Source organism: Centropristis striata, chromosome 19 (genome assembly GCF_030273125.1).
Source record: "Centropristis striata isolate RG_2023a ecotype Rhode Island chromosome 19, C.striata_1.0, whole genome shotgun sequence".
NCBI lineage: Eukaryota > Metazoa > Chordata > Actinopteri > Perciformes > Serranidae > Centropristis > Centropristis striata.
In genome coordinates this window covers 32,222,739-32,283,686 of record NC_081535.1, presented here as the reverse complement: position 1 = coordinate 32,283,686, position 60,948 = coordinate 32,222,739, and the positions used below count along the sequence as shown (strand labels likewise).

The 60,948-nt window shown below is 37.3% G+C and overlaps 3 protein-coding genes across 5 annotated transcripts in view; 1 reads left to right on the top strand and 2 right to left on the bottom strand.

Annotated features, from left to right (window-relative positions):
- Positions 1 to 237: 237 nt before the first annotated feature.
- pam (peptidylglycine alpha-amidating monooxygenase) lies at positions 238 to 46,620 on the bottom strand. 2 transcript variants are annotated; one of them, XM_059357369.1, is made up of 26 exons: positions 46,518 to 46,620; positions 42,274 to 42,377; positions 37,845 to 37,965; positions 35,057 to 35,114; positions 32,597 to 32,684; positions 30,393 to 30,484; positions 30,130 to 30,213; positions 29,885 to 29,933; positions 28,821 to 28,888; positions 26,554 to 26,634; positions 26,388 to 26,464; positions 24,972 to 25,075; positions 23,730 to 23,923; positions 22,408 to 22,464; positions 16,019 to 16,288; positions 10,763 to 10,892; positions 9,739 to 9,855; positions 8,645 to 8,717; positions 7,565 to 7,781; positions 6,172 to 6,375; positions 5,818 to 5,933; positions 3,856 to 3,952; positions 3,591 to 3,641; positions 1,917 to 2,171; positions 1,334 to 1,393; positions 238 to 688 (listed from the first exon to the last, which is right to left on the bottom strand). In XM_059357369.1, the coding sequence occupies exons 2-26, from the start codon at positions 42,366 to 42,368 to the stop codon at positions 510 to 512; spliced, it is 2,937 nt and encodes a 978-aa protein (XP_059213352.1). In that variant the 5' UTR covers positions 42,369 to 42,377; positions 46,518 to 46,620; the 3' UTR covers positions 238 to 509. The 2 variants fall into 2 exon arrangements, with proteins under 2 accessions (XP_059213352.1, XP_059213353.1); XM_059357370.1 differs by lacking the exon at positions 16,019 to 16,288 and having other exon boundaries at positions 46,518 to 46,615.
- A 601-nt stretch (positions 46,621 to 47,221) lies between these two features.
- pomk (protein O-mannose kinase) lies at positions 47,222 to 54,120 on the top strand. The gene is made up of 3 exons (XM_059358173.1): positions 47,222 to 47,346; positions 50,560 to 50,841; positions 52,351 to 54,120. Exons 1-3 carry the CDS (start codon positions 47,335 to 47,337, stop codon positions 53,113 to 53,115), a joined length of 1,059 nt encoding a protein of 352 aa, XP_059214156.1. The 5' UTR covers positions 47,222 to 47,334; the 3' UTR covers positions 53,116 to 54,120.
- Positions 54,121 to 59,905: 5,785 nt separating this feature from the next.
- macir (macrophage immunometabolism regulator) overlaps positions 59,906 to 60,948 on the bottom strand; it is a 7,189-nt gene continuing 6,146 nt past the window's right edge. For both annotated transcript variants that reach the window (XM_059358556.1, XM_059358555.1), the window contains exon 2: positions 59,906 to 60,948. This exon is cut by the window's right edge. The gene's annotated coding sequence lies outside the window, so the exon portion shown is untranslated.

Here is a 60,948-nt window from a genome sequence, read left to right as displayed (position 1 = left end):
CCGCTTAGAAAAGCGCCACGTTTTATTTTGTGTCGCCATACTTGGTCGTTTAACTACTCGTGTAGCTGTATTTAAATAGGGAAAACGTGGAGGAGTTTGGTCGCTTCGAACTGTCCATCTGTTTGGATCCTAATGAATGAACTGGGCTAAGCTAAGTGCTAGCCAAGTGGCGCCGCGCGCCAGGGCGATTGAGTGCACGCATTGAGACGCAAGAGGTCTGTATCAACTCGTCTTACTTGACCGAATAACATGTTTTAATATGAAAAAACGGTGGAGTGTTCCTTTAATGCAATGCCTGATTTGGGAAAAACAATCTTTCATAGTCAGATGTGTAAATTGTGTCACCAAGGCTTTATCAAGACCACAGATAAATTAAATAAAGTGTCTAAGTTAAGGTAAATAGTTTTTATATACAGCATATTTTTAAATATATAAACAATAAGATTGGCAGCTAACACAACGTTGCACACATGATGAATAACATACATCTCGGATTGGCCCCACAGTGTCTAAGAGGAGGACTCAGGAGGCGGCAGAGCGGAGTACTCCTCGTTCTCCGAGTCGCTGCTGTCCTCGTCGTTCCTCTCCTGGTCGCTGCCTTCAGTACTCAGCTGGTCAAAGCCCTGGCGACTGTAACCCTTATGGGACGCAAAGAAGTTCCCCAGGTTCAGACTGCCCACAGCTTTACCTGGCCACACAGGAAACAACAACATGTCACTAAAATAATAATCTTAAAAATATTAACCCATAAGAACCCAGACCCAGTTATCCTTAAAGGATGTGTTCTATAAGTGGACCACATCTTGTGCAACCGCCGTTGGTGACCCCTGTTGGATCGAAAGAAATTGCAGAATAGAAAGATTGCAGGTTTAAGGCCCTTCCAGGTTTGCTTCACAGCTCAGAGCGGGAGGTGGCCGCCTGAGTGACACACGATTTGGTGCAAAGCTTGCACAGAGTTGGCATGTGGCAGGTCAGGTTTGATTAATACATATCATTGTGGGTTGATGGTGCAAATTGGCTGACATAAATGAAGCTGACGCTGTTGTGACATGTCACATCTCTTTTGCTCTATGAATGCCAGCATGCTTTTTAAAATGAAATCAAACACTGTGGAGGCATTTTGCTAGTTATTCAGGTTAGTGCAAAACTGCAAAATCAGCACGAAGGTGGGCCTTCATCATGAGAGTATAGCAGGAGAGGCTACAAACACACACAGCAATGATGAAGTTACTTAGTCCTGGTAATATTAGCATGAGGATGTAGATGAAGTTTCAGGCACATTTTTAAATGTTTCTGAGACATTATCTAGTTTGTATTGTCATTAATGATTTACCTCTTATTTTTCCCAGGATCCCTCCCACAGAGCTTGGTTCAGTTTTCACCTCACATCGGTCTGCAAACAAATGCAAACAAAACATAGTTCTAAAACCAAACCTAACAATTATCCATGAAACATCACAGCCTCAACAATGTGCAGCATGCTTCTCTTCTCTTCTCTTCCTCTACTTTTGCTTTCTGGAGCCATTAAACAGGCTTCAGCAGCCTGACAGAGTTTGACACATTAAGTGGGAACCTTCACAAGTTACTGTCTTTCACGCTTTGAGTTATTACTACTTCTGCCGTGACACGCACCATCTGTGGAGGCATGGTGAGGGAATGTCAAGCAAAAAAATATACTTTGGAAAATACCCACTTCATTAGCCTAATTCTCACAGCAGAAGCTTATTATTATTATCTCAACTTAGCTTGATCAAGGCCTAAGAGATTTGTTAGGGCAGACACTTCCTTTAAACATAGTGAAAGAAGGTTTGTGGACTAATTTATACTTTTTTCTAGTTTTTTCGTTTTGTTTTTCAACATCATAACCTTTTGGGTCCTTCTCTATACAGTTCCCATGGCCTTCTGGTCATACGTACTGTTTTTTCTCCAGCAGATGAAGAGTCCGATGGAGATGACCAGCAGCAGAGGAACCAGTAGCAGGGTGGTGATGATGGCTGGGAGAGCCCCCTGCCCTCTGTTTGGCTTTACTGCACTCTTCTTCTTCTCCACTTCTGTCTCTTCCTGTGCTGGAGGCTGTTCAGCCACAGTTTGCTTCTCTTGGATGCCGGACGTCTTCGATGTGTTATGCTGCTGCTGCTGCTTCACCTTAGTTTGGACGAATGCCTCCATTTCTACACAGAGAGAAATGTCATTAACAAGGTTTTGTCAAAAGGTTTAAGATCCCCTTCAGCGTAGGGTTAGGGGTTAAATACAGCAATATAAAAAGATCTTATGTATAACCCTGGTAAGGTCAGGTGATGAGTAAAGATGATTACGGTGTTGTGACTAGTGTGTTATTATTTGTGATTACAGTCTAACTAAACATTGATGATGATCATCAATGATCAGGATTTCAGTGAATTATTACTTGTAATGATTGACAAATCAGTCAATAATCAAAAACATATTGTAATAGTAGTCTGTTGAGAAGTTGAAGAATCAGTTGAGCTGAGGCAGGAAATGATGTCTTAGGGTGTAACTTTGGCAGGCCCAGAACATACTGCCTTGTCAGCACTTGCACTTCCTTGTCCAGGTATGTAGAAAGCTTATGACCTAATATGATAGAATCGCTCATAAATGTGATAATCCGTGTGTGTTAGAATCACCACACAGTGTGTAAAGTTATGTGCAAAGGAGAAGGGAAATAAAGGTATAAAAGAACAGAGAACGGAAGGAACAGGGTTCATTTTGTGATTTTTAGTCATTTAGTGTCTTTTTTTGGTAATTTTATGTCTTTTTTTGTCATTTTGTGTCTTTTTTTGGTAATTTTGTGTCTTTTTGTCATTTTGTTTCTTTTTTTGGGCCATTTTGTGTCTTTTTCAGTTAATTTGTGACTTTTTGTGGTAATTTTTTGTCATTCTGTGGTCAATTTGAGTCCTTTTTTGCTTAATTTTAAGTAATTTTGTGGTCATTTTCTGTCTTTTTTTGATCATTTTGTTTCATTTTGTGGTCAATTTGATTCTTTTTTGGGTAATTTTGTTTTTTTTTGACAAATCCACAAAAAGTATCAAGTTATTACTTTCCAAGGAGCCTCTGGATTGAAGCTGACTGTTACACACTCAGGAGGTCAGAATGGACCTTTAAACTGATAGCAAAGGACTTAGATTAAAAGTATCAATAAAATATAAAAAAAATATATAAATGCACAGACAGAGAGATGTTTTAGTTTGTAGTTTTTATGATCTGAACTGTGAGTGTGAGATTCTGTTCAGTGAGTGGGAGTCACGGACAACATGCATGTTAAATTGGGGGTCGCGACTCAAAAAGGTTGAGAACTACTGCTCTAGTCTAGTAAAATGAAACAGTACCATGGAGGCTCATGTTCCTATCCCCTAAACCAGGGGTCAGCAACCTTAGTTATCCAATGGCACACTAGCAGTAACATGATGTTAGCCAAATGTTAAAGTGCCCTCTTATCTGCATGCCAAATGAACTCTCAGATAAGTTGGCAGCATTCTTGTATAGTGCTTTTATTTCTGTTTGTTACACATAATTCTCCTGATATTTGCTGTTATTGCAACAAGGAATACTCAATACTTAACAACACTCACCTTCAAGCTCCTGGACCTCAATTCCAGCTTTCTTGACGGAGCGATGTAACTCTGAAAAATTTAGATGAAAACAAAAAGGTATTTTTAAATATAATGCTGAATGCAGGTTAATAACACTGCAGAGTTATATTACAGATAGAAAGGTAATTTGCAAATGAATACATTTCTGTATATCTACAATATTATATATATGAAAGTCTCAATGTTTCAAGTTAAGATGGATTCTTCATGAAAACATTAAATGTCTTAATAAAGCTGAGCTTACTCTCAAAGGTGAACTTGTAGACTAATTGGCTCCCTGCATCTCCAACAAACACGCTGCCATCCCCAGTTTCAACGATGTCGTGAGGCATTTTAAACTCCTGAAAATTAAGACAAATACAGGTCAATGAGAAAGTCTAGTCAGCAGAAATGATTTATCATCATCCCAATATCACAATGGAAAGTTATCCATTGTTGTAGTTATAAGGAACACATCTGTCTCATTTATAAAACTAACTAACTAGAAAGTGGGTGTAAAGTGGGCGAACGGTCATTTCTACGCAAAGCTCGGCATTTATCAATTTGTTTTTTTGGGTTTTTTTGGGGGGTTTCAACCTCAGGTTTAATTCGAGAAACTAATCATTAAAGATTAGTTCCCGTTTCTATTTTTTTTTTTTTCAAGTACTTTATTTATTCATTTTCTGCATTTATCAATTTGGACGTGAACGGGGGATATGATCAGACGATCAGTCTGAGTCTGACTATTGTATCGATGCCTGGAGCGGATAAAACTCTGCGGTGTTTTTTTTTTTGTTTTTTTTATGGTGACAAACCAAAGCATGTTTAGGCTACATCATTTATTAATAAAACCTCATTTAAAATAAATACACCCTGCGACAGTGAAATTCTTTAAACAGGCTACTAGCCGAGGCTAATAAATGTTGTTGTCTTATGTTATTGTTTATGTTCTACTATTAATATCTCTCCATTATAATAATACTTTTTGCATACTATATATGCTTTATATAAATTACGGATGTAAAAATGCAGCACCACTGATTTCCTTCCTTTTAACTTTTTATGCTGCCAAACAAAACCAGTTTGTTGTGTTGCAGCTGTTGGACGTCAGCGTTTCACTTTCTGCCTCTGAGAAATTCCTCCTCTTTTGCAATTAAAACTTACTTTAAAACATTGTTTACCTCCTGCAAACCAAAACGTTAAGTCTGTGCTCCAAATGTAAAATATCCAGTGAACTTGTTTGAGTTTATAACTATAAATACTTTTATTTCATAAACCCCCGTCGCTGCGTATTTCTGTATCATCTTGAAAAGTTTATTTCCCTTTGCTGTGTTGTTATTTGTAACGGTGCACTTCACTAATAAAGCTGACTTAAAAAAATGAAAAAATATCCTCTTTTTGGCCGTATTGCATCCTTTGGTGTCGTAAACTTTCAGGACGAGGCCTCTGAACCGAGAATATATCAGAACATGATATTAAAACACTTGTTTTCCATCGCATTCACTACTCCAAAGCCAGACTTGCTAAAATATTCCCTAACACAGATGCAAACTGCGACAGATGTCTAAACACTCCTGCTGATCTAACCCATATGTTTTGGTCTTGCTCAGCCCTAGCATCCTATTGGTCTGTAATCTTTAAAACGCTATCAGAAGCTCTTAATATTGACCTACAACCCAACGCAGTAATGGCCATATTTGGAACAACAGGCAGAAGATATTCTACAATAAGGAAAAGATATAAAAACATCATTGCTTTTACAACACTGCTTACACGCAGAAGAATTTTACTACACCCCCCCCCCCCCCCTTTTTTTGTAATTCATACAAAAAACAAAAAATTATGTGAGCATTGGTCCAAGTTTTCTTTTGTGAATGTTGTATTTTTGTACATGTTCTGTACTATCAGCGCTCAATAAAAATAAATGTAAAAAAAAAAAAAAAAAACGTATTTCCAGCCGACACATTTATCAACACCCCATCATTCTAGCGCTGTGATTGGAGAGGTAGCCCATCGTAGGTGGATGGTTGGGACATTTTGATGGGCACCTGGTCTAAGAAGCATAGGATGTAACTGCAACATCCCAGGTTCAATCCCAGCTGACCTTTGTTGTCGATGTTGAATGAGTAGTGGCTCATAAACTGCTGTCTTAAGTTACACAAAACCTTCACCAATGTTTCAGTAAAGACAGTAATAAATGAGTGAGTGTTTAGGTTTGTGTGATTACCTTTTTCTCTGGTTTGAAGGTATCTAAAATTTCCGTGGTTTGATAATCAATAACAAAACCTCTGAGTGGAGCTGAGGAATATGGACTTTCCCCATTCACTGCAAAGATCAAGCCATCTTCACACACACACACACACACACACACACACACACACACGCACACAAAATAAGTGGAAGGATTAAAATCAACATTTTAACAGTTCTTAAATCATCTGTACTGTTTTTTAATGATGGTACAGAGTCAGGTATGACTTGTTTTGACACCTTTGTCTTCGTGGAAAGAGGGAAACAATGGACATAAATGATGCTTTCATTTGATTGTGTTATGTTTTTAACCAGCTTGGTCAATACTCACCTCCAGCAGGGCTAAAGGTGATGGCAAACACCTCTCCTCCAAACTCCTCTTTTTTTATTTCCTTGACAAACTCTCCAGTTTCGGTCATAAAGCACTGGATTCGTCCGTTCTCCCTGTCAGCAACACAAACTTCCTGTCTGTCAGGAAGGAACACCAAGCTGTGGGGGATCCGGAACGGGATGTGCCTCCTCCTGTCTGATGAGCCTTTAGGCAGACAAATGAGACAAGATGGCTGAATATGTGCACATGGCGCCCACTGATGCATTGGTGTCAGTGATGTGAAAGTCTACTGAATTATATTATCATGAATAAAGTTTCTGTATGAAGAAAATATCAATGCTAGAAGCTAGGACCAGCTTTGGCTTTGCTAGCATTGACGGCTTTTTCTATGACCAACTAGCCCCGTTAGTGGCTAAGCTAATGGGGTTTAGCGAGACTTCGGTCGTTGTGGTCGCTCTACATACGTCATCTGGTATAACTGATACGACTGGCTAAAAGCTACGTAGAGACGCTTATGATAGACATTCGTAGCGCCCAATGAACGGCTCTGGACGATCGTAAACCACGCCTCCTCTACGGAGAAATGAATAGGTGGTCTCCAGACTAGATCTAACTTGTGATAATAGTCTGGCGTTAGCCAGGCTACACTGTAAAAAAAGAAAAGTTGGGTGAACTCAAAATTTCAAGGCAACAAACTTCGATAAAATTTTAAGTTGGACAATTAAACTAAATATTTTAAGTTTTGTTTTTGAGTTTGCTCAACTCTGAATTCAGATTTTTGTCAACTCAACTGTAAGTTGTACTAACTTATAATTTTACATTGTAATAACTTTTAATCCTTACTTCTGCTAACTTCTGCAATGTGCTGAATTGGCAAGATTGTAATGCCGCTATGAAATGTCAATTTTGAGTTAGCATTGATACGCTAATGGCTACTCATGTAGCGGCTACTCATGTAGCGGCTACAAGCAGCGCCGCTAGCATCAGTTAGCCGCTAGCATCAATTAGCCGATTTCGCCAATGAATTTCACCGCTTTCCTGCATTTCACAACAAAGAAATAAGAGTTATCAGAACTATTGTCCCTTGTTGTGAACCCCAACTTAAAGATATAAGTAACAACAACTCACCAACTTGTTTTTGAGCAGACAACTGGCTTCCTTTGTTGTGCTAACTTACATTATTGCCCTAAATGTCAGTAATTTATATTTCCAAGTTTTACCAACTTAAATCACTGTTTTAGGCCAAAAAATACAAGTTGGCTTTTTTGCAGTGTAGCGAATAATTGAATTACAAAAAAAAAAATATGTTAACATAACCGTGACAAGGGCCCTTGTCTAACACAAGACTGTGTGCATGTGTGTGTGTGTGTGTGTCAGTGTGTCAGATTCCTACCTGAACCCCACTCAGACAGGTATTTGCCTTCAGCAGAGAACTTGACTATCCTGGCATTGCAGTAGCCATCAGACACAAAGATGTTGCCAGTCACAGTGTCTACTGCCACATCAGTGGGCTGGCAGAAGTGTTTTCTGTCACTTCCTGGTGTGAAAGCCTCTCCCAGGGCCAGCAGTACTCTGTCTCTGGAGTCACTCTCACTGCTCACTTTTAGCACCTGTGAACAGAGTGTACAGAAATAGCACTCTTCATTGGTCCTGGTTCATTATGTGCTCATAGATTTGATCAGTGTATTGAATGTCAATCTGGTCTGAATGCATGCTCATCGTTTTCAAATTATCGTTTAATGATGAAAATATTTGTTTACAAATAATTTACATCTGTGAATAAATACTGTGTAGATGATTAGTTCAACATTAATAGATAAAATTTGTTTATATCACATACTATTCTGACCAGTTATCATTGACATATAATGACATGGACACAATCCATTTCTTTAGATTTTTCTTGGTGTAGAACGATGACTAATTTAAAGGCACAATTAGTAGGATTTTCCTAAAAACAATAACCCTTAGACTAAACAAAAGAATCCATCTCAATCATTACTTATGTATCTTTAGAGACCATAATCTCTGTCTGGCTGACATTTTTGTGGTGTCTAATTTGGAAGCTCAGGAAAGTCCTAGTCATTTTGGCACAATTCCTGAAATATTACAAACACTTAAATTCAGTCACATGATGTAACTGATATACTATACTACACAGTCGCCCATGAAGCTGTAATAAAATATTTTTTATTTGTTTCCATGATTGTGACAATGTGATTTATTATTGACAAATAAAGTGTATATCTTCTCAAAACTGTATTAATGAATCTCTTCAAGCCAAACATATTACAATGAAACTGAAACCACAATGAAAACAAAATTATTCAAACTTTATGGGCAATTGTGTATATAAGCTAGCTACTTGGGGAATATGTCTGTTTGTAAGTCATTGTTTACTTACTTGTATTAGCTAATATTTAAAAAAAATAATAGTTAAAAACATTAATCAGGAATACCACCTGCAGCTTACCTGATGAAGAGCCACATCAGTGACCCAGTAATTATTCTTTTTGTCTGTAGTAATTCCATGAGGCAAATAAAACCTATAACATCAGACACAAACCATCACAAATCATTTTTCATTCTGGTTGTAATGCAGCATGCACAACAGTGTAGGTAAACACCTGGGGCCTCATTTATAAAAGTTGCTTAGCAAAAAAGGGCCTAAAACGCAAGATACATTCAAAGCAGGGATTTCTAAAAAATAAAACTTGACGAGTAAGGCTGCCTTAATTTACAGTAACGTCTTAGTTTGTTCTGTAAAACTGATTGCTTCTGTAAAATGTGTACGCATATGGAGACAGGATATGGCTTTGCAGATGGTGAGGTGAAGAATTGAAGCCAGATTGTAGTTATTAAATGTGGGTTGTACATTCAATTTCAAATGGTATAAAATTATTATAGAATGAAGCATCGGTGGTTTTCAATAATATATTCTGATGCTGTGTATGTATCAGCAAGTAAGATAATAGTTTTAATATTGTTTTTGTGTGTAAAATGTCAGCGGTGAACATGACTGGGTCATCAGGTGTGCAGATACTTCTGCAGTAACCTCACCGGCACCAAAATCAAAAGAATCTAAGGAAATAAAGTCAGTGAAAGCTCAATCCTGAATGTTACACTCCATAATAAACAGATTAAAAACCTATCTTTTCTCTACAGCATTTGGTTGAATTGTGTGCATGTGTGGTTGTGGGAGTGGGTGCACATGTCTGAGTAAGTAAGTGTATATGTGGTGAATATGGAATAGCTTGTCTACCTGCACTCTTCAATTAATTTGTAATTGATTTTTGTTTGTTTTTCTGTGTTTTTTGTTGTTGTTTTTTTAACTGTAATTATGTGTATACAATGTGAAGCACATTGAGTCTGCCTTGTGCCTGAAATGCGCTCTATAAATAAAGTTGAATTGAATTGAATAATAAAACCAACACCATGACAAAGCCAACATAAATGTGTTCATATATCAAACTTACATTAATTTGATTTGGTACGCGGATTCAATGTAGGGTTTTTATAAATGAGGCGCCAATTTTTGCCTTTATAATAAGGAAAACTATGACTCACATGTCTCTGCCAGAAGCCTTGAGGATGTTGCCTTTGACTGGGTCTACTACCAAAATGGTGGACTGCTGAATCGGACCGAGGGACCTCTGCTGGTATCGAGCCTGGCTGTTGAAAGAGCTGCAGAAACAAACACTTTGATTATAATCCCACAGAGACAGAGAGAGAGTGCAGTGATTTTTTTTACATTAATTTGATCTACCTTTGGCTTATTTTTTTATTAAATCCTTATCAGCTGAGTACAGTGGCAAAGATAAACTGAAAGAGGCAAAGAAAGGCAACCGGAGAGGGAGAATCATTCACTATTAAAGTGATTTTCTTCACAGTGTTTATTTTTGCTTGATTAACCCATTGAGGCCTAAAACGGCTGTAAAACCTCTGGGCGATTTTAAAATAAGCCCCTAAAACCTGAAGTTTTTCTGGAAATTCAACAGAAGTGTCAACGCTTCTACTAAATAATAAATTTTCAGCCTCAGTAGCAGATAGAAATGAAATTCAAAAAGTATTTGAGAGCTTATACAAACTACAAAAATACTACAAAACGCAAATCCACTTTCCAGGCTTCAATGGGTTAAAGCAGTGAGTCTAATAAAGCCAACTGCAAATGGCAGCTCAGAAGCAGAGACAATATAAGGATGAATTATGAAAGACACCGTCTGCAAAGTAGTCCTTTTTAGTAGTAGTGTAGTTGCTCCGCCAGTATGATCAACCACAAAGATCTTCCTATTGAAGTTTAATTTGAAATTACCAGCCATTGTCTATGAGCTAACTTTGAGATACCTTTGCCCTCTAATGGTAACACACCTTAAATAAGGAAATGTAGGATATAGTTTAAACAAGATCAGTGCTGTCTGTGAGTGTTGTATTATAGGTCATCTGATAGAAGAGAAGAGCTGAAAGAGGTGGTTGTTGTTGTGATTTCTCCAGACAAACAATATTACATTACATATTTAGAATGTTTAGGTTTCAATGACTGACAGAAGCTCTGTATCAACAGAAAATGAATATATGAGAGAGAGACACTTACTCTGCTCCCCAGTGGTGGTCACCTCTGTGGAAAATCACCAGGTTAGAATCTGAGTCCAGGGCGAGTCCTGACACCTGACCCAGCTGGAGAGAACTCTGAGGCCATCCTGAGACCTGCTCCAAGTGGTAGTCTGCAACACACACACACACACACACACACACACACACACACACACACACACACACACACACACACACACACACACACACACACACACACACACACACACACACACACACACACACACACACACACACACACACACACACACACACACACACACACACACACACACACACACACACACACAAACACAAACACAAACACACACGTTGAGGTATTCTAAGCATTATCTGTTACGTGACTGTTACTTTTTAGAGTTGATAGCTGATCTCTGGTTCAAGTTAATCCCCAAGGTGACAATGGATTAGCACACAGAAACACAATGTTTCAATGAGTTCACATGAATGAATACATAGCTATGACACAAACTGGTGCAATAATCAGAAAATGTGACTGCTATTTTTTTCTCTCCTGGTGGAGCACTACCCCTACCAAATCCCTAATAAGTCTATTTGGTTTGCTGCTATTTGAGTTTTTTTAATGGACTGTACATAAGAGGACTAAGGGCCATGTTTTGCTTTAAAACCAGTACCACTTCAAAGCTTTTCTACAAATTGTTTCTACTGATTATTTGAAGATTATTTCATGACATTTTTCACCTTTTTAGACAATATGGATGAGGGAGTAGACCATAACCTGTATCTGTTTCTGTATCCTTTCAACTAAATGACATGGCATGGTCATGGTTTAAACCTTTCAGGTTTAAAGTTGATCTTTTAAACCTGAAATTGATACGAGTTGATCAGAAGTTTACTAAAGTTTACTAAAGAAGTTATTAGTAGAACAAGCCACCAAATTGAGCTTCAGGTCAATGTTTTTCATCACAAGAGTAAGAGAGCTTTTTTCAGAACACAGCTACCCAATAAGCATTTTTCTTCATCACAAGTTGAGATACTGGACACTCAGCTCAGCTCTATTAGACAGACGGTGTGGGGGAAGACTGCAACAAAAGGTGAAAGAGATGATATGATGGTATGACATCCAGCAAATGTACAAAAGCTGGAATCAAACCTGCATGTATATTGCATGTGCAAAAAACATTGAAATGATAATGGCAGGAGTGAGGACATTAAGATTAAAATATAAAATTGATTGATATTGCAATTATTTTTTATTTTTACACATAAACATCAGTGGTGTCCTCAGCTATTGCCAGTATCAACAACACTTTAGGGTTCTTTTTGGTAGGCTTATTTTAATATGTATACTACAGTATATGTATATAATGTGTATATTTACAAACTATGAAATTAAAGCTGTTAGCAGTGATGAAAGTGTCCTCACGCCCAGCGTGATTTGGGGGAAAATGGCAACCATGGTAGTTTAACACGAAACCTGCTGTTTTTACCATAAATATCACTTCCTCTGACCACTATGTGTCACTTAAGATAATGCACAAACTATATATTGAGGTGTTGCTATGACTATGTCTCAATATCGACAAATAGATGGTCTTGTTCCTCAGGTGCCCACATACTTTAATGAAAAACAAAACTGTAAACAACTTCGAAGTTGATCGGGTTAAAGCTGTAGGAGGAGTTTGTTAAAGTACGGAGCCTGGAAATGGCCAAAAAACTGCCTAAAACTGCCAAAAAATGGCGTTCAAGTCAAGATGGCTTACTTCCTGTTGGTTTTAGGCCAAGGGTCCAAGAGGCTCTTTTGTGCGTCTCTGCATGTTACATCTGTCTACCAAATTTTGTTTGTCTACTTAGGGCTCCTGCTTGGGTTCCACTCTATTTAAAAGTTGTAGGGGGGCACGACTGGGCCATTTTGCCATGCACATTAGTGCAACCCCTAAATATCAAAATTGACGCTTGTGCAAAATTTCACAACTTTTTAAGTATGAGAAAGCCTCCAAAAAGCCAATTCATTTTATGAAAATAATAATATTTCCTTCAATTTCAATAGGGTCCTTGCCAACCCTTGCGGTAAATGCTTTGGCCCTAACTAGAATAGCTGGACTAGTCTAGATAGACTGCTGATCTACTACTCAAAGGACATGATGAGTGGAGCAGGGGAAAAAAAACTAGATAAGCAAGCTGCTCAGAGACCATCCTGATACACTCAGAGCCCAGTAAAAGGTGACAGAGGATTTACACCAGACATAGTTCGGATTTTTTGAATTGGAGTTGACCGTAGCAGCCAGTCAGCTCATATGTCTGACAGTATTAATACGTTGTTAGAGTCAACCCTACAAAGAAACCATGTGTAACATATAATGTTTCTTTTTTTCTAACAACCATAAATTCATAAAAGCAGTAACTGGCCAAAGAAAAAAACACCAAGCACACATATAGTGTATATATATATATATATATATATATATATATATATATATATATATATAATAGTAGTTCACCACAGTGTATATTATAATCTTTGCAGTTAAGTTCATAAAGTTGACACGAATGGACTTATTTTACAAAACTTGGTCAAAATGGACAGAATATGTTAAGCCTACAAGTTCTGATTTTATGTAAAACTGTTGTTTAACTAACAACGACTGCTGCAAATAGTGATGCTAGGAGAAAATGATGATGCTGTGTGATATAGGTACCCCCCACCCCAACTGTTCCTGTTCTCTACAAAATGTGAAAAAATTCCTCAATAAAAAGTGAATTTAAAAAAAAGGGGCTTTAAGGTGCCAGTCACCATTAGATGATGGTGCATGTTCCCAGTTTGGAGGACCAGATGCAGGTAACTACTGAATGTATTGCTGCAGACTGGGACCACAACAAAACATATTTTAACCACTTAAACAAAGCCCACCCTAAACATTATATACTTGTTTATGTGTACGCTATGTTTAGAATATGTCCTATGATTTTGCTGCTATCCACAGCCATTTCACTTGGCACTTCTTTTTCTCAATCATAGAATTTCCATGTTCCTACACATCAGCAATTAGCTTAGCACTTTGGCAGTTCAGTTGTTTTGGTCAGAATGGTGTAAGAATAAGGTTGAGTCTGAATCCCAAACATCTGTTTAAAGGAGACTCCAGCAGCTTTAAAAGTCTTGATGGTGGAAAAAACCTCCTCGCCTTCAACAAAAGCTTCTTCAGACTCAAACACCAGGCTTCTGACTATTAGAGTTACAGTTCCATCAGATTCAACTACCCAGTGTTTAGCTCCCAGTTCTACTGCTCCAAGCTCCCATGTCCACACAGCCTACAACACTCCCAAACCAGCCTGCTAAAGCAGCCCTCACATACCCAGGACACCAGTATCAGCAGTAGCGTGTCCACACATTCAAATAAATATGCAAAGGTTCTGCCTCTGTGTGAGTAGATCGCCAGAAGGCCAATGGCAAAAATATAATTTCCATATTCATTATGAGATTTTTTTTAGAGGGCCTTAGCACTAAAGCTAAGAAATGCAAGAAAATACTTATTTCTTCAGAACCCCCTGAACTATTCTTTACCAAACCACGCAACAACTTTGCCTCTTTCTTTGTCAGTTTATAAGCATTGGTGCAAATATTGCAGCGTTTAATCTTTGAAAGTTTTTCATGAAGAAGGAAATGCATTCAATGACTAAGACCTCAAGGATGCATATGATGTGTTTTGCAGTGGCGGTTCTACACAGGGGCCTACAGGGGCCCCTGCCCCTGTGAAGAAGCCCTTGGCCCCTGCTGTGGCCCCTGTGTCAAATTAATAATAAAATGATCAATTTATAATGATGAATGACAGAACAATTCCTACCTATTGTTTGTTCAAACAATATCTCATTGAACACAAAAGGAACCCAGAATATGTACATTATATAATAGTTTAATTGTGCAATAAAAGCTTGTTTATATAAATACATATATTTAAAAAAAGATAATTCTCACTGTACTGCACTTTCAAAATAAAAAAGTAATGGTGCACAAAAATGAGAAATGTCATTGTCGTTTAAAAATAGTTGTTACTGTTGGTAAGTCTTATTGTTTCAATCAATGTATTTGTATCTTCCAAATATACTTAAATTAGATTTTTAAATAACCTAAAATAAAGGTTTTGAATGCTTAAAGGAACACTCCACCGTTTTTTCATATTAAAACATGTTATTCTCCTGAGGGGAGAAGATTTTTCAGGAGTGATGATATTACTGCGCCGAGTCGAAGTGCTCCCAAGTGCTATTCCGCCATACATTATAGTTCTCCTTTTTATCCGCTTAGAAAAGCGCCACGTTTTATTTTGTGTCGCCATACTTGGTCGTTTAACTACTCGTGTAGCTGTATTTAAATAGGGAAAACGTGGAGGAGTTTGGTCGCTTCTAACTGTCCATCTGTTTGGATCCTAATGAATGAACTGGGCTAAGCTAAGTGCTAGCCAAGTGGCGCCGCGCGCCAGGGCGATTGAGTGCACGCATTGAGACGCAAGAGGTCTGTATCAACTCGTCTTACTTGACCGAATAACATGTTTTAATATGAAAAAACGGTGGAGTGTTCCTTTAAACACTGGCCCCTGCTTGGCCCCCACAGTAAAACTGGTTTAGAACCGCCACTGGTGTTTTGGTGAATAACAGTGAATGTAAGGCTAGCCTTATCAAAAGAAGTTTATAAAACCATTCAACGACCCTAAAGCCAGAACATAGATGATGTCATGGGGCAGAATGAGTTATTATAACCATTCAGACTGAAAATAGCACTGTGTTAAAAAAAAAAAAAAATCACTGGTGAGGTCTGGTTTAAATAGTATAGCCATTAGTGACATTAACCCATTGACGCCTGAAACGCCTGTAAAACCTCTGGGCGATTTTAAAATAAGCCCCTAAAACCTGAAGTTTTTCTTGAAATTCAACAGAAGTGTCAACGCTTCTACTAAATAATAGATTTTTCAGCCTCTGTAGCAGATAGAAATTAAATTCAAAAAGTATTTCAGAGCTTATACAAATACTACAAAACGACGTATCCGCTTTCCAGGCTTCAATGGGTTAAAGAAAAGGATGTGGAGGGAGGAGGCAGGAGTGAGAATGAGACACAGGATGCAACAGACGGGCAGCAACATGTCAAAAATATGTCTCACCCTGATTTAACTGTGAGGTGGAAAAGCTATTTTGGTTTAAATAACTGAAATATTTTAAGGTCACTTCACAGCACAATCAATCCTGCAAAAAATGGACATGGACAGCGCAAAAAAAAAGGACCCACCTTGTCCTTCAGCTAGCAGCTTGCTTCTTAGTGGTTTGGCCTCAAGCTGATGGAACTGGTTGAATCTGTCCCTCACCAAAACAGGGTCTTCCCTTGTTTGGAAGGGTAGTCTGGCACTGGGAGAGCCCAGGTCTATATTTTGCATTAAGCTATCAATCAGAGCCACCAACTCAGACTGGCCTCTGTGCATCTTGCTGGGGTTGTATTTATGAATGTGAACTATGTCCTTGCTCTGGCCTAGCAGCTGGGATATAAGAGAATAGAGGCCACCTGCACAGACAGACAGAGGACAGGAAAGAGTGAAAATAAGGGCCAAGAAGATTTTAGGCTGTAAGCAAAGTATTGCTTTACAAGGCAAATGAGGTGAGTGAAATGTTAATTTGACATTGATAACAAAAACTAAATGATTTATTGTCTACATACCAAGGTTATTATAGTTAACGAAAACTAACGAAATAACGAAAACTAGAATTGAAAAAACGTTTTCGTTAACTGAAATAAAAATAAAAGTTTTTAAAAAAACTATAACTAACTGAAACTGTATTGTGTGGTTACAAAACTAACTAAAACTAACTAAAATTATAGTGGAAATGTCCTTAGTTTTTGTTTTTGTCAACTTTTTTCATTCATAATTCAGTGTTTCTATTTGAACATGCAACACATGGTAAATATGTTTACTGAGACTGGGATGTCTACACTCCAACCAAAATTCAAAACAGTTAATAACCTTATTGGGGCTGAGATGATAAACCAAAGGAAATAAAGGCAAAATTAATTATGACCACTTTGAATCTCGCACCCAACACATAGCCCATTACAAAAAAACTAAAACTAACACTAAAACTAATAAAAATTAAACTAAAACTAAGCATTTTCAAAAAATAAAAACTAAACTAAAACTAGAAAACTCACTCTTAAAACTAACTAAAACTAACTGAATTTGAAAACAAAAATTCACAACGAAATTAAAACTAAAACTAATGAAAAATCCAAAACTATTATAACCTTGCTACATACCCTAAAGTGTGAAAGTGTTTTGATAGATAACTAGCAGAGAATTGGGCTAATATGAGAAACGTGGGGAGATTGTGCTTGAACAGTCAAGTTAGTTAGTTAGCGCTACAGAAGGAAAGGTGTTAGCCATCAGGAAACAACAGAGAGAAGAATGGACAGGAATGACATAAAATGCAATTTAATGGTGACACATCTATTGTAGATACAGTACAACCAATTAAATAGTTCGTAATCTCAGTTGAAATGAGACACTACTGGTTTTAATAATTAATAATTAAACGCTCATATGATCCTGTTCTATTGACCTCACATTAGGGATGTCAGTTTTGATTGGTTTTGCTTTTGACGGCCCAACACCCCTTTGCTGTTAACTAACTAACCGATCGATTTGTAAGACAAAAAAAGCAAAATGACATAAAATGCAAGAGGCAATTTTCCGTTTAGTCTAACACTGAAGCTCCACTAAGCTTTTCAGTGAGATTCTATGTGACATAGAGGAGCACACTGGACTGAACCTCCCAGTCAGAAGTGACTAGCTCACAGTGGTGGAGCCTTTGTTTGTGAGAGCTGTCTATCAGTCGGTCATCACAACAAGCTTGTCTGCACAGACAAAACAAGACTGGTGAAAAAGAAAGTTGTAGATTTATGTTACTATACAGATACTATTTAACTGTTTGTCCCCCCAAAACTCATGAAGGCAGAAGGTTGATATACGTTTATATATTTTTTTCCTTTTAGGTTGCCACCATCAGTACTGCAGAGGTTTATCTTGTGTCATGGTGCAGGGCTAGCCTGGGTATACCCATACTGCCTTGCACGCTCGAATTTCATTTCGAACCTCCAGGCAGTCTGGAAACCAGAGAGGTTTCTTAGCCCTGTTTTAGGATCCAATCACAGAGCGGGGAGGGACGGCAAGACGATGACGCGTACTACTCGGCAGACGGAAGCTTGTAGTTTAGTTTTCTTACAGATCCAACATGGCTGCAGCAGACGCGAAACTCTCTTGAGCTGTAGACGGTGTTTTAAACAGTTTAGAGCGAAAGTTGATTTTAAAAGAAGAACAACGTTTGACTTTACACTCCTGTTTCACCACCAAAAAGGATGTTTTAGCCTTGCTTCCGACAGGATTTGGGAAAAGTCTAATCTACTAATCTACCAACTAGCGCCACTACTAGCGCCGCTAATAGCCCCGCTACTAGCGCCGCTAATAGCCCCGCTACTAGCCCCGCTACTAGCGCCGCTAATAGTCCCGCTACCGTAACGCTGGTGATCTGGCTACGAGCCGGGGGACAGCGGAGCCGCCCAGAGACCCGCAGCAGCTTGTTAATTGCCCATAAAATCAGTGGATGTGTGTGGGGGGGTCAGTGAATGACATGAGGGGGGATAAGGCGTAAAAATAAATAATCTTGCAGAAAGCGAGAACTGGAGAAGCAAAGCAGCAAGCAACACTCTCTCACAGACACACACACAACAAACATCCATCTCTGTTGCTCTACTACGTCATCTGGTATAACTGATCTGATTGGCTAAGAGCTACCTACAGACGCTTTAATAGACATTCTAAGCGCCCAATAAACGGCTCTGGAGGATCGTAAACCACACCTCCTCTACGGAGAAATGAATGGCTGGTTTCCAGACTAATCTCATTTGTGATTAGTCTGGTGTTAGCCAGGCTAGTGCGGGGCCTGAATGATGCAGACATCCCTAGCCTCTAAAGGCAGCTGTGTCCCACCAAATCACAGGTGATTGCCACAGAATCAAGGGCTGCTTCCCTAATGTCTGTTCCAGAGGCAGAGATTTTCTGATCTCAAAGCTTAGCAGCAGAAATCAGACCCAACCAGGACCAGAGCTGGATGACAGTCCTTTCACCAGCTGAAGACTGCTGAGGCCTGAATGCATTCAGATGAAGGACAGGACCCAAAACCATTACAGACATCATTCTAACTGCCCCCTCAGCCTGCTGCAGCTCCACTATGGCAGTGTCAAGTCTCCCACCGGGTGTGTGTACTGAAGCAATGGTGCACACACATGGAGAAAGCTTTTTACGGCGATTGTAGTGAATGACATACTATTATTTCTTAAAATATATCATTAATTTCTTAGGCGTATCTTTTTCATTTCCATCTTTGTATAAAGGACATTCTTAAACGAGTTTAGGAAAACTTCAAGAACAGTTTATCACTGTGTGCTTTATTTGTTTGAATTAACATTTGTTTTTTTAGTGTTGAGGACCCTTTTGTTCACCTTTACCATCTAAGGTTGGGAAGTTGAAGCCCTCCTCTCTCACAAGGCAAATATAATCATTTAAGGTGGACTCTAGCTTTCCTGTTACTCCAAACAAATCCACTAAATAGTTTTTCAAGTTTGTTATAGAACATATTTGTTAATGGTACCGTAATTGCTTAGAAATAATAAAGAAATTGGGAAAGATAGTCATTTTTATCGAATCTATTCTTCCGATCAATCAATTTGGCCGGTGATTCAGTGCTTCTGTTACTTCATCGACCTGGGGGTTGTAATTTGCAGAGATAATCTCACTAAACTATGGAGTAATCTTAACACCAAAGTATTTAAAGCCTCTAGTGGTTGTCAAGAATGGAGTATTTACAATGGGACTGTCTCTCTTCCTTATTAAAAATATTGATTTTATTCACCCTCCAGGGAAATCATTTTCCAGTTTTTTTTCCCTTTAGTCCTCATTAAACTATTAGCCACTTTATCAGTTGTTAATGTATCATATAGCTCTCAGGATAGACAGGTTGTGTAATTTGTTAGGGTCTCCGTCATTATAAATTAGAGTCTCAGCCTTTTTAATTTGATTTTCTAATGTTTGTAATTCTTGGTTGTGCCGTTTGGTTTCAGAACTTGTGTAGCTGATCATTTCTCCCCATATATAAGCGTTAAAACACTTCCAATCTGATGCTGGCTGTAAATGAATCTGTATTTAGATCAAAAATATTTATCAATGCAATTTCCCAAAAAATTAACAAAGGCTGTATCTTGTAACAGATACACTTGTAGCCGCCATGTTGAGCAATGTTCAAACCTGCCTAAATTAATCTCCATGGATACTGCAGCATGCTCACTAATTACTATCCCATAATTTATTTGTACTTGAGTAACAGGAGAAGTCCCTTTTGTCTGGGTTCTGTACTCTCCAGACTTGAATTCATCTGAGATCTCTTATATAGTTTATTAGAATATTCATAGTTTGTAGATGAGTTATATCAGCTTTGGCGGATCTATCTGCTAGCTCCAGAGCACAATTAAAATCTCCTCCGATAATATAAAGTCACTGAGGAACAATTTTCAAAAAAGGATGGGCTATCATCGTTAGGGCCATAAATATTAATAATGATAAATCTTTCAGATGATCCCTGAGCAGCTTTTTGAAATGGTATGGTTTTGTGTAGAAGGATACACTGAAAATAGAAAATAGTTCAACCAACTTAATTGAATTGTTTCATTTGATAACACCTAAATGAATTAAGTTCTTTCAAATTAATTTAATAAGTTAGATTAACACAACTGATTTTAAATTAATTTGAAAGAACTTAATTCATTTAGGTGCTACCAAATGAAACAATTCAATTAAGTTGGTTCTTTTTTCAGTGTAATTAGGCCCCTTGCATGAGTATTATAGGAAGCCTGAAATACTTGGCCGAGCCATCTTTTAAATAATGTATGTCTGAAGCAATCAAATGTGTTTCCAATAAAAAGACTATTTTAGATTCAAGATATTTTATCCTGTTTAATACTTGCTTCAGTTTGGTCAGTTTTGTCACCCCGAAGAGGTATCAACTTGTAATTTGAACATTTAAAGTACATTTCGGTTTGGTTTTCTCCATAAATGATCTTAGTGTTAACAAAAAGAAGAAAAAATAATAAATTAAATTAAAATAAATATGATGCAAGTCCACACACATTTAAAAAACATAGACATACACATAACAAATACATATAGTGTTTCAAAACAATAGCACTCTCTGCACATGCATTTCCCCAGATGAAACGTATATCCTTCCCTTGAGTAGAAATTGTGAGGAACGCTGCTCAACAATATCTGAGGAACAACTGGTCAACATGACTGAAATCAGGCCCTCAATAAAACCATGCACTTTAACTTGATATAGTAATTTCTCCTATAAGAATATACCAAGATATTATTTGAACCATGTTAAAACAATATTTGGACTGGACTAATAAACATGAGCGGGCATTTTGCATTAATTAAATTTACTAAATGTACACACTGAAAAGTGATTCAAGTCGGCGATGCTAGCCATGGGATTAGCTTCTGTGCTACTTTATGGACTTGGCTGAGTTGTTCTAGTGTCAGTCTTGTGTGTTCAAGTAAAAATTCCACACAGTTTGGTTGTATGAGGTTTTGGCATATTCTTTTAAAAACATAGGTAAAAGTGAGTCATTTTTAGATTAAATGTGCACGGTTTTGGGAGCATTCTCGCTAAGCTGCTACACTGTAAAAAAAAATTGTTAAATTTACGGTAAATTACCGGCAGCTGTGGTTGCCAGAACTTCACCGTAAAAAAATACAGTGAGGGGGTTTTCTACTGTACATTTAAATATCAGCAAAAACTAATTTAGACAGAATATTCTCGTTATTTTTAAGATAATTGTGTGATTCATTCACACATCATGGCAAATCTCCATTAACTTTACATGAAAATGTTATATTTTTATAGCAAAACTGTACGTTTCCTACAGTTCATGACAGTAAAAGTAAAAATTGTGCTATTCCTTGATTTACGGTAATTAAAAGTGTCCACTACGGTTATACACAATTTTTAATTTTACGCCCCATTCCTGATGCAATTTGACAGTGTTTTACTGTAATTTCTACAAAAATTTTTTACAGTGTATCTTGGTCTCGTCCAACGTGACTCCCCCGAAACTGTCAGGTTTATTAACATAATTTAAACCAATATCATGCTTTAAAAACATTATACAGGAAAGCTCTAGTGTAAGTTAAACTGTCAAGCAAACCAACAGTTATTTAAGTTTGTCAGCACTGTCAGGACATTTGTAGTTTGAGCAGAATATCAGAGTGTTGGGTGACTAAATATACTGTGAGACCATAGGATTTATATATTATGATATATTATCTTTATATTTAACTGGTTTTGGTAGCTGTGCAGGCAAACAGTAGCCAGCTAGTCCAGTCTCCTGTCTGCTTAATGGACTACACACTAGTTAAGTTCTTGTTGCCTTAGATATTTGTATAAAATGTAACAATGTCTCTATTTGGTTCTTTACTATGTGCCTGTTTTGTAATGAATATATCCTTTGTAAATGCTTTTGTAACCTAGTGTAGTTAAAAATAACAGAGTGGTGCAGGTCGTTGTTGTTGAACTCACCCTGATCCAGAACCTGCTCTACTTCATGTGTACGCAGTAATCCGTTATCTTGATGATCTTTGGGGAGGAAAAGCAAAGTTAAGTTAGCCAGGTTCTTTTTGAAAGTAAAATTACTGCCTCACAGTTGTATGTTTCTACCAACCATCTAACTTGCAGTTTACATCTACGTTTATCCAATATCGTAAATTGCTTGAATATGAATTTTGGCTGTTGCTGCAAAGAGCCTTTGAATGTCTGTAGTCATGTTTTATGATCTTTAACCTTATAAAAATCATTGGAACATAATCCTCAAAATTATTTGAAAAAAAATGTATCATCACATGAGCAAAGTTTATTGTTATTGTAGATATGTAAATGTAATTAGTGCTGTTAGCTTGCTAAAAAAATCAAAAAAAAAAAAAATAATTAATATAGACGTCAGGCAATAATTGTTTCTTTGTCCATTATTCTATGATCATCTATGAGGTTTTTTTATGCTGCACAAGCCGAGTCTGCAACCGGTGAAAGTATTTGGTTTTCCTTTCTGAAAAGTTGGGGTGTAGCCTGCTGCCTGAAGCTTTTAATCTCCGCTCTTCAACATATCATTTTGGGAGTATGCTACCTTTCAGTATGAAAGCTATGCTCTCTTTGATACATGAGGACCCAGGCTACTTTAAACAGAATAAATAAACATACCAAAAACTAAAGAAAATCTGTGCGGCCATCAAATGTTATTTTAGAATTCAAGGATCAACTTCTGAGGCTACAACTTTTCGGAACAGCCCGAAAAAGATTATCATATTGTGATACTAGAGTGCACATAAAATAAAATAGTTCATGGTCTTTCAATGGTAGGGGAAACACTGTGTTCTAATCAGTTCATCTATGAGTCCAAATGGATGTTTGTGCAAAATTTGGAGAAATTTCCTGAAGTGGTCCTAAGAGTTTTTGTTCACAAGAATAGGATGGACATGAGACAAAAGTGACTTGACGCTTGACTACCAGAATCTAATCAGTTCATCCTTAAGTCCAAATGTATGAAATTAGTAAAAAATGAGTATGAAATTCCCTCAAGACGTTCCCAAGATATCACACTCATGAGAATGGGAAAGATGGACAACCCAAGAACATAGAATGCATCAAATGTATTTACATTTTATGCATTCTATGTTATGTAAGCTTAATCTAACAAGACAAAGTGGAACACATGTAAAAGCAAGTGTGATCCTTACATACAATTAAATGCTTAATAAAAGCAACTTACATACAATTAAACGCTTAATAAAATTACTATGAGTTAGCAATATGCAACTTGAAAAACACAAAATGTGATGCCTTTGTACCTGGTGAGGGTCCCATATGCATGGAAGAGGTCATGTGACCTGGACTGACAGCGATGGGAACATTTGCCTCAGCTGGAATATGCTGAAACAACTCTTTGGAGCCAGAATCCATGCAGTTCATGAAGGGGTTGGCATACTGGCTGTCCATGTAGTACATTATATAGAAGTTGCACATTTCATCACTAGAGGTACCACTGCAGACAAAACAGAAAAGTACATCACTTACTTTACTATACATTAAAAGGGGGGATGTTATATCTGTATTATTAACACCTGCTGATATATATTCATACAGGGACTGCTGCTTTTTGTGACATTTAGAGCCATGGCAATAATTTGACAATATTCACACACAATTAAGTGACGCGTTCATTTTGTAACAGTTAAAGCCTACATACAGTACATATACTACTGGTCAAAAGTTTTAGAACACACCAACTTTTCCAGAATTGAATTGAAAATGATGCAGTTTAATGTCTCAGTGTACTCTGGAATTAATGCACATTTGCAACATTTAAAATTCTTTATTCAGCATGATAGTGTTTTGAAAGTAAAAAAAAGATTCAAAATCACATTTTATATTGGACTAAAGGACTAAAAAAAGACACAAAATGACAAAAAAAAGACACAAAATGACACCAAAAGACACCAAAAGACACAAAATGACCAAAAAAGACACAAAAAGACACAAAATGACCAAAAAAAGACACAAAATGACTTACAAAGACATGAAAAGAATTCAAAAATGGACAAAATTGCCCAAGACTCCATAGAGTTAAGTTGTTAACCCATTTCTTGTTCCCTGAAAAAGGCCTTCTTGTATAATTCTGAAATGTACATTATTTTTCAGTTTTGGTAAAGCTTACCTTTTTTTATTTACCTCTGGCAGTTCACCACTTACCTTTGTACCCTTTCAAGCTGTTCATTTGACTTGAACTGCTTGAATTTCAATAAAAAACTGGAAAAATTGGGGTGTTCTAAAACTTTTGACCGGTAGTGTACGTTGGTCACAATTCTTTAATTATTATTATTCTTTAATATATTATTGTCTTCAATAAATGCCAGTAAACTATATTTCAATGCAAGCACAGTCCAAAGGGGGCAATCTAAACATCATATATGATCAAAGTAGTCAGAAGAGAACCTAGAAGAAAAAATGGAAACCTAAAAGGTGTGTTATAGGTAGACTACAATGTATTGTAATAATGCATTGTGTACACTGGGTTATATAACACAACTCACCCAATATAGGTTTTGGATGTTCTGCCCTCCCCAGTAAACACACATCTGGCTGCAATGGTGTCCCCATACTTCACATTCATCCCCTTGTTAGTAGGATAGAAAGCCTGCACAGGAAACACAGTAACCACTGAGCAATGAGCAAAAAGCCTTCATACTTGAAAAAGTTATTATCGATGTATTTGAAGTTGAATTCAGATGTATGATATCAACCCATTGACGCCGGGAAAGCATTACCGCATTTCTACCATTAAAACCAGGAGCGCTGTTGCGTCACTCTACCATTAAGGCCGGGACAGCGGATATGTCATTTTGTAGTATTTGTATTTTTTTCCACCTATTTTCGGTCTCTTGGCCAATGAAATGCATCAGAACATGATCAGAATACATGTGTGAGTGTCGCAATGCAACATTGGACTTTTCCAGAACTTTAAAATCATGGAGGAAGACGACTATAGCGGAGGGAGATTAGAAGTAAGAGACGGAAGAGATCTTGATGAAAACAGCGCCGATTATTTAATTGCTGATCTGGACTTTGAACCCTCGGAACCAATCGACCGGCATTTATGGATGAGGAATATGTTTTTAGACGACATATTTTCACCGAAGAACAGACAGATTTGTGGCCATCTGGAGATAATAATAATATTATTAATAATATATTAATATTAATAATAATAATAATTGATTGTGATGACGATATAAGAAATCATGACTGTTTATGTCTTATATTACTTTATGCGTCGTTGAGTACCCTGAAAAGTGCAATATATAAAATGTATTATTATTATTTATTATTATTATTATGATATATATATTTTTTTTTATTACAGTAGGCTAATGAGAACTATGTCTTGTTCTTCGAGTGGTCATATCATGTTTGCATCTTGCTAATGGGCATGTATTAGTATTATGCATAGGATTTTTTATTCAGTCAAATGTAACATTTGCTGAGTTTGTTGATTTTTTAAAAACTTTATTGAAGGTTTGGACAAATAAACTCAACTTCTCATGAAAGCCACGGGTATAAGCTCTCAAATACTTTTTGAATTTCATTTCTATCTGCTACAGAGGCTGAAAAATCTTCTGTTGAATTTACAGAAAAACTTCAGGTTTTAGGGGGTTCTTTCAAAATCGCCCAGAGGTTTTACAGGCATGTTTTTCCAGGCGTTTTAGGCCTTAATGGGTTAAATAAACATCTAACCTAGCTATTGGGTTAGGAGTGGTGATCAGCTTATTTAAACATAACTCACACTGGTAAGAGGGTGTATCATTTTAAACTCTTTGAAATCAAGAGTTGTTAAATCAGTGTGGTCAACATCGTCAGGAAAGTAAAATATGTAATATCATAAAAATATATTTGACTACGGCACACCTTGATATGTCAGCTTTTAATTGTCTTGTGATGTGAGAACGTACCTGTGGTAGCTGAGGGGACTGTCTCCCAATCAGGCTCCACTTCCCGTCTCGGACCCTGTAGCCACTGACCACTTTGCCTGTGACACAAACACTCATTGAGGTTCCCACTGCTGCTGATAAAATAATAAAAGTTACTCTGACACGGTTATTCTGTGCTGTGACTCACCAAGGTGGTGTGTGTGGGTCCTGAAGGCAAACGGGTAGATGGGATATGAACTGTAATCACAGGCGATGTCTGCATTTGTAACTAAAAAAAAAAGAAAATGATGGGAGGTCAATAGCTGTTAGAGCTGAATAGGGTATTGGTGCATTTTTAACTGTATTAATTAAACATCTGCTTCCATAAAGCAGAATTAGGCAAATGCATCAGTTTTTAAGACTGATACAGCTGGACTAGAACCTCATCTCAATAAAGTGCATCACACAGTAGCCACAACATTTTAAGTTGCATCTTCTAACAAGTGTCCACATATGTGACAGCGACAGAACCCCCCCCCCCCCCCTAATTGATGCATACCAAAAAACAATACACAGCAAAATCTGTAGTGTTGTTTTTTCAGTGTTAATAATTTTGAGTTGGTGAGTGATGATTTTGCCAGCGTTGTTACATGTTAAAACCTGAGTTAGATTCACTTCAGCTGGAGTTGATTTTCAGATTTTGTGACTTGTATGTTCCGCTAAAGACAGAATGAACTCTTAATGTGTCGTAAAACAAAACAATGAATGTTAATTATCACATTAGTTAAAGGAAATAACACAATTTTAGGGTTAAAAATACACTTTAACGTGTCAAAGTAACACAATGTATGTTAAAAATTAACACTCACAGTGAAAAGGAATAACACGATTTTAGCGTTGAAAAAACACTTTAATGTGTCATAAAATAACACGATGTATGTTAAATATGTATATTTGACACCCTTGGTGTGCTTTGAGTGTTCAACACTATTAAAGAGTTTAAATATTAACACTTTTCAAAGTGTAATTGTAACTCAGACTCCGTGAGAACTATATAAACTCAGAAAAAGTGTTAAATTTAACACTCTGTGAGTTGAATTAACACTCCCGATTTTGCTGTGTAACAGACTTCCTGTGACGTCATGACGAGCTTGCAGCACTGTAAAAAACTTTTATGTCTCAAATACACGGAAGCTATTCGAGGATAGACCTTTTCTGCTTATCAAAGACTGAATTGCGTAGAGTAAAAGAATGTACATTTGAGCCAATCACTATCTCAGACCACGGCCCTGCGACCATGAAAATTAATTTAGGAGTAGACGATCATTTTAGACACTGGAGGCTTAATGTCTCATTACTAAATGATACAAACATCAGGCGGGAAATACAAGGGGCCCTGATTGAATACTTCACTATGAATGACATATAATAATAGTAATATCTCCCCTTCAGTTGTATGGGATGCCAGTAAAGCCACGATGAGAGGGAAGATTATTTCTATAGGATGTAGAATAAAGAAACAAAGGCTTGCAAAAACAACGGATTGGAAGCTGAAATAAAAAAAAATAACAAGGGAACAATATGGAAAGAAAGACAGTTTTTTTTTTTTTAAATAAAGGAAGTTACACAACAACTGGATGAAGCTCTGACATACACTACTGGTCAAAAGTTTTAGAACACACCAACTTTTCCAAAATTAAATTGAAAATGATGCAGTTTAATGTCTCAGTGTACTCTGAAATTAATGCACATTTGCAACATTTAAAATTCTTTATTGAGCATGATAGTGTTTTGAAAGTAAAAAAAAGATTCAAAATCACATTTTATGTTGGACTAAAGGACTAAAAAAAGACACAAAATGACTAAAAAAAGACACAAAATGACAAAAAAGACACCAAAAGACACAAAATGACTAAAAAAAAGACATAAAATGACCAAAAAAAAGACACAAAATGACTTACAAAGACATGAAAAGAATTCAAAAATGGACGAAATAGCCCAAGACTCCATAGAGTTAAGTTGTTAACCCATTTCTTGTTCCCTGAAAAAAGGCCTACTTGTATAATTCTGAAATGTACGTTATATTTTACCTTTTTTTATTTACCTCTGGCAGTTCACCACTTACCTTTGTACCCTTTCAAGCTGTTGATTTGACTTGAACTGCTTGATTTTCAATAAAAAACTGGAAAAATTAGGGTGTTCTAAAACTTTTGACCGGTAGTGTATAAGGCAGAGGGAGCTCTTAGATACACAAATAGAGAATATTACAAAATGGGTAATAAAGCTAGTAGGTTACGGGCTTTTCAACTTAAAAAAGCCAAATCAAGTCGTGCAGTTCCCAAGATCAGGAGCCTAGAAACCAAACAGATTGAGACCGATCCAACTAAAATATCAGACTCGTTTTGCTGAAGAAGCTTTTAAGATTAATTCAATATCTCTGAGCTTAAACAAAAACAAAGAATAAGACAAATATACCTTGTTTTCCTGGAAGGATAACTGTGTCCACAGACATGAGCAGGTATATGCCAGCGATGAACGGCTGCCTATGAGGAGGACACAAAAAGTCAGAGTTACAGTTTAGGATGCTGTAAAGTTTTGGTTACATTTTTTATAGCTTTACTCTGACATGTTTAGTGTGCAACCACAGCAGAGGACTTTTCCTTTCTTCATGATCCTCCTGCCCTTCTGGGACTTACTGCTAAAGTACTGGGCTAGAGTTAGTAACAAGCAAAAAAGGCTGAGTACAAACTTTAATTGATGGTTGTGATTTGATGTGTGTTGTTAAGTACTATTGTTGTTGTATTATTGTCTATTTAGCCGCACCACTTAAAGTTGAATGTTAGTCTTGTTTACTCAAACACCAGCTCTTTACTGACCTACTTTACTAGCAAATTCACTTTGGTCTGGCACAATAATTCACCTACAGTATATTTTAAATTGGCGTTTAACAGATACATAAGTTCTGCACATGGTCTCTTTGTTCTCTAAACAAACATCAACCATCTCGGATTTTACAATCATTTGTCTGCTCTGACCCAGGCGGCCATCTTCTCTGACGATAGAAAGGCAACAGTAACTCAAATAACCAGTTGTTACAAACAAAATATACAGAAGTCCAAAATGCCCAACCTTGAAGCAGATGGACCACACCACCACTTTATTAGGTACACTTCATCTAATAAAGTGGCCGGTGAGTGTATTCTTTTTTGTGAAGTTTTCAATGAATATATTACAAAGGATTAGTAACTTATTTACTTCAGTTATAGGTTCCGACTTTTTTGGGAATCTTGGTTGTACATTCTTTCACCCTCTTTGATTATACAGACACTAGCTTTCGCATTTATATAAGGCTCGATTGATCTCAAAATACAAATGCTGTAGATACCCGAGCTTCATAAAAAAAGATCAATTGAGATTAATAGGATTGATACCTAAAAGCTATTGGTAGTGGCAATCCAGGCCATGTTTTATTTGCTTATGGATTAAAACCAAATTTCATTGTCTAGAATTACAACCTGATGCTTTAAGTAAATACTTACGGTATGGAGGTCATTCTTAAGGAAACTCCTGAGCAATCTCTATGATGGTCTGCAGAACAAAAACATTAAATAATAAAACAGTAAGTATAGTTTTTGCCAAAGCATACTTTGACTGCATCATGCCTGCCTCCTCAGCTATTCATTTTGAATAATTGATTACCTGAAACTATGATACTCTTGATTTTCCAGACATTTACTGAATCAGATATAAGTGATTACATAAACACTGTTCCATCAGGACTCACCTCTGAAAGCACTGACGTCTCCATAATGGATCTGCAGCACAAAATGGGACATTCCTGAATTTCTTCCAACTTTAAAACCAACATCTGATGAGACAAAAGAGAGAAGAAGAGAGGTTAGAGGAATATATGAGACCACATGGAGACAGACAGAAGGATGTATAACAGGACAGAAAGACATGCTACTTTCCAATTATATAAGCACCCCAACATGCCATCTATTGTATTGGAGACATATTTTCAACCCTTTGAGAGACATACAGTACCTTTGGGTAATTTAGTAGGCGGTGCATTCCGAGCCCAGGCATACATAATGGATGCTTCATCTTTACAAGTGCCTTGTACACTGCCACAGTCCCTTTAAAGAGTAACAACACAATCAATAAATAGTCAGATGGGAAAACACTGTGAGTCACAGAGGTAATTACAGGCACCTATATAACAAGACAATCAGGGAATAAATATCACTCGTCTATTAAGATTCTCAGTCATCCAGGTCATCATTTTTGGAGAAAGGACCAGGGCAACTTCACTGCATTAGATTAATGTTACTGAGCCAAACTAAGTTTGTAAAGTAGCAACAACAGACACAACAGATGTTATTATTATTATTATTATTATTATTATTATTATTATTATTATACAGATACTTATATCTGTAGGAAATTATCTTTGTGGGGGAACCACAACAAGCTGTAACCATCACTAGCTATAAAGTGTTGTGGCAGGGCTCAACAGTAACAGTAGTCAGGTTGCAACTGGCAAACATTTAGAGAAATGGACAACCCATCCTTATACAATGGATATCAGATGTAAAAAATAGGGATGGCAGTAATCCACCCAAAAATAAATGCATTGTTAATATTTGTAACATTATTTTTTATTTTTTTATTGGTGAAATTACGTAACAAACAAGGTGACAAATACACTACACCATGTGGACCACAAGTAGAGACAACAGATATACAGCGCAAACAAGAACAAAAAAACATAAATGATAAACGGTTTGCACAGAGGCATCACAGGTGTATGTGTGCGTGTGTGTGTGTGTGTGTGTGTGTGTGTGGATGAGGGGCAGATGCTACAACATATATATAAAAATATATAACATGGCTCATTTATATGTATCACACAATGAAAATAAATAGGCAAATATTTGTAACATTATTGATATTATTGATATTTAAATATTTCTGTACAGTCAGAACCAGTACCACACAATGCTACAGGTACATTGGTGCTGTTACAGCATGAAGAGAAGCTGACTACTGTCACAGTGACAAGGCTGTTCACAAACACTACATGATGTGAGTCAGTTTTTTTTTCTTCTTCATTTTTTTTTCCTCAGGCTGCTGTGTAACAATATGGAAGTGAACCAACTGACCCACAGGCATACCCATTTAAATATTCTTTTTTTTTTTCTTTCTTTTTTTTGGCCCACCACCACCCCCCCACTTTTGGAGGACAACTTTATTTTTATTTACATAACAAAAAAAGGTCAAACAACTTGAACAGAAAATAAGGTAAATAATTTTAAAAAATAAAAATAAAGAGTAGATATTTACAACACCAGTTGTCGTTTACGTTGATTTCTGACAGTTAATAGGGATGATGAGGGTTATTGTGTGGCCATACATATATGCTGATAAGCAAATCAGCAGACCGACTAAATAAATATTAGTGAATGATTCTGAATGATTAAATGATTTACAGTTGTTGAAATCCCTAGAACTGTGTCAGCCACAAGCAGGAACCATTCCAGCCCTCGCTGCAACAGGATGTTCTGGTTATAGTGCTTTGATCATTTATGATGATAGAACATCTCTGTAACACTGCACCAAGGTTATAGTAGTTTTGGATTTTTCATTAGTTTTAGTTTTAATTTTGTTGTGAATTTTTGTTTTCAAATTCAGTTAGTTTTAGTTAGTTTTTAGATTGAGTTTTCTAGTTTTAGTTTAGTTTAGTTTTTATTTTTTGGAAATGCTTAGTTTTAGTTTAGTTTTTATTAGTTTTAGTGTTAGTTTTAGTTTTTTTGTAATGGGGTATTTGTTGGGTGCATGATTCAAAGAGGTCATAATAAATGTTTCCTTTATTTCCTTTGGTTTATCATCTCAGCCCCAATAAGGTTATTAACTCTTACAGTTCTGGGTGTTTTGAATTTTGGTTCTAGTGTAAATATCCCAGTCTCAGTAAACATATTTACCATGTGTTGCATGTTCAAATAAATACACTGAATTATGAATGAAAAAAGTTGACAAAAACAAAAACTAAGGACATTTTCACTATAATTTTAGTTAGTTTTGTAACCACAAAATACAGTTTCAGTTAGTTATCGTTTTTTTAAAAACTCTAGTTTTTAGTTTTATTTCAGTTAACGAAAATGTTTTTTCAATTCTAGTTTTAGTTATTTCGTTAGTTTTCGTTAACTATAATAACCTTGCACTGCACATGCACAGAAATGGGATATTACCAGTAACTGCTGGTGGACACAGGAGTCTGGCAGCCAAACAGAAGCATGTGATGAACTGTATCCATACTGGCATGAGGTATAAAGTCCACTGAGGAAGAAAAGCACTGTGGTTAAAATATTGCATGACTCAACAAGGTTTGGGTATGAAAACTAAACCCTCACAGATCACTTATGTCTCAACATAATTTGCTGTCTGAGCTAATTCAAATAGAGGCTTCATCATACACCCTGTGATGAGGACAGCAGTCGGTAACATGTTACGACGTTACATTCACTGTCTGGAGAGGGAGAGGACAGGCATGGGAACCAAGCAATGAGATGTGGAACCAACCTTAGTTCTGATTGGAGACCAAAAGTGACACAATACCACAGTCAAGCAGTAATAAAATGACTGTTTTTGTCAGAGGACTGGTGGCATTAATAAGTGTGATAAATACTGCTGTGGACAGCGGTTGCAACTTAGCATATTTTAGCCACATAAAAAAACAGTTGAAGTCAGTTAGTGTAAAACACATTAAGTGTAGGTCATGTTTAGAATATTGTTATCCAGATAGTGCTTTCTAATGGGCAGTTATCTTTGCATTCTTCAAGGTACCAAACCTTCTTGACAAAAACAGCAGTTTCGCCTCGCAGAACATGTGAGTTAGAGCATGACAGCCACTGTTTTTGGTTAGCTTGTTAATGGTATTATGTTACTGACAGATCTAAACTAACATGGTGTCTATTAGGGGTGTGCATTGGCACTGCCCTCACAATTCGATTCGATTACGATTCACCAGGTAACGATTCCATTCAATTCGATTCTACGATGCATTGCGATGCATCACAATTCTACTGCACACAAGGGACATTTTTCGTCAGTCATGAGGCAATACAAGCAGTCAGATAGGCCTAATAACAACAGATTATTTTAAACTGGAGTTGTAGTTGGGTATGGATGTCATTACTAGTCACTAGTTTGGAGTTTAAAACCGTGTTAAACTCCAAACTAGTGACAGAGCAACTGCCCCCACAACTTTCCACTGGAGGCCAGAAAATAAACATAATCGATTATGGCACTTTGCCGCATCGATGCTGAATCGTGCATGCCCCGCATTGCGATGCATCGCCGAATCGATTATTGTTGACACCACTAGTGTCTATAGCAGTAAATGTTGTGCTGTGATTTCTATACATTGCCTCAGCTAGTGCTCATTGCTTAGTGTGGTGACCTACAGTTAAGCCCAAAATTATTCATACACCTGTCAAATTTTGACATAAACTTAAGTTTTTTTCTTGATTGGAAATGACACAGAACATTTAGATATGGCCTGTAGCCCTTTCCTGACATATGAGCAGCCACAATGCTGCGGTTTCCCCTGTTGAGTTGATTAAAACAGCTGTTCCCAATGATTCAGTGTAATAAGGATGCTTTAGAACAGCTTGGACTATTTGAAATGTATAGAACTTTGGATTTTTCAATAGACTGTGACAGTTTGCAAAGGGTATGAATCATTTTGGACATGCCTCTTTTTGTTCAAATGTAAATGAAAGCTGTGTCATTTCCTGTCAAAAAAAAAAAACTTGCTGGTTGAAGAAAAGTAACTTCAAAATTTGCCAGGAGTATGAATCATTTCAGGCTTAACTGTATGTCACAGCTTCTTGCTAAGGCTGAGTAGACATTTCCATTTCAAAAGCCCAGAAAAGAATGCAGATGAAGTCTGCCTTTCATAAAATGTTGTGAAATAGCACCAAACTGATTCTTTCAATATGCGTCATAGCCCAAACTTGTAAATAGTTTTGAACAAATTTGATATATAAAGATAAACAAAGCTATTTGTATTACTACAGCTACTACTGCTGCTATGAATTCTGCCACCACCACTATCATTACTGCACTTCTACTGCCAAAGTGTGACAGAAGTGGTGCTGTAACAACTGTTACTGTGACTGTTTTTACTCTGGCATCCTAGACAGCATCGTACAGCTGATCCACATCATCTCCCAGAGAAATAACATCCTGTCTGTGTAGCTGCCAAGCTGTCTTTGCATTCAGAGTCGGGCTACATACCGTTTGTTTCTGTCAAATTAAGATACTTGTAGTGACCCGATTGCTACTCAAAAAAGATGCCACTATTATGATGAGATCCCGTCTATAGTAATTTACGCGCACAAATGAAATGTCCACTTTCCGTATATCCATTAACTCAGTTTATTATAATGTTTCCAAACAAATATATACTTCTTTCTTAAACAAATAAACTTATATTTCCAACGTATACATCACATTTCTGCGGTCAAAAAACTGTGTGCCTCTCGGGCATCTCACCCACAATCAGTCATAAACCGGTGACTTATATTAACTCATGACCTCAGAATCCATAATGAGCACTCTTCTCCACCCGGTGGTGGGCGGCGCAAACAAACAAATAAACAATTAAAGCAAAATGGCTCTTACAATACTTAACAGAAGATACTCACCAATATATGCATCCCGACTAGTGGGCACAGGGAATGATGTGCACAGGTAAGTGTCGGACTGAAACATTAAAGAACACAATGATGATATTCATTACTAATTAATAGAGAACAGTCATCAATTACTGAAATGTTCAGCAGCCTAACTTTATGATTTGTTCCTCTAAACATCAGCCCCAAATGAACACGTTATTTAAGTTTTAACAAAAATACATGTGTACACAATTATGCACGTCATGTTGACTGGTAAGTATAATTTAGCAAATCACACTTGCTGTATATGCTGTAGTCCGAAGTATTATCCCAGAAATGTATTTTACACTATGGCTTCCCTATTTTGTACAAATAAAAATTTTGGTAAGGGTCCTGACTTCATTAAATGGTTCATGAGCTCTATAAAAAAGTTTCTGCTGTAGAACTTGTCTATAGGTTCTTGGTGAGCAAAATTATAGAACATGCCAAAAAAACAATGCACTGGGCTGAAAAAGCAATACTTAAAATCAAACTCCCCTAAAGAAATAATCTTTTAATCATTTAATTTAATTCCACAAGAGATACTGGTGGGTAGCAAATATAAGGATTTAATAAAATGATCAACAGATATGTATATTCTTAAATTACCAATTAACTGTTTGGTCTATAAAAATAAGTAAAATTTAAAAAAGGAGAAATGTCAATCACAGTCTGAGGTGACATCTTGTAATATCTTGTTTTATCTCTTCTGACTTAGTGGCAGTGGGACATTGGAATAAGCCGGCCACTGGCCTCATATTTCAGGAAGAATTCTTCACTATATGTGTTGCAGAAGCTCCATCGCTGCATCCTGTCCAAAGACATTTGTGACTGGTTTAAAAATATACAAATAAGTAGGGATGCACCGATTGCGAAATTCTGGGCACATACGGATACCGATGTTTACAAATATTTGTTGTTTTTTTATATTTTGTTCTGTTGATATTTTTCCCTAGAGATGGGCTGTTTGACACTGAGGCTCCGAAGCCTGTTTCACTCTTTTGAAGCAGACTGGTTGGAAACACTGTGTTGAGGCTTGTATCAAAAATTTGTGATCACATGACCGATGATGTAATGCAACGAAGCACCGGAAGTAAAGTGACTCGTTATAAGGAGACGTGAAATTATCAGTGTCTCCCCCCCCTTCATAGCACTTCATTTTCACACTGTTGCACAAGCACAATATTCACTTTTTTCACAATATGGCACAAGGAAGCCCCTCAGAATAATTTTAAAAAAAGTACTTCTACATTGTTGAATTTGAATCTTTTCATATTATTTGTTATATTACAATCATGATCTCTTAATGGAAATCAGGAGAGGCATATGATCCAAATCCAGGGATGTCCTAATGCTCATTAGCACCATAAGTGGTTTTCACTAAATTGCATAAGAACTTTTCACAAACCTCAAAAACACTGATGTTGAAATAGCTGCTATCTTACATCACAGCACTGCCTTGTCATATCAGCCCAAATCATGTTTCAAGTAATTATCAGTAATAACAGAACAACACATTCAAACAAAGTGTTGTAACACTGTCATGTGAGGACAATGATTCTCAGAAAGAAGACAAAGATGCTTAAGACTGATTTTATTGTTTTTGTGTTGGAGTCAAAGAGATGTGTGAATCATTTGGAAGTTTGTGGCTGTTATAATTGCAGCTGACCACTAGTAGCACTGCTAGGGTTTGTCTGTCTTTGAGGCTTTGAAGCTTTGAATCTTTTTTTGATACAATCAGGAAGAAGCCTTTAAAAGCTTCACAAGGCTTCATCCACCCATCTCTATTTTTCCCCTTTTTGTGCCAGGGATCGCTGCGATATTTGTGCAATAAATTGGTGCATCCCTACATATAGGGCAAAGTTTTCTTTCCCTCATCCCAGAATGATAATAGTGTGGCTAGACCTTTCTCCAGTGCTTTGCATAACACAGCACTGTGGAGATCTGTCTGACTTTGTTTTATCAGCATCCAAAGATCTTTAATTTACCTTCAGTGAAACCACCAAGCATTCACACGTAGGAGGCTGGAACCAGGGAATGTTTGGCCTTTTTGTTTAAAATACAGTACAGGCCAAAAGTTTGGACACACACCTTCTCATTCAATGCGTTTTTCTTTATTTTCATGACTATTTACATTGTAGATTCTCACTGAAGGCATCAAAACTATGAATGAACACATATGGAATTATGTACTTAACAAAAAAAGTGTGAAATAACTGAAAACATGTCTTGTATTTTAGATTCCTCAAAGTCACCACCCTTTGCTTACTAGAATATAAGACATGTTTTCAGTTATTTCACACTTTTTTGTTAAGTACATAATTCCACATGTGTTCATTAATAGCTTTGATGAATTTACAATGTCAATAGTCATGAAAATAAAGGAAACGCATTGAATGAGAAGGTGTGTCCAAACTTTTGGCCTGTACTGTACTTCAATGACATTTTGATGTATGTATTATTAAGATCAGACTTACTTAATATACAGTTTTATGCAGAAGTTTTAGGCAGGTGTGAAAAATGCTGTAAAATAAGAATGCTTTTAACAAAATGCAAAGTGAGTGAACAGAAGAAAAATCTAAATCAAATCAATATTTGGTGTGACCGCCCTTTGCCTTCGAACCAGAATCAATTCTTCAAGGCATTTTTTCACACCTAAAACTTCTGCATAAAACTATACATTCATGAATTTACCTATTAAGTAATTAATAGTTCAAGCTCTTATGATATCATTTTAATGTCGATGAATTCAGTAGTCTGTTAAGATAAATAGACTCACCCCAGCTGGGACAACACCCGGCATCCGAATATCCACAGAGAAGTTCTGAGTGTTTGTGAAGACCTGCTGCCTGGTCCTGGACACACAGTCACTGGGATTTGACAAGACGTTTTCCTGAGACCTTAACAAGAAATAAAAGAACAATGTGGATTATTTCCTACTTGACAACAGGACACTCAGGAACAGTAGAGGAAGCAGTCAAACTGCTACGCAAATACACTCAGTCATGTAACACCGAGCCCTTCTTCCTTCACATAATGTGTGTGGATCACCGTCCCTGGCACTGATAGCATACTGAGAGTTTTTTTTGGGGGGAGAAACTCTGACTTTAAAGTCAGAATCCTGAGAATAAAGTCAGAATTATATAATTGTAAGACTTTAAAGTCGGAATTCTGAGAATAAAATCAGAACTCTAATTTTTTTTCCCCATGAGTGGCCTTAATCCTCTTCCATATACTTGGCCAAACACAGTTAAAGATTTAATTATAATCAGTCGCGTTGTCAATATTTGTGTTTTAACTTTTTTGTTATTAAACTTTTTATTTGAAGAAAAACAAAACAGCACATACATGTTGCTCTACATCTTGTAAACATGTCAAGTCTTTTCATCAAAACATAAAAAGAAAGAAATGGTTTTAAAAAATAGAAATAAAAAAAATAATAGAAATAAAATCAAAATCACATCCTTGCAAAAGCATTTAAACTATCACAATACTCTTACAAAGACATACTTATACCTAAATTGATAGGCAACTTGAAAATCAGAAAAAAATAAAATAAAGATAATAATGATAATTCGAAAATCATAATAACAGCCTTAATAATAGTGAGTTTATCTGCCCCATGTAAACCTTCCTTCATCCATGTTTTCTTCTGCAAACAGAACCTTATCATGGGGTGATAACATTGATGACAAGAGCAACATCAACTTGTGCTTTAACTCTACCTTTTTTTTTCTACATAACATTGCAAAACTCAGAGCCATCCTGTCACAAAAGGATGCAGAAAAAGTCAATGCTTTTAGGTTTGATTACTCCGATTCCTTGTTATCAAGCTTCTCCAATAAAAGACTCTCAGGTTGGTCCAGAATCATCATGTACTGATGAGAACTAGGAAAAGAGATCATTTTCTCAGATAAGAATTGAATAAAATTCTTCTCCTCACTTACAAAACCATTAATGGTCAATTATAATCATATCTTAGTAGTTGTACCTAGTTACCCTACTAGAACACTGTGCTCCAAGAATGCAGGGTAACTCGTGGTTCCTAGAGTCTCTATAAGTAAAATGGCAGCCAGAGCCTTCAGAACAATCTTCCTGTTTCAGTCCAAGCAGACACACTCTCCACATTTAAGAGTAGGCTGAAAACTTCCGTCTAGTTAGGGCTGGTTAGGACTTGCCTTGGACCAGCCCCAAGTTATGCCACTATCACTCCTCTATGTTGCAAGCTGGTTTTGCTGCTACGTTTGTGGCTCTCACAATCAACTCCTGGATGGCTCTCGCAATGGAGAGCTATGGAGTAGCACAGAAGATACCAGACTGACACAGACACACAACTGAAATGTGCCTTGCTGTGGCTCAGTTGGTAGAGTTGGTTGGCCCCTAACCGAAGGGTTGGTGGTTCGATCCCTGACCGTCGCAGCCTACATGTCGAAGTATCCTCGAGCAAGATACTGAACCCCAAATTGCTCCCGTTGCTGTGTTCATCTGTGGTGTGTGAATGAATTCCCAATGGTGGCAGGTGGGACCGTTTAGGGTAGCCTCTGCCACCAGTATGAATGTGCGTGTGAGCGCAGTCTGTAGTGTAAAGCGATTTGAGTGGTCGCAAATCGACTAGAAAAGCGCTATATAAGTGCACTGGTCCATTTACCATTAATGTTTATGCTACAATGTGTCCAAACTACATAAGGTTGCACATGTTTTCGCTATTTACGTTTTAATTTGGCGAGGTTGAACTGCAAAAACCATGTTACTCTCTGTTGTCAGCAGAGGGCGATGTGATTATGTGTCAATATTGATAAGTTGATGTGTTTGGGTCTGGACTCTCATCACGCAAAACAAATTTGGGGCTGATTGGAAATTGTATGTTGAATAAACAGCTTCCTGTTCAAGGAGAGTACTAAAAAATTAGCAGCCATGCCACATCGGCACACTTTAATAAGGATCAAAACTGTAAACAACTTTTAGTCAGTAAAGGTCTTAAGACGGTACTGACCAAGTTTAAAGTTAATTGGGTTAAATCTTTAGGAGGAGTTTGTAAAAGTATGGATGCTGGAAATGGCCCAAAATTGCTCATTCAATTCAAGATGGCCGACTTCCTGTTGGTTTTAGGGTAAGAGTCCAAGAGGCTTGCTGGTGCATCTCTGCATGTTTCATCTGCCTACCAAATTTAATTTATAGAAGTTGAACGTATTGTGGGGGCTACGTTTTTTTAAACTGTCCTCCCAAAACTGGAAAAACCTACGCTGTCAAACTACGGCAGGTTCTGCACACCATTCTCTGATACATCCCAATCAACATGAAAGTGAGCGCACTTGTACGAGCCGCCAACCACAGCCCGGCTCCTTCCGCAAATTAATATGTAGATGACAGGCAAAAAAAAAAAGGAACTTGAATGCGTGTGAGATCGATGTGCTGATCTCTGAGGTGGAGGCAGAAAAAATTTGTTTTTGGTGGCCTCAGCTCTGGCATCAGCAACAAGCGCATCAGACTGAGTAGCAAGGAGTCACTGTGGCTGTTAAGGCAGTCTGATGAGAGACCTGCACCATGGCAGAAGTAAAAATATGTGGTCAACATATTACTAGATGGCTTTAGCTATGCAGACAAGAAATTGCTTTATATTCTTTTAGCAGCAAGCAAAAAGGCCGTTACCAGGAGATGGCTCAAACCTGAGCAACCACAAAATGAGGACTGGATCAACATCATACAAGACATCTACACAATGGAAAAAGTGACTTTTCACCTAAAGTTAAAAATGGACTCATTTTACAAAACCTGGTCAAAATGGACAGAATATGTTAAGCCTACAAGTTAGAAGAAGAAGAAGAAGAAGAAGAAGAAGAAGAAGAAGAAGAAGAAGAAGAAGAAGAAGAAGAAGAAGAAGAAGAAGAAGAAGAAGAAGAAGAAGAAGAAGAAGAAGAAGAAGAAGAAGAAGAAGAAGAAGAAGAAGAAGAAGAGTACTTTATTAATCCCACAATGGGGAAATTCAACCTCTGCATTTAACCCATCCTTTTTTACACACAAGTTAACACACCATGCAAGGAGCAGTGGGCATGATGATGCTGTGTGATATTGGTACCCCCCACCCCAACTGTTCTTGTTCTTTGTTCTGTATAAAATGTTTAAAAAATTCCTCAATAAAAAGTGAATAAAAAAAAAAAAAATGTGTGGTCTGACATTAGGGTGAAGTTTCAAAATAATGTAATACATTGTACACGCATCATTTTCGTTAATATAATTTTGTTCATCGTTTATAAACACCATCACAATTACTGTGCTTTTAAAGAAACTTCAGACACTCAGCTGCCATGACATTTTGCTATTGTATGCAATTAGCTAATTGTTGGCTGCAGTTTAAGCTGTTTATCACATTCAATGCGATCAGCTTTGCTGCTCTCTGCTCAGACAGAAAGCCCACAGCAACATGTTGAGCTCTGAATATCACAGCTGTGTTTTTCAAAGTTGCTCCGACACTCAAAGCAAATATTTACGAGCGTACAGAGGCGCCTGATGTGTTTGCTGAAGCCGGCTGGACAACAAGGTTTTGCTCGTGAGATGAGGTCAAAACCATAAGACGATACAATAGATTTTTTATGTGTTTTTTATGCACACTGTTCATTGCACCTTATTTGTTTCATAGCACCAACATTTTTATACTGCATATTCATATTTATTCTGCACTGGAATTCTACTCCTTAATACATACTCCTTCTTTAGACACTTTTTTTTGTATTTTTACATTACATTTTATTGTATTTTATTGTATTTTTATATTTTATGGCTTGAAGTATGCCTAGGTTGTTCTTTTTATTTAATTATTTAATTGTGTTGTTATTGTCTCTGTGTAATGCTGCTGCTACACTGTAATTTCCCAGCTTGGGATAAATAAAGTACATCTATCTATCTATCTATCTATCTATCTATCTATCCATCTATCCATCTATCCATCTATCATTAATAAGCTCAAGCCACCAGCTGGACAGGAGTGTAAAATATGTGAATTATGGCAGATCACCCCAGTTTTCTTATCTGTCAAAATGATTTACGGCATTCACAGTTATTGTTATAATTATCATTATTTAAAAAATCTGTCAATGATGGAAAATATTTAGATAAAGTGATCACATCGCTTAAACCCTCCATCAACACAGGGAAAACCCTTTAATACGTTTAACACCTGTCATCATTCTATTAAAGAAACATTTTCTTACCTTTTGATCCTGTACAGAGGGTTTTCTATTTCCAGGCTCCGGCTGTGACTGATGAATGCCAGAATCGTCACACAGAGCACAGGGATTCCCATCATGCCTGTGGGCTGCAAATATAAGACAAAGGCTTTTAGCAGAATGCTGTGGGAAAATATTAGAGGGGTTAAGTGTTTCCCTTGCTCAGCTTGGTAGAGGAGTGGAGATATTAGGGTTGGTGGTGTAGTGTCGGATTGATTTTCTTTTTCTTTGAGGGGGGGTGGGGGTGGGAGGGGCTAAAAAGAATACATAGAAGTATACAGAAGGGCTGGGCGATATGGCCCTAAAAGAATATCACGATATTTCAGGCTGTTTTTGCGATAACGATATTCTTAACGATATTACGAAATACTTAAAAAGATAAAGAAAATATGATTTTTTTTGTCAGTATAATTAAATAAAAATCTAAAATGTAGTGTGAAGTGCAAATCTCAACAGTTGCCAAATACAAAAAAAAATGTACTCTTGACTCTTGAGCATGAGCAAATAATAAAAATATCCATTTAGGGGTTCCGGGGGCATATTTTAATTACATTTTGTAAAGGAAAATAAAGGTTCTTGTATGTTTTATTTAAGGCATCTTATTTTGACAGTCTTCTTGTAAGTTCTGTGGTGGATTCTGTTAACACACTGTGCTCTTATTTTGAAAGCTGCATGTGTTTAGCGACAGAGAGTAAGTAGCTTTTTGTGATTAAAACAACTTTAATTGTTAGCTAATATTAACCTTATGCCACTACATCAATAAGTAGGAATGTTGCCAATATCATGATATGCATTTTTTTTAACCATAAAAAAAAAATACCGATATTATCATGAACGATACGATATGGCACACCCCTAGTATACAGCACACCATCAACAGATTAGCTGACCAGAAGAAATATTAAAACAATGTTAAAAACATGATATACAAACAAAAACACAAGAAATCCAGCAACAAGGATGTTAGTGACATCAATCTCAGCACAGACATGGAACCCAGTAACTTTTTTCATATGTTGTTAATAGGGTTAGTCTATACAAGACCAGCTTACTAAATCAACAAGCACAGTGGATGCTCAGTACTCTACATCCCCAACCCCTGAGCGTTATAAAAGTAAACTCGATCTGCAAACTCAATACAATTTATTATCAACTGAAAAGTCAGAGATTAATTAGATAAAATTAAAATCACATGGATATGTGTATGAACATGTAGAAAAAGCTAGCCGCCTCTTAGCTCACCAACTCAAATGTCAATCTGTTGCAACAAATCCCACAAATAAAGAAACCGTATGGTTTGGGTGTTGACCCAGGAGAAATGAATGCAACATTTACCACATTTTACTGAAATCTGTATACGTCAGAGGCTGCAAAGATAGCACTGAGATGGAATATTTCTTAAATAATCTTCAAGCTCCTTCAATAAATATAATGCGTAAGACAAAGGCTTATCTCCCCTTACAACATTTAAAAGATAATATTTGCAATAATGGCAACGCAAAGTATTTTCAGAGGAGGACATTCAACATGTCTAAAAATGGCTTTAAATATTTAGCTATTAATGTCACAAGAGATGTGCTGAGCCTTCATCAGAAAAACTTTTCCCCCTTTACTTGAAAAAATCTAATTTGATCTGAAGAAATGGAAAACACTCAATTTATCCTTGGCAGGAAAAGTAAATTGTATCAAGATGATGTACTCCCAAAATTCCTGTTTCAATGTATTCCACTTTACCTCCCTGAATCTTTCTTTAAATGTATTGATAAAGCTATCACCCCGTTTATATGGAATGGTATGGTAAGAAACCCTGGTTTCGTTTAGAACTTCTACAGAAGCCTAAATCTCAAGGAGGACTCTCTCTTCCCAATCTTTGCAGTAACTATTGGGCTGCAAATATTAAAAAAATTCTGTTTTGGCTTCGAACCCCAGATACAGACTGGTGCTGTTTTGAAAATATGTCTTGTACCTCAACAACTCTTGCAGCCCTGCTCACCACCAGTCTCCCCGTTTCCATCTCACACAATCCAATCGTTGTTAATTCTTTCAAGATATGGTCTCAATTCAGACAAAACTTTGGCTTTAAACATCTTCTTAACATCCCATATGTGACAACCACCTCTTCCATCCAGCCAGAATAGACATGGCATTCTCTCTTTGGCAAAGAAAAGGCATCTCTAAATTTAAAGATATGTACATTAACGGAATATTTGCCAGTTTTGACAACTTATCACATCAATTCAGTCAACCCTATTTCGATATTTTCAAATTTGCCACTTCCTTAAGTGCCATGACCCCAACTTTCCAAACCTCTCTTCAGCATCAAGCTTGAATAAAATCTTAAGAGTTGACAGTCAATTCATAAAGGCTCATTTCAAGAATACATGATTGCATAGCCTCTCTTAAAAGCACAGCCCTGGTGAAGATAAGGGCAGATTGGGCTGGTGAGATATGGAGGAAGACATGTGGAGCAATGGAAATGTCAATATTTGTACATAATTACTGTGTTCTATTTTAAATAACATTTCCAAATAAATAAAAAAAAAGAAAAAAAGAAATGGTGTTAGTTATATATTATCGGGAAGTCATTTATTGCATAGACAGGCATACTTAATACCAGATTAGTTTAAACTGGTTTGCAATGCCTCCTCAATAACCATGCAATATCATGACAATAATTAACTCCTTGTCTCTGTGTGGTCTTTTGTCTCCTGTTGTAATTAGTAGACATAGAAAATCCTCTATTCCACAATATGTAATCTTGTATTATGTTTAACTGTAATATAGTTACTTATCTAGATAACAAATTGATTAACTGTGTTGTGACAAAACAACCACAGGATAATATCTGTTTTGAAATAAATAATAAAAATAAATAATGAAATAGCTAAATGGCATGTCCATCTCATTCATGCAAAAATACATTTAAATAAATAACTGTCATATATAAGCCATGTTTATTGGTTTGTAAAACGTTTAGGATTTTTTTTAATGCACCCAGAACTGAGAGCAAAAACGGTATACATCTACAAATCTATAATGCGCCATGTTATTTATCATATCGGTTATATTCAGCTTGCTTCGTGACTCATCTCTGTTAACAGAGAAAGGTGGAAATGGGAGAGAGGAGGAGTGTGAAAGGGTTGTGCTGTGATGACATCACAGCCAGATAGAGGAAACTATGGAAACAGGCTCATCCCACTCATGGACCACAGCACGTACTGCACCACCACCAATATGATTTAACAATAGACATTTTCATGTTCATTTACTTCTACAGCCACATAAAACCTCATGTATAATCATCTTATTGCCCAGCATTATACCACACGGTTGTTTTTTCCATCATTAAATTAACAGCTGTCCAATGCAAATAACGTAAATAGCAAAGATGACAGGCCTCCTCACTGTCTCATTTTAAATCTCTTCTTAAAACCCACCTCTTCTCGTTGGCTTTTAACACCACGTAGAGTGTTGATTTTATGTTGATTTTATGATTTTATGATTTTTTTGTTTTTATTGTATTCATGCATATTTTATTTTGTGCGGGCAGTACATTTTACATTTTATTTTTATCCCATTTTTAATTTATTGCATCTTACTGATCTATTGTTAACTACATCTCTTTGTATTGTGTTTGCTAAAATTGTGCAATATAAATAAAAATGGATTGGATTGGAAAGATGAGCTACTGCGGTGACGTGAAGTTAAGCACGTAACATCTACATAGGGTAAGATGGAAATAAAAGTAGATCCAAAACTATAACGCAGTTTACTGTATCAATATCAATATATGCTAAATTAATCACAGTTGATGGATTTTTATCACATTAAGCCCCCCATTCCGAGCACACAGCTGTCACGCCTTAACTAAACAGGAAATGTCAATAGAAAATAGCCATCTTTACCTAGCGCTGAGCTATTAGTGGTGTAAATACTAATACTAATACTAGACCGCTCCGTCTGGGCAAAACATCTGTAAACAGTAAAGATAAAATGCCACACGTGTTTTTCTCTTAGTTAGCGTTAGCTAGCTTCATTAGCAGCTAATATATGTTACATGGGCTAACGTTAGCTCCCGTTATCCAGTGCGTTGATGTGTATTAAACATAAAATGTGAGCTCTGGTCCGTTTAATGTCTACTGAAGATATCTAAAGTATATCGGTAGCTTTCATCTTAGCCCGATGGCACATTAATAGGAGATAGTCTGGATAGAAAACAGTAGTGTTACCTGTTCGCTGCCGCTGAAGTGAACCTGCGTCTTGTTGATAAGAAACCCTAACAAACACACTTCCACTCTTTCACAATAAAAGCTTTATCTCAACAAACCTTTGCAGAAACTATACGCGCGCATACTTAAGTTTTATAAAGCCCATAACGCACTCACGTGTTTGTGTTTGTCTTCTTTTTTTTTTTAAAGCACGGAGTTCCCTAAATATTAAGCTTTTATTCTATAAACCTGACAGGAAGTGCATTGTAGATCCGGCTCGAGTCGAGAACCCTAACAAACACACTTCCACTCTTTCACAATAAAAGCTTTATCTCAACAAACGTAACCTTTGCAGAAATTATACCCGCTCAAGTTTTATAAAGCCCATAACGCACTCACGTGTTTGTGTTTGTCTTCTTTTTTTTTAAAGCACGGAGTTCCCTAAATATTAAGCTTTATTCTATAAACCTGACAGGAAGTGCATTGTAGATCCGGCTCGAGTCGAGAACCCCGGAGAACCCTAACAAACACACTTCCACTCTTTCACAATAAAAGCTTTATCTCAACAAACGTAACCTTTGCAGAAACTATACGCGCGCATACCTAAGTTTTATAAAGCCCATAACGCACTCACGTGTTTGTGTTTGTCTTCTTTTTTTTTAAAGCACGGAGTTCCCTAAATATTAAGCTTTTATTCTATAAACCTGACAGGAAGTGCATTCTAGATCCGGCTCGAGTTTGCTAGTGGGATTCAAAAGGAAGCCAAAATATACCCCGCGTGGTCTAGAGACAGTGGACAGGTTATTATGACTATTGGATCATAACACCACGTCAACCCATGTCTCGACAGGTATGGTAGTAAATGGCGCTATATAATGTTGATTTTTTTAATTAACGTCTCTCTGTGTTGTTTACATTTGTCTGGACGCATACTTGCTGTGTCTGTCGGTTTCCTAAGGTAAACTGTCTTTAATTAACATAACGTTCTGCAGTTGCTTGTGACAAGGACCATCCACAACAAGCTACATATAACTGTCAGTATGTATTCTCTTAAAGCCATCTGTGATAGCTCTGCATATTGGTGTAATATTGTTCAATACTAATGAGCAGGGGCCTGTTCCAGGTAGAAGGTGCAACAAACTCTGAGTCTAATCCTGAACTCTGAGTGGATTTACCCTCTGATGGGAAACTCTTAGTTTCCAGTTCCAGAAAAGCTGATGTGAGTTAGTTCAATCAACTCAGAGTAGGTTCATTCTGAGCTGCAACACTATTATAAACAAAAGGCAGCATTAATGGAGCCATGATATTATGATTCACCATGGCAACAGCTAAAACAAATAGCTGAATTGGAAATCCTCATGCAAACGTACGGTGGATTGGAACACATTATAAGAAAAAAAGCAACATGATAATATTACAGGTGAAAACTGGCCAAATGCTATGGAACATAAACTTTTATTTAGTTTATTTTAGTTTATATAGTTCAGACAGGTAGGACTGAGGCGTAACAGGCTCATGGCTGCATTTCATTTGATTTATAATTGACTGATTTAAGTTAATATAATTCAGTGGCGATTTCAGTGTGCAGTGGATGTTTCAGTGACAGCGTCACTTTCCTTTTCACTCTGCAAACTAAAGCTTTTCTGATATGCTCTGCATCACTGATATTATAAAGAAAACGCCAACTCCCCCCAAAAAAGCAATGCAACACAAAGAATTAGCTCTGATGTGAGAGCACGTCCATAGTGTGTTATGTTGCAGATGTCAGGCCGGAGAATGTTGTTGAAATAAATAATGGATTGTGAGGGGAAAAAAAACGTTCCATTAGGAAACGCAAGCACATGACTTCAGGGTCTCAGATACTCTCTTGACATAAGGCTCTGCGTACAACCTCAGCTTCTATGATCTACAGGACAAGAGAAAGGGACACTCTGTGACAGCAGTGAGTTGCTTCAGGATCAGCAAGAGGGAGAATAGAAAATCTGCATATTAATTTGCAGTGTGAAAAGGGCCTGAGTCAGAGTGGAGGGTTTCAAAGACATGACAGATGTGCATTAAAGCGAAAACCTTACACAGTCTTGAGTAACAAATTATAGTAATATCCAAACAGGATTGTGATTCTGACATGCAGTAACCACCACTGATGTTGAGAGAGAGGCTGGACTCTCTCCATTTCTGTAGTTTCCAGGGTGAGAGGAGCCGGGCAGGTGAGAGGATACTCACAAGCCCACTGGCGAGTGCAGCTGTGTTGGAGTTCTCCCCCAGGAATGAGAGGGTCGCCTCAATGTGACTGCAGGTCACAAGAAGAAGGTCTCAGCAGTTCGGAGTACCTGGCCTTCTTGGAATCCCAGTGGGTGTTGGCCTCTGCCAGGGCTGTCCCTGGCCTCCGATCTGTTTGTGGTATTCAGGGACAGGATGTGGCTCAGTTGGTTGAGTTGGTTGGCCCCCAACCAAAGGGTTGGTGGTTCGAAGTATCCTTGAGCAAGATACTGAACCCCAAATTGCTCCCGATGCTGCGTTCCTTGGTGTGTGAATGAATTCCCAATGGTGGCAGATGGGACCGTTTAGGGTAGCCTCTGCCACCAGTATGAATGTGTGTGTGAAAGGGTGAATGAGCGCAGTCTGTAGTGTAAAGCGATTTGAGTGGTTGCAACGCGACTAGAAAAGTGCTATATAAGTGCAGGTCCATTTACCATTACAGGATCTCAGGGCACAGCCGGGGGGAGGAAGGGATTCGGTTCGGTGAATTTAGAATTTGGTTTTGGCCTCATCAGACCTCCAGCACTCATTGAGGCAGTTTGGAGCCAAGTGTGAAGCTGTTGGGTTGACAGTCAGCACCTCCAAGTCTGAGGACATGGTTCTCTGCCGGAAAACGGTGGATTGCCCCCTCTAGGTGGAGAGAGGTACTGCCTCAAGCAAAGGAGTTCAAGTATCTCGGGGTCTTGTTCACGAGTAAGTGTAGAATGGAGCGTGAGATGGACAGGCGGTTTGGTGTAGCGTCCGCAGTGATGCAGGCGTTGTACCGGACCGTTGTGGTGTAAGAATGAGATCGCAGATACAAGCAGCTGAAATGAGTTTCCTTTGTAAGGTGGCTGGGCTCAGCCTTAGAGATAATAATAATATAGTTAAGGAGCTCAGACATCGGGAGGGAGTTTGGAGTACAGCCATTGCTCTTTTGCGTCAAAAGCAGCCAGTTGAGGTGGTTCGGGCGTCTGTTAAGGGTACCTCTAGAGCGCCTCCCGTTAGAGGTGTTCTGGGCACCTCCAACTGGTAGGAAGACCCAGAACATGGTGGGGGTCCCCAAGGAAGAGCTGGACGTCTGGAATGCATTGCTTGGCTTGCTGCCCCCATGATCCGGCTGTGGATAAGGGGATGAAAACGATTGGGTGGATGGACGGATAATCAAGTTATTAAAATAAATGTAGGCTATTTCATGGAGTTTTACATGTTGCTCAGTTTGAATGGCCTGTGCTGATGATATCTTCATCCATTGTAATATTTCACTGTGGACATCATCATACACTAATTTGGTAGACATCACCAAACCCAAGACTGGACTTGAGGCACAAGGCAATTTGTGTATACAGCACATTTCAGTAATAAGACCATTCAAAGTGCTTTATATAAAACAATAAAAGCATTATGGTAAAGTGCAAAGCAACACATTAAATGAAGACATGTAAATACAACTAGAAACCGTGGTATTACAAGACCAGATGGGCTGGGACTAGCTGGATAGCATGCTAATTTCAGGAGATATCCCTACAACACAATACATAGACGCATTTGGCATAACATCACTGTCACTTCTTCACATTCTATTGATAATGTATGTTAATTTTTAGAATGTTTTTCAACACTCTAACTACAAATGGCATATTGATTTCATGTTGGGGTTTTTTGCCAGTCAGCGTTAACTTCACATTAAAGTCACATTGCTGCAGTGACGTACAGGTAGTCTTCAGGACTCTGTGACATCATTGTTACTTTTGCTATGATAATCCTCAATTTTATGAGCTGACGCTGGTATACTTATCACTCCCACCTTTGATATCCATTTCAGGTGCAGGGGACCATGGTTCAGGGCAGGAGCAGTCCCATCTCCCATGGTGTCCCAGCGGTGGCGGTGTGCCTTGCTGCTTTGCTCCTCGTCAATGTCTTCATCTACCTGTATCTGGACTCTTTGAATCAGACTAATGAGCAGCTGGTGTCCTCTCTTGTAGGCTGTGTACCTGGACATTTTAAAATAGGGACCATGAAAAACTGCACCCCCTGGCTTCAATGTTCACAGATAAAGGAAGAAGTCCGCAAACTGAAGCAGATTGGCGAGGGAGCTGTTAAGAAGGTAGATGGTCCAGTGCAGCAGCTGGCCAGTATACAACATGCTTACACTACTTATTTTGTTCATCTTCAAATAAGGCAAATGTTTGGATTATTAACTCAAAATTCATTCTAAAAACCTAAGTAGTATAATTTTCATCACTCAAAGACTAAAGTTAGCCAGAACACGGTGTTCGTTCAGTTCGTTCATTTCAATAACCCTGCACCTGTAGAATGGCGAATACTTGAATGGGACAGGCTTTTATGTACAGGTTTATCGAAACACATTTCAAACATTTGTCTATCATTGGGCCTCATGCAGGAAACACTGATACAAACAGATTCTATGTGCTATGTACCAGTGATTTAAGAGAACTCTTCACATTCACCAATTTATGTAGAAATCTCCCTTAGGCACGAATTAAATTGTGTTGTAGACCTGCCGTACAAGTTATTCTCCGCAGTTCTGGAGTTATGTTACTAAAGTCAATAAGAATAAATAAAAGTTTATGTAAAAAAAAAAATGTGTTCTCTGTATTAATGTGGCTGCTAAATTACTGCTTAATGTTGGGATTACACAATTCTCACACTCCAAAGCTGCTTCATAGTCATTATGCAGCTCAGTTTAGATAACAAGCTACACAGTGGTGCAGTGGTTAGCCCTCTTGCCTCACAGCAAGAGTGTGAGTGTGGAGTTTGCACGTTCTCCCGTGTCAGCGTGGGTTCTCTCCAGGTCTTCCGGGTTCGTCCCACAGTCAAAAAACATCTGGTCCCCACGACCCGAGTTCGGATAAGTGGATACACTGCAAAATAAGAAAAGTTGGGTGAACTCAAAATTTCAAGGCAACAAACTTCGATAAAATTTTAAGTTGGATAATTAAACTAAATATTTTAAGTTTTGTTTTTGAGTTTGCTCAACTCTGAATTTCTCTGGCATGATTGTAACGCGGCTATAAAATGTCAGCTAATGTTGTGATCACAATTTTGAGTTAGCATTGATACTCTAATGGCTACTCTTGTACCTGTAACAAACAGCGCCGCTAGCATCAGTTAGCCGCTAGCGTCAATTAGCCGATAGCGTCAGTTAGCCGATAGCGTCAGTTAGCCGCTAGCAACAGTTAGCCGCTAGCTTTCGCTAATGACCAAATTTCACAACAAAGAAATAAGAGTTATCAGAACTATTGTCCCTTGTTTTGAACCCCAACTTAAAGATATAAGTAACAACAACTCACCAACTTGTTTTTGAGCAGACAACTGGCTTGCTTTGTTGTGCTAACTTACATTATTGCCCTAAATGTCAGTAATTTATATTTCCAAGTTTTACCAAATTAAATCACTGTTTTAAGCCAAAAAATACAAGTTGGCTTTTTTGCAGTGTAAGGATAATGAATGAATGTTTTGATAACACTAGTGTGATGTTGAGGTGTCAATTCATCCATAAAGTCTCAAGGATAAATTGTTCTTCTTTTGTTCTTTGCTGTTCTTTCTTTACCGCCTGACTTACTGACCTCAGCATCCACTTTTCTTTCTCCAGGTTTATCTGGCAGAATGGAGGGGTCAGAAAGTGGCCCTGTCCAAACTGTCCTCTCTGGATTACCTGGAGGATTTTCTCCATGGATTGTCCATGTTGCAGGCCCTGCAGGGCCCCCAGGTGGTTAAATTGGTGGGATTTTGCCTTGAAGACCACTCCCTTCTTACAGAGCACCACCCACTTGGGTCACCGCTCAACTTGGATGGAGTCTTTGCACAAGAGCAGCACCAACAACACAACACATGGCAGATCCGGCTGAGGCTGGCTACAGATTATGTCTTTATCCTCCATTACCTCCATAACAGCCCAGCTGGGCGGCGGGTTATGTGTGACTCCAACAGCCTGGAGAAAACTCTTTCCCAGTTTCTATTGACAAGTGACTTTCACCTGGTAGTGAACGATCTTGATGCGCTGCCGGAGGTGGACCCGTCCCGAGGCTTGTTAGTGAAATGTGGTCACCGGGAACTCACTGGGGACTTTGTTGCACCAGAGCAGCTGTGGCCATTCAGAAACCAAGAGTTTTCAGATGATCTCATGCCAGAGTACGATGAGAGGACAGACATCTGGAAGATCCCAGATGTGACTTGGTTCCTGATGGGAAGGGTCCCTGGAGGGGATGTAGTCCACTTTCATCTGTTTCAGATTCACAAGGAGTGTAAGAAGAAAGACCCCAAGCTCCGTCCATCATCACTGGATGTTTTGAAGGTATACAAATCAGTCTACAGCAGCATGGTGCGAGATAATGCTGGTTTAAGAGACATGCTGTAGGTCTTCATGCCTGACTCACTCAACAAGATACCATGTACAATGCACATTACAGCTACAGTTTTACAGTGTTGTGCAGTGTAATAAATTCGACTGGGTTTTGAAACAGCGTTAATTTTTTTCATAATTTTAACAGTTTAGTGTTAGTTGGTTACATTTACTTTAAATATGAAATTAGAGATTAGGGCTGGGCGATATATCGATATAAAAGATAAATCGATATATTTTTAAATGTGATATTAATTTAGACCATATCGCATATATCGATATAGTTCAAATTTGCACTGTGATCCTTGTTCCAGGCAAGCTGCAGCTTTTATTTAAGATACTTTTTTATTTAAATAGGCACTTTATGGAGCTGTACTATAGGGTAAATGTTCTCCTGTTGTTATACATAATTTATGTTCACTTATATAAACAGTTTCAATAAAACTACTTGTGACATGTCATATTTGACTGAACATTTGCTCTCACTTTGCCATAAAAATATCGGGATATATATCGCATATATCAATTTTCAGTTTAAATATATCGGGATATGACTTTTGGTCCATATCGCCCAGCCCTATTAGAGATTTATTTTTGCAAAAACATTTGACAATTTGTCGTTTGTACTGAACAGTTTTCAACAATTATTTTTAGAAAAATAATGTCTTGATTTTTTTATTTCATTGTTATAGCTATGAAGCAGGTCTGTATAAATAATATAGTCAGCCGGCAATTTGTTTTTGTGCCATTTCTCTCAGATTTCCAAAAGGTTGTTTTTAGAACCCTCACTCCTTCCATATTTCTATATAGTTCTTTTGTTTTACAGAGATTATCTTAGTTTTGAGAAGTGCAATGTCGTCCATGATTTGTGTCACAGAAAAGTTAAAATTATTTACTATATTGTCACATAAAGACAGAGAAGGAAGGTTAAAGATTTTAACCACCACACTTGTTCCTGTTGCTGCCATCCTGAAGAAAACTGCCTGTAACAGAGAGCACTGTTATATAAGGGGGCCGAAATGGGGGGAAAAAGGAACAAAAATTACAAGAATAAATGTATGTGAGAGATGTTGATGCATTGTTAAAGTTTTAGATTAGGAGTAAGGAATAATAATTATTATGCTCTCCAATTAATTGGCTTTTTGAAGGTCTTAACATACTCAAAAACTTTGCACACAAGAAATTTATTTGCATCAAGATGGGAAGTAATGTACATATTTTAGGTTCTTGCAAATGGTCGCTGCAAAATGGCTCAGTAGTGTCGGCAACAAAGTAAAGTTTTATTGAACTGCTACTGAGCATGGTGGCTGGTTTTACTGTAAGAGGCAGCAGTATGTCTCTGCTGATTCAGACCAGCAGTTCTAGACTCCTTGAATTTCACGACAGCGCCCTCTACTGGAAAGCTGTAAAACTGCAACTAAATCCAAATTTCACCCAAACACCAATTTTTGAAATAAGTTACACTTGCATTACAATTTACAATTTTAAAATTTCACTAGATTTAATTATTGATGAAGCATGAAGCTTCTAACCAAAGGATTTCCCTCCAGAAACCAGTCTAACTCTGATGAAGCTACTCCCTTCTAACTTCTAACAAGTTTTTGAGGTTTATTTACACCATCAATTCTAACAGTTTAAAGGTTTAGTACACCCTAATACTAAATAGTTGGAAGGGTGATTAAACCAAAATACAAAATAATAACAAATTATTATGTTTTGTGAATCAAGTATGAATCAAGTATAAATTTAACAGGCTTTGAATGACGTGAACTGGGTATCAGTGGAAAGCTGAGACTCTTGTGGATTCAATGAGCCCAGTTTTCTTCATGTGGGATGATGTTAGTCATCAGTAGTAGCCAGTTCATTTCATTTGTAATTGACATTTAGAGGGTTTCTCAGCAGTTTGAAGAACAGAAGTGCTCGTCATCTAATCATTGAAAATACAGAAATCTCCAAAATTACAAAATTTTTGAACCCAAATCTCAGCATGGATTCTTCTATGTTGTCCCAGAGGTCTTGGCATATTGATGTTATATTCTGGAGGGTTTTTTTGACTATTTTTATCCATTCTCGATATGAATAAAATTGCATTATTGAGCACCAAATGTGTATAGAAAATGGTATCAACCCAAAGTTGCTGTAACAACTTCTGGGACATAGTTGAACATGGAAATGGACTCCAGAAAAGCCACTAGCAATGTTATGATTCTTATTACACCATCATAGGTTTTAATAAATAAATAAATAAGTCATTTTTATCAGATATTTTTGAGCACAACAACTTGACACACAGTGCTGAGCTTCTATGTGTCATTTATTGTCAACCTGCTATCGCCCCCTAAACATCCACTGCCCACAACCAAAGGTCAGAGGTTCCCCATGGATTTAAAAGGTTTTCTTTCACAGTATTTATATGGCAGCTGCATCTGCTTTATAATCAAAATAATGTATGTACATCTCACTTTTTTTTACAATATGGGGGCTTGAAAATACTGTTGGAATTATATATACGTAACTTGCAAGTGTTGCCAGCATCTGCAACTGGTGAACCCAAATTATTTAAAGAAACCCTGCAAAACAAATCCCTGATTACTGACTTAAAGCCCCTGAAATCTTTGTTTCACATTTTGGTATTCCTCTTTAACATTAAATGCTGTTAAGATATAAACATTCATTCATTCTCCCTAACCGGGGGAGGGGGGGGGGGGGCTGGACTATCGCAGGGCTGACACATAGAGACAGACAACCATTTGCGCTCTCATTCACTCCTACGGTCAATTTAGAGTCACCAATTAAACATGCATGTTTTTTATCTGTGGGAGGAAGCCGGAGTACCTGGAGAGAACCCAGGCTGGCAACATGCAAACTCAACACAGAAGAGCAGCAGGCCCTCTTGCTGTGATGACAGACTGCTAACCGCTACACTAGTGACACAAACCAATAACTGCCATCATAGTCTAGACGGATTTCAGAAAAAAGACCTTCTATAAGAAGTGAGGAGCATTTATGGGTACAAGTCAGGAACCGGCCTACCTTACATATTTCAAGGGTGCTGAGTCCAAAAAAATGGTTCCCAAGCGAAATTTTGAGTTTTTGACCTTCTAATTTGTATATCAAATGGCCACCAAATTGCCCATCTTTTGTAAGTAGGCAATCAAGATGAGGAAATTAAGTTTCTGGATCTATAGTCTAGGGTCAGAGCAAGGATAAAGTGGAGGCTCAGTGCCTTTTTTATGCATATATATATATATATATATGCAAAATACCAACTGGAACATTTAAAAGTGATATTGATTGAATATTTATGTCGGCCTTAAAAAATGACACAAATGCTTAATTTCACAAATGCTCACAAATGACACAATGCTTAATTTCACCTTAAAAGTTGGTATTTTGCATATATATATATATATATATATATATATATATATATACACACATAAAAAAGGCACTGAGCCTCCACTATATCCTTGCTCTGACTCTAGACTATAGATCCAGAAACTTAATTTCCTCATCTTTGATTGCCTACTTACAAAAAAACTTGGGGAAAATGGTCCAACGACCAACGGCCGCCATTTTGATATGCAAATGATAAGGTCAAAACTCAAAATTTCACTTGGGAACCATTTTTTTGGGATTCAGCACCCTTGACATAAGTAAAGTAGGCTAGTTCCCGACTTGTACCCATAAATGCTCCTCACTTTCACTTTTTGGACAATTCCGTACACAACAGGCCTCCACACACTTCAAACTACTGCGAAAGGTGCAAACTAAACAGTACAGACAGAAATATGTCATGCAAAATAACCAAAACAGTTTTACAACATTTATTCCAAAAAGGATTGGATGCTGTCTAAAATGTGAATGAAACAGAATGCGATATTTTGACAATAGTTTGTGACATATTTTCAATTAAACTGCTGATAGGTAGTTTTTGTTTTACCTGATGAACTTTTTGTAATAAACACTGATTTTTATTTGTTATTTTGTTGCATTCTGTTTTTTATTTAGGTTTCACACAGCGTCCCAACCTCTTTGGAATCAGGGTTGTAACTTTAGAACATAAAAGAAACTTTCCATACTGCACAGCAATGTTCAGAGATCATTGCTTGATAGCTTAAGAGGTTTTTATTCAGGGATGCAATCACCCCTCAGGCACAAACAGTACACTGTAAGCTTCCTTCTGATCTCCTCAGATATCTGTTTGAAATAAGCTTTAATCATTTAACAGTCACTGGTTAACATCAAGTGTACATTTTCCGTTTGGCTTAAGAACTGATAGAAGTGCATAAGAGTGAATTACATACAGTATACAGTGGAATGCTTTGTACACCCCTTGAGTTTTAAATCAACCTTTAAAAAATATTGGAAAATAAAATAATTTGGATGTTTTTATTTTACTTAGCTTGGCAGTAGTGGATTTTTTTTGTTGTTGCCACAACTGATTTTATTGACATTAGTTGAGTTAACAATTCCATTATTTGCAAAATTCCCACTCAGACAATAGCATTCAATGTCAATATTCAACTCCACCCCTTACTCTGAATATAAATTAAAAAGAACATTTACAACAAAAATGTATACAAGGTCCAAATTCTGATTGCAGCCCATGTTTTAGAATGGCACTTTGACTTTTGCCAAAATGTCAACCACATTTACAATAAAGCAAAAAAGCAAAATGTGAAATCATGTGTTTACATTCACTCATTTTGCAAATATTTGGCTGTCTCAAGGAAAAAAGTGGGTGGTGCTAATTCTCTAATTGATAAATCTGATAAGTCTCAACCCTGAATTTTCAGCATTCCCACTCCATGTTTTTGTTGCACAAATTAAAAATGCACACATTAACAGTGGATAGAAGTGCACATACAGAAGAGTTAATCAAGCTCGATTTGTTGACCTAACACTGCATTGACTGACTGTTAGGGTCCGCCATGTGCAAAATTCCTATTTTGACTACCTGAAAACTAATTTAGATGTATTAGAATATTTATTTAACCTTTCAAATTCATTAAATCTCACTCCAGAGTAGTATAAAAAAAACACAGTGACAGACTCCAATAGACTGATGCTCCTCATATGGATATGACACAGTAGCAGTCTTTAGTGAACTGTGGTTCATTTTCTACAAAGGGTTTCACAATTCCCCAAATCAATAATCAATTTGACTTTCAGTTCAAAGGTCACAATTTGATTCAATTTTAGATTTTTATTATTTTTTAACACTGAGGCATATGCCATTTTAAACAGATTGTAGGGTTTATGCCCTGACAACTGTCATTCACATTTTCAAATTCTTCTTTAAAATTTAAAATTCTTTTTCTGGGAATATACCTTATTGCGGCCAATTACAGGAGTGGCTTGTCGCTAAAACGACAATAGCTGGTCTCTTAAAGATTAGTCCACCGCCCTTTTGACACAACAGATTCTCATTGTTTACAGGCAAAATGGCAAAATGTTGACACCATTGACTTCAGAGAAGCAAGATTTTTTTAGTTCTGTTTTAACGGACTCCAGCAGCGGCCATGTTGTCTGTTTTTTGGATACATGTAAGCTGGCAACGTCAGGTTCGGGGGGTTTGCTGATCTTTCTTAGGATTTCGATAATCACAACTGAAAGCTCATTTTGATCAATTTTCAATTTAAGTCAGAAAAAAAAAATCATCCCAGAAGATTCATAATACACATTCACAAAATACATTTAATTTTCTATTGCTTTAGTGGAATAGAAAACACACAGAGAAATATCAATTTCCTTTCACAGAAGCACAGCAAATTGTGCAAAACCCAAGAGGTGTACAGTTATTTTCATGCAACTGTAAGTGTTCACATGGCTTGCTTATGAACAATATTGTGCCTAATTGGTGCCAAGGTGGTGATGATATCAAGGTGCACTGACGTTTTCAGAGAGTTTATCATAGAGTCCAGCAGTGCAATCAGGTGCAGAAAACTATTTTTCTGCAAAAGAGACATTGGAAACACATCCATTACCAACTTTAAGGGAATCATACACACTCGATAAAAAGACACACCTCAAAAATACTGTTGTGCATCCATAACCAATATACAAAACTAGAGATACACCAATATGGTTTTCTAAAGGCAACATATTCACAACCATATTTGCCAACAAGAACCAATAAACAGGTGCAGACTGTAGTGATACTTATATACATCTGACTGTCTGGTTGTGTTTGGGAAGTCTCATACTGGGTGATTCTGCAGGGCTGTTGGACGTTTCCATAGATTTTGTTTTAACTTCGACTACTGGAAATGACACCGTCCTTTATGAAGGATTGAGGTACAACAGCCACCTTTTAAACTTGTGGGGTTGACTGTTTGATCAACATGGTCTCACAGAAATCCGTGAAATAGCCACAGATTTCGCTTAACTCAAAATCCGTGGAATAGCCACGGAATCGCTCAAATTTCCGTGAAACTGACACGGATTTCGCTACAATGCAAGTTAATGACAGTCATGTCCCGTGGCTATTCCAACATACAAAGTGATTATGTACATTCACTGAGTGAATATTTAGAAAATAAAACATATATTTCTCGCTAGAAATGTGATCAAAATCCATTTTTATGCAGAAACTAAGTCAAAATATTGATTTTTCACTAAAAATGAGAGAACTGTCCGCCATGTTTTTTGTTCTGACCGCCGGGACCTTGAAAGTCACGTGACTTGGAACAAACCAATAGCCACGGGATATGACTGTCATTAACTTGCATTGTAGCAAAATCCGTGTCAGTTTCACGGAAATTTGAGCGATTCCGTGGCTATTCCACGGATTTTGAGTTAAGCGAAATCCGTGGCTATTGCATGGATTCCTGTGAGACCAGGTTGGTTTGATAGTGAGGGTGTTTTCAAGTTAAGTCATATCTTAAAACAATACACATATGGCATCATATGTACACCCAAAGAGGTATTGTCCTGCCTGTACTGGTGGTGAAGTGATTCTCCTCGTGCAACTACAAGAGAGCACAATCAACAGTGCTGAAGCTAAAGTGACAAATTGGAAAACTGATTCTCTCTCTCACCTTTTACAATATAGTCACATTAGGACGGGATGTTTTGGGGGTTTCTAGTGGCAACAGGTCCAAGGAACTGATTAAGTCATTAAAGGTCCTTGGTTGTTCTGCCGTGAAAGGTTTGTTGCATGCAATGCCAGAAAAAAAAAACTTTGATATATATTTAAAAAAAGGGGAATGGTTTTAGCAAGTATGGACAGAGGGAATGATTACAATGAACAATACCTATGTAAAGTGTACATATGTCATGAGTATTGTATACAAAAGATGGACTTCACTATCTATTCCTAAACAGATGCTTGAGTATCACTAAGTTGTTGTATTTTTACACATGCCCATCTTCTGGGAAATAAGAGGTTTAAAAGCACACCGATATTGAATGTCATCAATAAATCAACAAATAAGCAACATATTCAAAATTATTGTATGCACTGCCATAACCTGAAAAAGAAAAATCACATAACTTTTACCAACAACTCCTCACAGATAAGCAGTAAAACTATTATTGGACTGATAGCAATGGTGCATGTTAAAGCTCATACAGTATGGGGTATGTGCTTTCATCAGCCGTAAACTGATATATCAGTGCGTCTCTGACAGTACAAATACACAACACTGTCAATAAATAGGTTCCCCAGTTATTGCTAAGTTTATATAATTCACATTTTTCACCTCAACAACCTCATTATAATGTGAGGATTGATTTCAGAATTTTCTTTCATGTTATGTGTACAGTACAAGGTTAACCCCCAGTTAATAAGGTAACAAGATTATCAGACTGCCTTCTAAAAGAACAGAGTGTAATCTGAGTAGA

Bases quoted from the DNA above. Each gene is read 5' to 3' on its own strand.
- pam (XM_059357369.1), bottom strand. From the start codon at position 42,368: ATGATGGGAATCCCTGTGCTCTGTGTGACGATTCTGGCATTCATCAGT. The intron at 37,966-42,273 runs GTAAGAAAATGT...TTTCTTGTTAAG, and splicing joins CCTCTGTACAGGATCAAAAG to GTCTCAGGAAAACGTCTTGT. The intron at 2,172-3,590 runs GTGAGTGTTGTT...CTCTCTGTGTAG, and splicing joins TGAGGTCCAGGAGCTTGAAG to AAATGGAGGCATTCGTCCAA.
- pomk (XM_059358173.1), top strand. The intron at 50,842-52,350 runs GTAGATGGTCCA...TTCTTTCTCCAG, and splicing joins GCGAGGGAGCTGTTAAGAAG to GTTTATCTGGCAGAATGGAG.